This window comes from Diaphorina citri, unplaced genomic scaffold, assembly GCF_000475195.1.
Source record: "Diaphorina citri unplaced genomic scaffold, Diaci psyllid genome assembly version 1.1 scaffold155, whole genome shotgun sequence".
NCBI classification, from domain to species: domain Eukaryota; kingdom Metazoa; phylum Arthropoda; class Insecta; order Hemiptera; family Psyllidae; genus Diaphorina; species Diaphorina citri.
In genome coordinates this window covers 63354-135442 of record NW_007377592.1, presented here as the reverse complement: position 1 = coordinate 135442, position 72089 = coordinate 63354, and the positions used below count along the sequence as shown (strand labels likewise).

Here is a 72089-nt window from a genome sequence, read left to right as displayed (position 1 = left end):
AAAGAGGAGAGCCTCTCTGTCCATGGATTTTTTTAATACTAGCTCATTCATTATGGTCACAGCTTCCATGATTCTTTCTATTACGGTTCGTTTCTTTGTCACCTCGTTGAATATTTCATTCTCGACTTTGAATAATGCCGGTTTAAGTCCCACCTCCCACCTGTGAGATGATGAATGGATTGACACAACTTGACCACATTTATTTATTAGCTGTGGATTTTATTTAATTGGCCATTTTTTTTTTTTTTTTTTCAATGGAAGGTAGGTATTTTGAAAGTGGTTCGATTAATAAACCTGAGGTTACTGACCGGTCTTCTATTCAAGAGGTCGCAGGTTCGCTCTTGTTGACATTCGATAAACATGAGTCAACAGTTTAACCAGAACATCCTGAACAACATGTTGAATATAACGTAGGTACCTACTTATCTATTATGTACATACATAATTTTGTATGTTTATTTGGTCCAATATAGGTATGCACAGGCATTGGAAAAGGTAATGGTGCATAATGATAAAAATGATAAAAAAATATTAATGGTTTGCCTCAGATGTTTCTGTTCCAATAAAATTTATTGCTTCCAACAGCCATTAGGGAGCAGAAGAATCCTCAGGAAGCTCTCTTCGAAGGAAGATACAATATTAATGGTTTGCCTCAGATGTTTCTGTTCCAATAAAATTTATTGCTTCCAACAGCCATTAGGGAGCAGAAGAATCCTCAGGAAGCTCTTCGAAGGAAGATACAATAATTTTATAATGCCGGTTTGGCTTCATTAATGGTTTGCCTCAGATGTTTCTGTTCCAATAAAATTTATTGCTTCCAACAGCCATTAGGGAGCAGTAGAATCCTCAGGAAGCTCGTCGAAGGAAGATACAATAATTGTAGTAGCTCCTATACTCCTTAGGTACGTTTCTTTTGCTTAGGAAGGTAACTAGTGTACGAGTATCTACTCGTACATAAGAATTCTAAAATCATTTTACTAATGTTCACAATGTTTCTTCTGTTGTTTCAGAATACGCAGCTCAACAGGCCGCCAAAATCGCTTACGCCACTCCAGTAGGACCCTACCCAGTTTACCCAGCTCCAATCATTTATGCCACACCCAAACCTGCTACAAAGACAATCACTAAAATCACCAAAACCCAATTCAAATCTAAGGCTGAACAAGAAGCGTGGCAGAACTACCAGAAGCAACTGCAACAGTGGCAGATTGCTGTATTGAACGGATACCAACCCCAGTATGACCCCAACGGTACTCCACCCTATCCTGGAAACGTCTACATCCAGTCTGCTTACTACCCAGGTGGTTACCAACCCAGCTATCCTCAACCCGCTCAACCCTACCCTCAACCCCAGCCACAACCTTACCCTCAGCCACAACCATACCCGCAGCCACAGCCTTACCCACAACCAATCCAAACCTACCCTCAACCCGAGCCTGCAGAACAACCGGGTGCCCCATCAAACGAAGAACAATTCCCATCTGCTGGAACAGTAGTTGAAGCTCCGGGCCCGTCTAATCCTTCCCAAACAGAAGAAGCTTCTCCTGGAAATCCCTCCGAAGTTCCTCCTTCTGAATACCCTCAACAACCCTCTCAGCCAGAAGCTCCACAAGAACAAGGACCTTCAGAACAAGTTTTCAACCCTGACCTAGTTCAGCCTTCTGAGCCACAACCACTGCCTCCATCTGAACAACCCCAGCCATATCCTGAGCAACCACAGCCCGCTTACCCAGAACAACCACAACCTTACCCCGAGCAACCACAGCCTTACCCAGAGCAACCACAACCTTACCCAGAGCAGCCCAGTCAGCCTGCCGGAGAACCCCAACCCGCCTATCCACCAATTGGCCCCGACCCAACCCTTCCAGAAGGAGAAAATGGCGTAGAAACATACCCCGGACAACCACCTCTTTTGCCCGTCACCACTGAATTCCCCTCGACGACCGAAACTTTCACGGAACAAACCACCTCCCCCGCTGCCAGCGGACTCAGTCAGTACTGTCAATCCCCCAGAGGTCAATACCCGAGCCCGAACTCTTGCGGCAACTACATCAACTGCTGGGACGATGTGGCCATTGAACAGGAGTGTCCCTCTGGTTTGCTCTTCGGAGAGACGACCTGTGACTACCCCCAGAATGTGGACTGTGGAGACAGACCTGTTCCAGCACTTGAAGCACCTGGCAGTGATGGTAAGCTACAACTGATATGATTTAATTTACACATTACGTTATTTTGACATCTCACAGACTGTGGGAGTAAAGGGACTTTTCAGTCTCATTCTGGCAGAGGTGGTAGAGGAAGACTAGAAGAGGAATTGCAGGGAAGGCTTACTAAAACCTTGTGCCATTCCGAGATTTGACTAACTGAAAATCGAATAGGTACATAGCTCAGCTATCAAAGGCAGTAGAAACCCTTTTAGTTCAGGTTCAGCCATAGAGGCAAATCATTCTGTCCTTGTGTCCATTTTAAGATAATTTTATTATGTGTCTTCTTTACTTTCAGAAGCACCTGGCAGTGATGGTAAGCTACAACTGATATGATTTAATTACTGATATGATTTAATTTACACATTACATTATTTTGACATCTCACAAACTGCGGGAGTAAAGGGACTTTTCAGTCTCATTCTGGCAGACGTGGTAGAGCAAGACTAGAAGAGGAATTGCAGGGAAGGCTTACTAAAACCTTGTGCCATTCTGAGATTTGACTAACTGAAAATCGAATAGGTACATAGCTCAACTATCAAAGGCAGTAGAAACCCTTTTAGTTCAGATTCAGCCATGGAGGCAAATCATTCTGTCCTTTTGTCCATTTTAAGATAATTATGTGTCTTCTTTACTTTCGTCACATGCTTACTTGTTAATCAACGAGCTATTTTTTGACGAGTGCGCACCCAAAGGTCATTGGACTTCCCAGTTGAAGTGGACTGTACCTATTATTAGTAACTATAGGTAAGTATTGCTTACGACTGTCAGCTTGGAACAAGATGTCCCATAATGCTAACAGGTTCAGTTGATTGTAAGTAGGTACTATCAATTTTTTCTGGTCCTAATCCTATTACGAGTAGGTAGGTAGGTACTTGGCAAAACTACCTACATAAATAACCTATGTACTTATGGCAGCATAATTATCTTCATAAGCCAATTGCTTTTATTCTAAGATTAAAAAATTTCCGTCGTCATAAAATCTGTCAAATGTAAGAAACTCATCAGATAGGTACGGCATCACTTATGCGTAAACAAAGATCAAAAAGAATACATTATTAAAATTAATAATTTATTTAGCTTGATGAGGAACAAAATGATAAAAAAATATCGCAAAAACTAAAACTGCAGGTGTGGTCACTTCAGATCAGTTCCTTCTTTCTTCATTTGAGTCGACGAAAACCACATAACTGGAAAACAACTGGAATCTACCAGAGGGTAAGGACCTTTTTGGGCGAAAATAAATTAACATAAATCAAAAATCAATCCCCGTACCTACCTACTACTTTCTCATGGTGCCGCGGAACAAAACAAAGTTTTGCATGAGGTCCAGTCAAAAAGAAATGAGATATTAAATTCTCATTACCTATTAAAATAAAATTTTGAAACAAGATATTCTTCTCAAAATTCGAATTCATAATGATCTAATCAACTGGACATAAAAAAAAAAAAAAAAAATCAAAAAATTAAAATTAAAAAAAATAAAAAAAACGGGAAAAAAAAAAAAAAAAAAAAAAAAAAAACTGAAGGAATAAATAACAAATTGAAATTTTAGAAGTCAAACCTAATTCTGATCATATTGGTCGAATAAGCAGGTGAAATGTTAGGTGTAGTTATGGCTTATCTATCAATGTAGGATTTTTGGTGGATGTGTCAAAATACCTCATATCAGTTTAGCAGTTGAAAGCTCATGCCTTACACAAAGTCATCGGCAGTTATTTTCACGAGGCCAGGTTCAATGGCCCCTTGATTTCTTAGGGCTTGTCGCGTAAATTCTTTGCAATTTTTTCCTATATCAGGAAGAACGGGTTTGGTGCATTTATTTCGAATTGATAAAGTTCAAGTGACTACGTAATGAAACCTGTAATTTATTATGCAAGTGTTGTTTTTCTCCGGGTAAAACCCGAGTTGCGGCTCTGGTCGCCCCCTGATGAGACGAACTGGAAGCTCCCCTTTAAGCTAAATTCCCTTTAGGGAGCCAGCCTAGTTAGCTTGGTTGGTAGCGCGTCTGCCTTGTAAGCGCTAGGTCGCAACGCCCGTCCGGGGCGAATTTAATACTAAACAGGTAAAGTTCGTTCTCGGAACGGCTAGCTTTCCCCTTTCCTGTCTTCCTTCCCTCTTTGCTTTCGGGACAGTAAGACCTTAACAGTTAGGTATAGTACCATCTATCAAATCTCTTGAAAAAAGAGACAGCAATAAACTATATTATTACTAATTTTTAATCACTCCACCAAACTTACCCCAATTTCTCGGTAAATGATCCAATCTCATCCCCCATATCTTAAATAAATATTTGTCCCGACCTTTTCCACTTCGATCTCAGCTGATTGAACTAACATTTTCCCCAAATTTCTTAGCTTACTGATTCAAAATTTCCCCAATCTCCGAGCTCATTGAACCTTTATTCTCCAGGTTTCGTCAACACGGGCGTCCGTTGCAACACCAAGCGAGTCGTCAAGTTGTCCCGCAGTTGTGAATCCGTTAGGTACATTAAAGATCTCATTTCCACAAGGAAAAAAGTTACTTAATTAGAAATTCACAGAATTGGTCTGAGGAATCAAAAAATCGGATTTGATTATTACACAATTCATCAAAAACACATTAATAACTTCGGACGTCATTATGCAAATTTTAGAAATCCCGTTGTCAATTCGAGATTATATTTTGGACAGACAAATAAATAGATAGATAAAAAAAAAACTTGATAAAATAAAAATTAGAAGCAATCAACAAACACTCCCAAAATTTCTTTTCTGTAAATCTAAAACTGTAGCAAATGCAGAGCTCGTGGTGGTCTCAGTTAAATCCATTTGTCAATGTTTTTATTGATATCTATATGATACTTGACAAATATTATTGACATAGCTGGTCAAATTGATAAATCAAGTAGGAGGGGATTGGCGAAAACCGAAGTTGATTGTTAGTATTGTTACATATGTACCACACCCGAAAAGATGCAGAGTCAGCAGAGTTATGCTCTTATACATTGAGATCAAAAATGATAACTAAGACTTAAAGGGACATAGGTAAAAAGAGGATCAAAGACGACCCTGATTCTGTTGCTCTCCTGATGCGTTTCTTAAAGAGAAACATTTGCCGCAAATGGCCTATGTTGCTAAATTGTGTAAAAATAAATACAATACATAGAAGAACCTACACATATTATATTGTGCAGGTTCTTCTATGTATTATGTGTAGGTTCTTCTATGTGTAAAAATAAATACATAGAAGAACCTACATATGTGAATCCGTGTCCATCTGTCGAGGAGGGTTCACCCATCTCGTCAACTGTTCGCCAGGCACTGCCTATGATGCGTACAAACAGAAGTGTATTACCAATTACCGCGCTAGATGGTGAGTTTTTAGAGAGGGTTGATTTTTCAAAGTTTGAGCAATTTAAACTACTCACTTACTAACTTACTTAGGTACTTAGGAAGTGTAGGAGCAGGTTGGAAGTTCCATTTAATGTTCCACCTTTTGAACCCTATACCACAGTCAGGTGTTGAGATTTACCAAAAATAAAGAAACGTCTTCAACGGTAATGAAAGAGGCAATGACCAAATAACAAAGGTTAAGTAAGTCACTCCTCATGAGTCACATGAGTGTACCTATGGACATTAGTCCCTCAGCTACTTATTACTATGGAGGTTCCCATAACCTTTCAGAAGTTGTACACTTGATTGATATGATCTCAAATTTAAGTAATCAACAGAAATCAAATTCGGAAACTTTTCCAATAAATCCAGATTCTAAAACAAAATTTGTCTGTTTCAGTTAATCCGTCAACTCTACCTGATACGTAACTCTACCATGAAACGTTACGTTCACTGTGAATGGACAGCCCATTGTTACTGCCACAAACTGTAACTGCCCACTCGAAATACGACTAATTTTACCAATTTAGATTTAAGATTGAGTCAGAGAAAAACAAAATTTGTCTGTTTCAGTTAATCCGTCAACTCTACCTGATACGTAACTCTACCATGAAACGTTACGTTCACTGTGAATGGACAGACCATTGTTACTGCCACAAACTGTAACTGCCCACTCGAAATACGACTAATTCGAGTGGATTGGAACACACTACATGCCTTCAGGCACACTTGTCAAGTGTCTAGGTTTATCTTGCCCTTGGGATCAATTTAATTTGACTTTTTCAAAGAATAGAAAGTTCCTTTGTTATGACATCGTCCATCTTTGAGGCCTAATGAATACCTATTTACCTATACAGGAATTTTTCACCATCAATACTTTGGTTTTCTTGCAGCGCCTGAAAGTGTGCGACTACCCATACCGTGTCGACTGTGGCGATCTTCCACCCAACCCAAACCCAGTCCTTCCCGAAGAATCCGAAGAGGGCTCTACTGAAATTGATCAACCCACTGGCGTCACACCTGAATACCCTGCCCAACCTGAGACACCTTACCCAGCTCCTGAGCAACCAGCCTACCCAGCACCTGAACAACCAGCCTACCCAGCCCCAGAACAACCAGCCTATCCTGCCCCTGAACAACCAGCCTACCCAGCCCCTGAACAACCAGCCTACCCAGCCCCTGAACAACCAGCCTACCCAGCACCAGAACAACCAGCCTACCCAGCACCAGAACAACCATCCGCGGAGCAGCAGCCTTCTGTCGAGTACCAAACTGGTGCTCCCGTCACTGAGAGCTTGGTGTCCGCTGAACTACCCCCCTACTACACACAGTACTACCAGTATTACCAGAAGCGAGTGCCTGTGACCAAGCCAAGAGGTGAGTTGATACTTGAGAGAGGGAGTATATTCTCTGAGAGGAATGGAGATGTACTTTAGATGATGTTTGAAGTTATAAGGGAACAAATTTTGGTTAATTGTAGAAAAAGGTCAGTTTGTCTGTGTTGAACCATCTAAACATCTAAAGTAGATCATATATGTATACCTGCCTCGGTGGCGTAGTGGTCAAGACGCTCGCCTGGTAAACAGGAGGGTGTGGGTTCAATTCTAGCCGAGGTATGGAATTTTATCCTCATTTATTTGAGAGTGTGACCACATAATAATGGAGCTCTAAGGGTTAGGTGGTAGAGAACGCCTTCGGCGTTAACCTCACCTAGTGGTTACCTTCCACACAAGAGTCTATTATTATTATATCTTTATATCACTCAACCAAACTTACCCCAATTTCTCGGTAAATGATCCAATCTCATCCCCCATATCTTAAATAAATATTTGTCCCGACCTTTTCCACTTCGATCTCAGCTGATTGAACTAACATTTTCCCCAAATTTCTTAGCTTACTGATTCAAAATTTCCCCAATCTCCGAGCTCATTGAACCTTTATTCTCCAGGTTTCGTCAACACGGGCGTCCGTTGCAACACCAAGCGAGTCGTCAAGTTGTCCCGCAGTTGTGAATCCGTGTCCATCTGTCGAGGAGGGTTCACCCATCTCGTCAACTGTTCGCCAGGCACTGCCTATGATGCGTACAAACAGAAGTGTATTACCAATTACCGCGCTAGATGGTGAGTTTTTAGAGAGGGTTGATTTTTCAAAGTTTGAGCAATTTAAACTATTCACTTACTAACTTACTTAGGTACTTAGGAAGTGTAGGAGCAGGTTGGAAGTTCCATTTAATGTTCCACCTTTTGAACCCTATCCCACAGTCAGGTGTTGAGATTTACCAAAAATAAAGATACGTCTTCAACGGTAATGAAAGAGGCAATGACCAAATAACAAAGGTTAAGGAGTCACTCCTCATGAGTGTACCTATGGACATTAGTCCCTCAGCTACTTATTACTATGGAGGTTCCCATAACCTTTCAGAAGTTGTACACTTGATTGATATGATCTCAAATTTAAGTAATCAACAGAAATCAAATTCGGAAACTTTTCCAATAAATCCAGATTCTAAAACAAAATTTGTCTGTTTCAGTTAATCCGTCAACTCTACCTGATACGTAACTCTACCATGAAACGTTACGTTCACTGTGAATGGACAGCCCATTGTTACTGCCACAAACTGTAACTGCCCACTCGAAATACGACTAATTTTACCAATTTAGATTTAAGATTGAGTCAGAGAAATTCTAGCTGTTTGTCTATTCCGAAATTTGTTTCGTTTCTCGTGGACCTGGTAAAAACTTTGTCGAACTTGAGGAAGAACTCAGAAGACTAAACCCCGATTGCGGGTCTTTCCTCCTTGGAAGACTTCTTTGAAAGAAGTGTCACTGTCTATCACTTTGAAGACGAATGCGATTTATTATTTCTTACCTTCTTGAATTAGGGAAAAAATCGTCTAAGGGTCCGAAATTATGCTGCATGATTTCAGGGGAACCTTTCGGTTGCCCAAAATTCTGACCTCCAGTTTTTACAGAGAAACGAAATGACTGTCGGAATACAAACGCATAAATCCTTTTGGAATTTAGAAATACGACTTTGTGATAGAACACTATACTTCGGTATAGTATAAAAAAATGACATAAATAATATTTATTTATTAATACATACTAACCTAATATTTAGGTGTTCTAATTCATCCTTCTTTTATATTAAAAGATAAAGTAATGCTTTAGAAACATTTACTACAAAACCAGAAGTGTCAATAAAATTGACATGTGTTCTGGTAATCCAATCAAATTGGAGTAGGTCTTATAGACTTGCAAAAAAGAGTTATCTAAATATGTACCATATAAATTAAATACTAATAATGGGGATGCTAAAGGAGAGTCATCTCCTATGACCTCCTTTTGTCGATCAACCTATCTAATAGGTAAGACCATTTTCTTCAAGAGTTAGATTCAGCCGGGACAGGATTAACTACCTGAGTACTCATTGTAATAGGCCATATTTTGGTTTCTTGGTTTACTTAAGTTTAGTCTATTTAGCATTAAGATACGAACTTGATGTACAATTGAAAATAAATTTTACCGACCTAGTGTTTAATGTGCAATGAAAGATCCTGGTTGTTTTTCTTTAGGGGTCTTGTTTTCTTCTTTGATAAGTGCATAGCTTTCATATGAACTTACTTTTCCAGCCATGAATTTAAAAAATCATACTTATTTTAGGGTTTAGTTTAAAAATTTTAACTGGAGGGGGGGAGAACGAAATTAGAATTTCGTCCTCAAAGACCACATAGGCGTACCTTGTGACACCTTTACAACATGTCATCTTCTTAAAGCTTTGTTAAGCACTGCTAATTTGTTAAGGACGTTCAGTATAACAAAGTCCCGAAAGTGTTTGGCTATCAATAAAGTAGAATCTTCAATCTAGCCTGTCCCAGAGCTAGTAGGTATAGCCTATAATAATTATTTATTGTGCACTGTTGACATGCTTGTGAGAACCAGAACATGTGACACATTTTGTTTGCCAAGATGTCAAGTGGCGGAGCTTACTATGACCATTCGGGCAGCCCGAACACGGGGAAAGAACCTCCTAAAATCAAAGGCCTGTTGAATCGTCCTAGAGATACGGTGAAAATACAGGGGTCGCCAACCTTTTATGGGTCACGACAGTGGCGTAGCGTGGTCTAAATTCAAGTGTTGGGCTCATGCACAGGTCTACCAAGTCCCATCACAGTGCATGCCATTAATATTTATGGGCATTAGAGTGAACTTTTGAGTTGTATGGCCGCCATACACGCCATACATACACGCTACACCACTGGGTCACGAGCTACTCGGATGACTAGGAGACCCTTGGTGAGCTACCATTTAGTTTGGGAACCAAAAATTTTCTACATCCACAAGCTGCGAGCAAGTAGAAAGATACCCGTAGCTCGCGATCCACGGGTTGGCGATCTAGGTAGTGACCCTCTGGGTTCTCGAATCAAAATCGGGATTTCTTACGGAACAAAGAATTTTCTACAATAGGTCCCGACCCTCCCATATCCGTCACTGTTAAATTATTATTAGCTACAGGTAATGTGCCCAGAAATTGAAAATGACCGATTTCGGCAGAAAGCAAGGCATTCAATTTTCCACAGTACCTACCTATACCTAGGTGATAATTCATAAGTGATAAACATTGAGCTTTCATAAACAAGTACCTACGTACTTTGTTTAACACGAAGAACAAAATTCTAAGAATCCCACAGGAAAATAATCAAAAGGGAGCAGGTTAGGTAGATATACTTATTTCAACCTTTATCAGAATAGAACAAAAGGCGATGTCAGTACTTACTTATACTTACCCTATACATGATAATTATAGGGCAATAAACAAAGGCACCTGTAGATAGTCACCAGTGTCATAAAAATAAGCAAAAAGCTAATAATAGGGCTTCCATAGGGCAGGGACCAATTCAAAATTGGAAGGTGAGCAAACAACATGGGTTGAATAAATTATCTGTCTTTAGAGGTTAACTATACCTACTACCAACCCAGATAGCCAAAAGACTGAATTAAGCACAGTGTACAGCAAACAGCAAATCCAAAGGTACGTCTAAAACTCTACAGTCATCAACCAATGTAGATCGACACCTGGTTTTGATAGATTGAACGAAAAATTTATAGAGAACGTGATTCAGGCGATGTCAACAATCATCAACCATGTCGATATCCATCGCGCAAACAGCAAATCCAAAGGTACGTCTAAAACTCTACAGTCATCAACCAATGTAGATCGACACCTGGTTTTGATAGATTGAACGAAAATTTTATAGAGGACGTTATTCAGGCGATGTCAACAATCATCAACTATGTCGACATCCATCGGAAGTGTTTCAAGTGTAGGTAACTGTTTGGGTATGTAAACAATGCAATTCTTTGTTTCTTCGTTCGCAAATACCTACCTCAGTGGAACAACAACACTATAAGGAAAAATTTGACACTTTAACATGCGAAAAAAGCTTTGGGAGATAACAAAAAACGTGCAAAATCTTAAAACCAGTTCAAGGAGGTCAATCAACTTTGGGAACCGTTCAAATCCTGACAAAAAAATGTATCATTTGGTTTTGTTGTTTTTTGCTGTTGTTGTTTTCAACAAAGAGAAGGAATTTCCAGTCTGTTCCAATAAATAATACTTAATTATCCAGGCTTGTCATTTCGAGATTTGCACTACAAGATAACTACTGTTAAATTTAATTATAAATGAAGGACATTCTTTGCAATTTTCACTTAGGTATAAGAATAGAATACAGGGTCAATTTAATGCTCTGGATAAATTCGAATGGAGATTTTTACTGGGTCTCTCATTCAAGTGAACTTGATCTATCCTGACCAATGTAGATAACTTTGACATCTCCACTAATTTTCGTAACTGTGACACCTTCACCAACATAATTGTGTACACACAGGTAGGTAAGTTTTGACATCTCCACTAATTTAGATATTTTTCGAAAAGACTTTGACATCTGGCATCTCCACTAAACTTCGAGGCGAGTCGGTACTTTTGACATCTCCACCAATTTAGATAATCTTCAAAAATACTCCACTAATACCAGGGTTCTTTTCTTTCTTGCAGACTTAGTTTCCCTTTCGTGTCCGCTTACAATAATGATTAGTGTCAGAATGTATGTAGTTTAGTGGAGTAGTGTAGTTTAGTGACACGATGTAGTTTACTGCCATTGTGCAGTTTAATGTAATACTGTATTTATTTATTATAGGTAAGTATTATGTTAAGGCGGTCTCTTCTTGATCCTTTGTGTGCCGCGTCCATTTTTGTTTAGGACTGAAGCCCTGACGATGTAGTTTACTGCCATTGTGTAGTTTAGTGACATGGTATATTTCCCATGCACACCACTGCTGCAGGCAGCCTAGGCACCCCCAGGGTTCTTTCTACCGGAGAATCGAGAGATGAGTGATTTCCATGATCACTCCTCGCAATAATTCACGTATTTCATGTTGAACATTAGAAAAATATTAGAATTAGAATGTACGTATAGGTAGATATTAGAATTGGAATGACAATTCAATTAAAATCGATTCCGGAGCGATGATTTCTTTATTAAATTCACAGTAGGATCTCCCTAGCTACATATCTATAAATATGTAGGTAGGTAGGTACCTAATTATATCTTCAGCTCAGAAGATACCTGGGCATTGAAGTATAGGGACGGGCCCAGCTCGTTCGACCTGTTCTACCTGCTAAGCTCATTTCTAAGGCAATTGTTATACCTACGAGTATCTAGGTACCTACCGATGTAAGATACCCATGTAGGTGTAAACCTATTTAATTTTAACCATGTATACCTACCTATGTAGATATCGATATATGCTTTACACGGTTTTTATCAAGTTGATGGTGAATTCGTGATGTCCTCCTGCCTAGATAATAATAAATTTTCATCTGTTTCAATTTTCAGAACCGTACAGTCTCCAGAACCAACAGTCCCTCGTTTTACGCCCCTGGACTATTCAAATCGTCTGCAAAATTCCATCATTAACCCTTTCACTACCACTGAGCCAATAGTGACCCCACATCCCAATCTTTTCCTTTCAGGTGACATTTCCACATCAGAGTATCGAAACAAGGATTTCCTCATTTCCCTTCTATATCGTCACCTTTCACTACCGGCTCTCCTGTTTCGTGCCTCAGAGTGTTATCCAACAGTGAGCTAGGCATGGAAGAACTGAAGGTGTACTTCCTTGACGAACTTTCACGAAGTGTTCCGGGGCCTCGGAACAGTTCGTATGGGGTGCGGAAGTTTCACAGGCTCAGATCTGGCCAGGTTCATTCCAGTACAAACAGGTGACTAGGATTTTTATGTACATTGCTCGGAGACTCTCGACTCTTCCGTAAATTATGCTGTCTCAAGTACTATAGTCTATAGTTACCTATTCCTTCTGTTTGCTCAGTTCCATTCAGCACAGTTACCTGCGTACACTGTTCTACATGTACTCCTCCCTATTCCTCGTATGCAGAACTACCGTGGTAGTAATGCAAGCGGCCGCTATCAATGATGAAACGAAGCGAATTCCGCCTGAACTGTTTCTGTGCCCTCAGCAGAGTTATTGTATTGAGGTAGGTGGGTTCATTGATTCATTGAGGGAAGTCTTGGGCCAGCCACTCACTATCAGTTAGACCTGATCAGGTGTCAGGTATACCTGATAGAGTCAGTTCTACCTGATAGTGTGTGTACTCATCTAATCAGGTGTCAGGTATACGGTATACCTGATCAGGTGTACCTGTCTACCTGATAAAAAGTGGCTGGCCTTACCTAAAAAGGAATTCACGAGAGGTTTGAGAATCCAAATTTGAGAACTTTATTGCTCTTATCGATTCCTTTGATGATCCACGGTTTTTAGTGACGAGGGTTTTACCCTCCGTTCGGCGAAAAGCTACCAGCCTCCTCAAATTAAACCCATCCATCCTGAGTGGGGCCGAAAAATTAAGTAAGCCGCAACTGATGCCCACCTATTCGGATGCCAACCACAAGCAACGTTGCTCAACTTTATTTCATTGGGAACTATTGCTATCCCCGTTGGCTTATTATCTTCCATTCATTATTATATTATTACTTTCTAATTTTTGCTTTCAGACGCAAAGGTTTCTTCAGGAAGTGTCATCAGACTTTGTAGCCCTCACAGGACTCAACATGTTCTATATCACGCGAAACTTCCTATTAGGTGTAAGTTAACTCCTCTTATTAGGTGTAAGTTAAAACTTCTTATCAGGTGTAAGTTAACTTCTTATTAGGTGTAAGTTAACTCCTCTTATTAGGTGTAAGTTAACTTCTTATCAGGTGTGAGTTAACTTCTTACTGGTTGGGAGACTTTAAACAAAGAGCACACCAGCCTGAAATAATTTCTACCTCCTATACATGAAAGCCCACTTCGAGGGGCGAACAGCCCTAGAGGACGGGGTAAGCTTCTACGAATCATGCACCTCCTAATACCTAAGTAGGTAAGACCAAACCAGGTCGCAGTGACCAAGGGCGTTTATTGAAGCCTATGGCCCTACTTATACCAAAACAATTAGGTAGGTAATTTACCTCTTATCTCTGGTAGCTCCGTCTTCTGAGAAAAGTGTGCTTATTGTGACCATGCACAATAGGTACCACATCCCATATCTACCTACAATGTACAGCCTCATAATAAAATTATCTACCTAATTGAAATCGACTTCTTTACTTTCATCCTCTTCAGGTTCTTCCTCCGGCAACGGTACATCATCCCAGTGTCCCAGCAGCTTCGGAACTTACAAGAGCAAGAAGAACTGCGGAGCTTTCGTCGTTTGTGTCGCTGGAGAAGCTTACGAATTCTCTTGTCCCGGAGGCACCAACTATAACGACGTAAGTGATTCTAATTTTTTTGACGAATTTCTTATTGCTGCCGTTTCGGGGTCGAGTGGAGGGGGGGGGGGAGGGGGAACGAAATCAGAATTTCGTCCTCAAAGACCACATATAGGGGTACCTTTTGTGACACCTTTACAACATGCCATCTTCTTAAAGCTTTGTTAAGCACTGCTAATTTGTTAAGAACGTTCAGTATAACAAAGTCCCGAAAGTGTTTGGCTATCAATATCCATCGCCCATCGACCACAGTGTATCGGTAATTCGGTAGAAAACGTACACCGCTGCTTACGAATTAGAAGGAGGTAGACAGTCCTTTACCTTGAAACTTCTTTGACCTTAGCCCGGCCCTGACAGTTATTAGAATGGACTCTGCCATCAGAACTTTACAGCTGAAGATAAGAACTTAAAGATAACGAGGATAAGGGGCAGGCAGAGAGGATAAGGGACAAGTATAGAGGATAAGGGACAGGTAGGGAATAAGGGACAGGTAGGAGGTAGGAGGCCACATGTAGCTACCCTGTGTTTACAGTTCAGTGTTTACAGTCGTAGGCATTGTTTAAACAGTGAGTTTGTAGAGGTGTTACCGACAGCTTTCGATAGCGGTAAGTACTGTCCCTGCCGAAGGAGACCTGTTGATCGACGGGTTGTGGGTTTGAATCCTGTCTAGTATTCAAATTATTTTAAAATGAAATAGGTATCAAGTTGGTAGGCACTTTATTTTTATTTAGATTGCCCTTTTTCCACCATGTCCACTAAACTTTATTGAATAAAGTTTCTTTTCTTGGTTGGATTTCAAACTGTGAGTTGTGTTAGTTCTTTGGTTACAATTTTTGTGGTACGACTCTGAGGTCATGTAGGCAGTGTTCTCGTAAGTATTTGTATATTTTAAATTACAAAGGGAACGTGTGGCTGTGGGTACCTATATTGTATTTTAATTTGATTATAATTGCCTAATTGTTCTAAAATAGTAGCCTACTGCTGGAGTAAAGGGACTTTTCAGTCCTATGCGAGCAGTATAAATAAGCACTATTATTATTATTATTATTATTATTTTTGGCAACACTCTCAACACATGAAGAATATTTTCTAAATTTATTTTTGACCCAGGCAATTGAGGGCCCCGTGAGAGCCCTTTTTCCAGGGACAGAATAGAATAAACCTTGTTTATCCTGCCAGAATAGGACTGAAGAGTCCCTTTATCTCTACAGACTTTCTTGATTGAGTTCTACAGTTCACTATATCACTAGATGATATTTACCTACTTATTTTATTATTATTATTATTATTATTATTTTTTTTATCTTTTCGCACATTTTTGTTCTCGGTCTCAGCATAAACGGTTTATACTGACCAACGAGGGACAGGTTATTTGTGTTATGCCTTCATATACATATTATACCTATGTATCTGAATAACTTGAAAACACCTATGTAGAAGTAAGTAAGGTTGCCAAAAAGCACTTTACAAGATTGCCGAAAATCAGGTAAAATAATATAATTTCAAAGGTGTGAATTAGTGAAGTTCAATTTCTCGAAGAAGAATGATTGACGTTTTTGCCTAAAGGGTTTTCCTTTTGTGAACTGTCCAAACTTTAAAATTACTTTTACCATATTAACAGCATATCAGACGAAAGGTAAATTCGTAGATTGAGGTACATCTTCTTTGAAAGAAGTGTCACTGTCTATCACTTTGAAGACGAATGCGATTTATTATTTCTTACCTTCTTGAATTAGGGAAAAAATCGTCTAAGGGTCCGAAATTATGCTGCATGATTTCAGGGGAACCTTTCGGTTGCCCAAAATTCTGACCTCCAGTTTTTACAGAGAAACGAAATGACTGTCGGAATACAAACGCATAAATCCTTTTGGAATTTAGAAATACGACTTTGTGATAGAACACTATACTTCGGTATAGTATAAAAAAATGACATAAATAATATTTATTTATTAATACATACTAACCTAATATTTAGGTGTTCTAATTCATCCTTCTTTTATATTAAAAGATAAAGTAATGCTTTAGAAACATTTACTACAAAACCAGAAGTGTCAATAAAATTGACATGTGTTCTGGTAATCCAATCAAATTGGAGTAGGTCTTATAGACTTGCAAAAAAGAGTTATCTAAATATGTACCATATAAATTAAATACTAATAATGGGGATGCTAAAGGAGAGTCATCTCCTATGACCTCCTTTTGTCGATCAACCTATCTAATAGGTAAGACCATTTTCTTCAAGAGTTAGATTCAGCCGGGACAGGATTAACTACCTGAGTACTCATTGTAATAGGCCATATTTTGGTTTCTTGGTTTACTTAAGTTTAGTCTATTTAGCATTAAGATACGAACTTGATGTACAATTGAAAATAAATTTTACCGACCTAGTGTTTAATGTGCAATGAAAGATCCTGGTTGTTTTTCTTTAGGGGTCTTGTTTTCTTCTTTGATAAGTGCATAGCTTTCATATGAACTTACTTTTCCAGCCATGAATTTAAAAAATCATACTTATTTTAGGGTTTAGTTTAAAAATTTTAACTGGAGGGGGGGAGAACGAAATTAGAATTTCGTCCTCAAAGACCACATAGGCGTACCTTGTGACACCTTTACAACATGTCATCTTCTTAAAGCTTTGTTAAGCACTGCTAATTTGTTAAGGACGTTCAGTATAACAAAGTCCCGAAAGTGTTTGGCTATCAATAAAGTAGAATCTTCAATCTAGCCTGTCCCAGAGCTAGTAGGTATAGCCTATAATAATTATTTATTGTGCACTGTTGACATGCTTGTGAGAACCAGAACATGTGACACATTTTGTTTGCCAAGATGTCAAGTGGCGGAGCTTACTATGACCATTCGGGCAGCCCGAACACGGGGAAAGAACCTCCTAAAATCAAAGGCCTGTTGAATCGTCCTAGAGATACGGTGAAAATACAGGGGTCGCCAACCTTTTATGGGTCACGACAGTGGCGTAGCGTGGTCTAAATTCAAGTGTTGGGCTCATGCACAGGTCTACCAAGTCCCATCACAGTGCATGCCATTAATATTTATGGGCATTAGAGTGAACTTTTGAGTTGTATGGCCGCCATACACGCCATACATACACGCTACACCACTGGGTCACGAGCTACTCGGATGACTAGGAGACCCTTGGTGAGCTACCATTTAGTTTGGGAACCAAAAATTTTCTACATCCACAAGCTGCGAGCAAGTAGAAAGATACCCGTAGCTCGCGATCCACGGGTTGGCGATCTAGGTAGTCACCCTCTGGGTCCTCGAATCAAAATCGGGATTCGCTACGGAACAAAGAATTTTCTACAATAGGTCCCGACCCTCCCATATCCGCCACTGTTCAATTATTATTAGCTACAGGTAATGTGCCCAGAAATTGAAAATGACCGATTTCGGCAGAAAGCAAGGCATTCAATTTTCCACAGTACCTATACCTAGGTGATAATTGATAAATGATAAACATTAAGCTTTCATAAACAAGTAGGTACGTACTTTGTTTAACACGAAGAACAAAATTCTAAGAATCCCACAGGAAAATAATCAAAAGGGAGCAGGTTAGGTAGATATACTTATTTCAACCTTTATCAGAATAGAACAAAAGGCGATGTCAGTACTTACTTATACTTACCCTATACATGATAATTATAGGGCAATAAACAAAGGCACCTGTAGATATAGTCACCAGAATCAACAAACACTCCCAAAATTTCTTTTCTGTAAATCTAAAACTGTAGCAAATGCAGAGCTCGTGGTGGTCTCAGTTAAATCCATTTATCAATGTTATTATTGATATCAATATGATACTTGGCAAAAGATTATTGACACAGGTCAAATTGATAAATCAAGTAGGAGAGGATTGGCGAAAACCGAAGTTGATTGTTACCTATGTACCACACCCGAAAAGATGCAGAGTTGCTCTTATACATAGAGATCGAAAATGATAAAGACTTAAAGAGACATAGGTAAAAAGGGGATCAAAGACGACCCTGATTCTGTTGCTGTCCTGATGCGTTTCTTAAAGAGAAACATTTGCCGCAAATGGCCTATGTTGCTAAATTGTGTAAAAATAAATGTGTATGTGTAGGTTCTTCTATGTGTAAAAATAAATACATAGAAGAACCTACATAATATATTATGTGTAGGTAGCTACGTCTTCTTCTTTTTCTGCCTATAAGCCTTTTCCTACTTAATTAAATGATAATTCCTACTTACTTTTCGTCCGTGGTTGTTGCTTGGACAGGTTGAAAAAATCTAGTAATGATTTATCAAATTAGTAGCTCGTTACCTCCTGTAAGAGAAACATTTGCCGCAAATGGCCTATGTTGCTAAATTGTGTAAAAATAAATACAATACCTACATAGAAGAACCTACACATAATACATAGAAGAACCTATGTATTATACATAGTACATAGAACCTATGTATTATACATAGTTCTTCTATGTGTAAAAATAAATACATAGAAGAACCTACATATATTATGTGTAGGTAGCTACGTCTTCTTCTTTTTCTGCCTATAAGCCTTTTCCTACATAATTAAATGATAATTCCTACTTACTTATCGTCCGTGGTTGTTGCTGTAGCTACGTCTTCTTCTTTTTCTGCCTATAAGCCTTTTCCTACTTAATTAAATGATAATTCCTACTTACTTTTCGTCCGTGGTTGTTACATGGACAGGTTGAAAAAATCTAGTAATGATTTATCAAATTAGTAGCTCGTTACCTCCTGTGGGTACAAAAGATGCACAGACTTTACAAGTATCAGAAATCAGAAGTTATGTGAACCCGTCACATCTTAAAGAAAGATTTTATGCATAATGTATTTTATGCTTAATCTCCACTTTGCAGTGGTGTATAGTGAAGAGATCAAGGGAGAATTTCAATAAACCTTCAATTCCCTATCTTGAGATCAAAAAATATGCAAAAGAAAATGGCACAAAATTCTTCACTACCTATATCCGAGGTCCAAACATTCTCAAAACATATAGCAACAATATTTCCCTAAGTATTTATGATGCCTAGGCCATTTCTTTTCAGTATAACGAAATTGGTGGAGATGTTAGGGTTACCGAAATTGGTAGAGATGTCAAAATCACTTAAACTAGTGGAGATGTCAAAATCACCTAAATTGGTGGAAATGTTAACGTTACCTATTGAATTGGTGGGGATGTCAAACTTACCAAAACTATCGGAGTCATCAATGGTGTTAAGCTCGATTTGATGGGATTTTATTTCAGCACAGCAGATTTATTAGATTTACAAATAGTTCTCCATCTTTCCAGCACTGTAAACCAAAAACCGGTAGATTAGTGGATCGAATTATTTAATCCAATTTAATGTATTCGGACAGCTATCTCTGAAAACGCGAACATTATTTGCTGATTTATGTGTAATATTTAAAGTTATAAATATGCATATTAAATATCTATAGTAAATATGCATATTTACGTCTAATGGAAGGAATAATATGAAAGAAAGGAATGCTATTTTGGAGCATTTCTTCTGATGAGACTATACTTTGGTGTTCTGGAAGAAGGACATGTCTACTTGGGTGCTTACTTGGTCCCTGTGTCGTAGCATGCCCATCCCGAAGCGTGTATGTTCCTTATCAGATTTGTTTGAAAAGAGACACAAATAATTTTCATTTTAGGTGCTGGGCTGCTGGGTCAGGGACACCAAAAAGTACCCGTTGAAACATTTGCTATTTGCTAATCAAAATAGGTCATTAGGAACGAGTGCGAATTTCTTGTCGATATTGGGCATCCAACCCAGGACCTTCTGCAGGACAAAAAAATCCTGTCCCTAATAAATACTGGAATGACCATATCCCTATTAAATAAGTATCTACAACGAGTGCGAATTTCTTGTCGATATTGGGCATCAAACCCAGGACCTTCTGCAGGACAAACAAATCCTGTCCCTAATAAATACTGGAATAACCATGTCCCTAATAAATAAGTACAAAACTGTTCTTTTAATGATAGTTTAAAGTGTTTCAAGTGTAGGTAACTGTTTGGGTATGTAAACAATGCAATTCTTTGTTTCTTCGTTCGCAAATACCTACCTCAGTGGAACAGCAACACTATAAGGAAAAATTTGACACTTTAACATGCGAAAAAAGCTCTGGGAGATAACAAAAAACGTGCAAAATCTTAAAACCAGTTCAAGGAGGTCAATCAACTTTGGGAACCGTTCAAATCCTGACAAAAAATGTATCATTTGGTTTTGTTGTTTTTTTGCTGTTGTTGTTTTCAACAAGGAGAAGGAATTTCCAGTCTGTTCCAATAAATAATACTTAATTATCCAGGCTTGTCATTTCGAGATTTGCACTACAAGATAACTGGTTAAATTTAGTTATAAATTGATGTGACATTCTTTGCAATTTTCACTTTAAGTATAAGATAGAATACCATAAAGTTAATGCTGGATAAATTCGAATGGAGATTTTTACTTGGAGTCTCACATTCAACTTAAGAGAATAAACACGCGTCTCGACTAGGGATCGCTGAGAGATGTACAGCGTATCGGGAAGCAGAGCCACTTAATTTTTCGTAACTGTGAACATCCTCACCGAACATAATTTTGACACACAGGGTTAGGTAAGTTTGACATCTCCACTAATTTAGATATTTCTAATAAGACTTTACTATCTGGCATCTCACTAAACTTCGAGGCGAGGTCTGGTCTTTTTGGACATCTCACCAATTTAGATTAACTTCAAAATACTCCACTTAATACCAGCGGTTTCTTTTCTTTCTTGCAGACTTAGTTTCCCTTTCGTGTCCGCTTACAATAATGATTAGTGTCAGAATGTATGTAGTTTAGTGGAGTAGTGTAGTTTAGTGACACGATGTAGTTTACTGCCATTGTGCAGTTTAATGTAATACTGTATTTATTTATTATAGGTAAGTATTATGTTAAGGCGGTCTCTTCTTGATCCTTTGTGTGCCGCGTCCATTTTTGTTTAGGACTGAAGCCCTGACGATGTAGTTTACTGCCATTGTGTAGTTTAGTGACATGGTATATTTCCCATGCACACCACTGCTGCAGGCAGCCTAGGCACCCCCAGGGTTCTTTCTACCGGAGAATCGAGAGATGAGTGATTTCCATGATCACTCCTCGCAATAATTCACGTATTTCATGTTGAACATTAGAAAAATATTAGAATTAGAATGTACGTATAGGTAGATATTAGAATTGGAATGACAATTCAATTAAAATCGATTCCGGAGCGATGATTTCTTTATTAAATTCACAGTAGGATCTCCCTAGCTACATATCTATAAATATGTAGGTACCTACCTATTTATATCTTCAGCTCAGAAGATACCTAAGCATTGAAGTATAGAGATTGAACTCAAAGCGAGAACGTTTTGGATAACCCTCCAGTCGTTATTTTAAGACCGGTTTTAGCGTCACCTATGTTAAAGCTACGCCGAGCAAGGCTAATAAATGGATGGGTGACTTAAAGGAATAAATGGAGAACGCGCTCTAGTCTTGATTTTAAATCATTACATGAAAGTAAAATCAAATCAATAATAATAATATACTGAATATGAAACAAATTAGGTAGGTACATAGGTGGGTACTGAATTACTGATTGTCTTTAACCACGATCGAATAAACTAAAAAATTCCCGGAGGGACGGGCCCAGCTTGTTCGACCTGCTCTACCTGCTAAGCTCATTTCTAAAGGGCCGGTTTCTAACATCTTCTTCAAGGCACTTGCTATACGAGTATCTACCTAGGTACCTATACCTACCGATGTAAGAGTAAGATACCCATGTAGGTAAACCTATTTAATTTTAACCATGTAGGTATCGATACCTATAATTATGTTTTACATGGTTTTTATCAAGTTGATGGTGAATTCTTGATGTCCTCCTGCCTAGATAATTTCAGAACCTTATAATTTCAGTTTCAATTTTCAGAACCGTACAGTCTCCAGAACCAACAGTCCCTCGTTTTACGCCCCTGGACTGTTCAAATCGTCTGCAAAATTCCATCATTAACCCTTTCATTACCACAGAGCCAATAGTGACCCCACATCCCAATCTCTTCCTTTCAGGTGACATCTCCACATCAGAGTATCGAAACAAGGATTTCCTCATTTCCCTTCTATATCGTCACCATTCACTACCCTGACCTAGAATTCCAGAATTTTGGATACGCAGGTCAACAGAGTATTGTGACATACTGATTCTGACGTGACTTTGTGAAGATTCATCTTGAAAAGAAGAACACCAGTAACTTATACTTACTTTTCACAGTTTCCAAAGATACTTTGGTCTTCTACGTAAGCACATATGCCTGAAAAGCGTTCAAAATTAGACCAATATAGGATCAACAACGACCAGGTTAATGTGCCGATTCCTTGGCGATATTGCTAGGATTTTTATGTACATTGCTCGAAGACTCTCGGCTCTTCCGGAACTTATGCTGTCTCAAGTAGGGTAAGTGTACCATTTATTCGCCCACTTAAAAAACGTACCATAGCCCTAACTAGCTTTGGGCTGACATTTAGTTTTGACCACAATTTTTACGAGTGGATGCCCTCCAACCTTTGCTATTTCTTTAGCAAGGGAAATTCAGGCTGGTATACTCCTTGTTTGAAGTCCCCCAGCCAGCCTTTTTAAAGTCCTCCATCTTTTAAAGATATTACAGCAATCAGGGCCCTGAAATGTCCCTTCGCGACACCTAAAAGCCCGGGGCCCTAAGGTTCGTTCTCGGAACGGCTGGTTCAAAGAACTACTTACAAAGCGTTAATATTAGCTCCAAACACAATCAGAGCTTGCACGATGGCCGGGTTCTTGCCTCGGGCTGCCAAGTGCAAGGCGGTGTTGCCGCTATTGTCCACGAGTTCCACATCTGCCATACGTGACAACAGGGCCACCACACACTCCAGTCGGTTGTTCAGGACCATCTTGTGTAGGGCCGTGCGACCTGACGAGGAAAAAGAGGACGAAATATAACCATGGACTGTTTAAGTATTGTTAAGTCAGCTTCCATGGCGTAGTGGTCACTGCGCTCGCCTTGCACGCGGGAGACCCGGGTTCGATTCCCGGCGGGGTCAAGAAATTTGTATGATGCAAATGATTGATACCGTGACTGGCTGTTGCGGGGCCCACTCAGCCTCGTGAGGAAAATGAGTAGCTATGTAATATAATGCGCATAGCGACCGGTGCCAGCATGGTAGGTAAACATTGGATTTTAGGATTATTGAGATATTGGAAAAATCCTACAATGCTGCAGTGAGCACCAAAGTTGTGACATAATAACACAAAGAAACTGCATTTACATTTACATATCACTAGATGCCCGTGAGTAGTGAAAGGTGCACTCTGTTCCTCGTGAATGTTCGTTAACATTCGTATTGATACGATGCTCTTCACATTTTATCATTGTAAGTTTTAAATATTTCCATTTTTCCCTTCGGAGTTCATCGGTTTCCGTAGTGTAGTGGTTATCACGTGTGCTTCACACGCACAAGGTCCCCGGTTCGATCCCGGGCGGAAACATATATTTTGATTGCTTTTTGCAAATTTTACACTTCATAAAAAAATTATCACAATGTGAGTTTCAGTGTTCAATCTCTAGGAAAGGTCAGCTTGGATACGTCTTTTTTTCCGGTATTCTCGGAAATTCCCTAGCTTACGATCGCCCAGATGGTTACCCATCCGCGTGGCCATCATGTTCAACGTTGCTTAACTTCAGTGATTGGGAACTGGAAACTTGCTATCGCCGCTGGAATGGTCCCGGGTTCAATTTCCGTCAAATTCAAAGACATTGTGAAGTGAAGAAGCTCTTATAATTATTGATATTGAAAAAGCTTTTGACATAGTCCTTTTTTTCGACGTTTTATAAAGTTGGAAGTATCAGATATCACTACACTCAGGTTAATGCCATGTCTCTCCCACACTTACCACGCCCTTTATTATCTCAAGTATCCGAAGTGTAAAGTGGACTTGTCCTTTGTTATATCACAAGGGTCCTGTATAGGTCCTCAACTTTGTGTTAGTCGAGTCCAAATTTTTAACAAGGGGTCAGTACAAATGAGAGTTTGTTTACAAGAAGACGTGTTGTGAAGTTACCTACCTACTAGCCAGGTAGGTTTAAGGACCTACTGTTTGGTGTTTGGTATGTAGATTGTTTGTGTTAAGATACCTGCATACCTACTCTACACAGTTACGTATTAAATTAATTAAATTTTATTTTCGATGGGAGTTCTAATTGTGTACGCTTATTTTCTGATCACCCAACGTCAAGTTTCCGTAGTGTAGTGGTTATCACGTGTGCTTCACACGCACAAGGTCCCCGGTTCGATCCCGGGCGGAAACAATTTTTTTAAATATATTTTCTATTATTCTTCAAAAAATTTTGGTTATCTAATTAGCTACCACAGCGTGTAAAAAATAAATAATAATAATAAAAAATAGCTATCGATCTCAAACTAATGTTATCTTTACTATTACTCTTTACTTACTTTATCTTTACTTCTTTTTTTTACTTTACTACTTCTTCATCTTTACTATTAGTTACCATACCTTTGAAATAAATCCCTACTTACCTACCTACTTCTTTTTCAGCAGCACTGGCGAGCACGCCGGTGGCATGCACTACTACATGCGTTACATGCTGACCTTCGCCTCCGTCTTCGGCGTATTTCCGGTCCTGGGCCTCCATCACCGAAACTTAGCCAAGCTGAATTTCCGCTGGTTCTCGTTCGTCTCCATCTACTCGCTGTGTCTCCTGGCGGGATTCCTGACGATCGAAATCTTTGCGTTGGACTACACCATACGAAATCTGAACGAAGACAGTCTGACGGCGAAAGGTAATCGCGTTGGGTTGTAGGAATTCACTGAAACCGAGGGACAATGATTTGAAACTACGTCACGATTACTAAATTACCAGTATATCAGAAGAGGGGAAAAAGCTTCTCCAGCGGCGACAGCACTTTGAATAATTATGAATGCACTAGTTCAAGTAAGCAACATTAATTGGTATCCAGATGAGTGATCATCTGGGCAAAATTACGTCCTGCTGATTTTTCCCACCTTCGCTCTGGCCAGATGAGGTTAACTTAAGAAGGCGGGTACCTTATTGTCGCTAACTTTGGGTTTAAAAAAAAAAAGTCACGAAAAACCTTTGGCAGTGACGTTAAAAGCTTATTGGTGACCATAGAACCCTGGGCCCTCTGCATGACAAGGAAGCACAGCACCAATCGTGTCCCAGCCCCCTTCGGAGTCATAAATTCGTCATTTTGGGAATGGGCCCCCTGAATTTTCTTTTTTAGGGAATCCTTTCGAATTTGCAACGTTGTTTCCTCTTTGTTTCAGTTCTCCTGTCCTGGATGGTCCTGTTGTACAAAGCCTCACACATGGGGTACAGATTTCGACAATATTGCAACTTGGCCCTCACGGACTTTCCTGTCGGTCTTATGAATCCAATCAATTGAACAGCCAGCCTAGTTAGCTTGGTTGGTAGCGCGTCTGCCTTGTAAGCGCTAGGCCGCGGGTTCGAGTCCCGCCCGAGGTGGATTTTATCCTGCACGAATTATGTTCGTTTTCGGAACGGCTGGCTTTCTAACCATCCTGTCTTTGTTCTCTCTTCGATTTCGACGTCCGGGCACCGTCGACCTTAATTTTTCGGACGTACAGTAAAGCGAAAAAATATGGAACTCGAGAGGGGCGGGCCTCTTCGTCCCCCGCCCCTTCATACGGCCCTGATCTACGCTACTGGTTCCAGGACAAAATAAAAATATTAGGTAGGTACCTAAGTAGGTACCTACCCACCTACTTACCTATATACTAAAATACGTAATGGCTACCTACACAACCTACCTGCTTACGATGGTTTAAAAAAAATGGTGTGTATTCTGTGTATTTTTCTTTAATTAGACCTCTTCATTTAAGCAGTTACCTACCACTTAGGTCAGATATACTTATCGGTTTGATGATGCAGACCAAAAAAATCGAACTGAACTCGAACCACTAACCTTTAACCACCAGATCCAAAGTCCACTGCCCCAATCACTACGACACCACTGAGTAGAAAAACGAGCGACAATCATTGTTCGGGGTATCTACAACGGTTCACTTTGAAGACTCACTGGTACTTGTTTCAAGATCAATCTATGGCAGCGTACAGTCCTGTGAAAGGCTTTCTAGTCATGTGGCTAGCATTATCAGGTATGTATCTGTATCTGCCCGGGACATCAGGCAATAACGAAGACCTCAGTTTAAGTTCCACCATAGCTGCGCTGAGACCTCAGGACCTGAGACAGAAAGTTCAAATGGCATGGCTAAGCTAAGACTTGACCTTAGACAGAATTTCCTTCTAAATTTCCTATCATGAGGCATTTTTCAGTCTATCTCGATATTCTCGATTCTCCTTTCACTCCAGGTACCTTCCTATGGAATTTCACGGATCTGTTTATCATGTTAGTCAGTGCCTCACTGGCTGCCCAGATGAAGATGTTCACCAACGGACTAACAGCAGCCCGCGGTCAGGTAATAGAATAGAATAGAATAGACTAGAATAGAATATACCTTGTTTATCCTGCTCGAATGAGACTAAAAAGTCCCTTTACCCCAGCAGTCTAAACAAGGTCTTTAGGTCTCATTTATTTTACGGGTTTACTAACATACTATAACAAAAGTTTAGAAGGGTTTGACAGAGGGAACTGTCACAACGAAGGTTTCATCGTCCCGAAATCAAAGAGAGGATGACCGGATAGGAGAAAGTCAGCCGAAATATGATAATAGGATAGGAGAAAATCAGACGCTCCTAGAACGAACCTTATCCGTTTAGGATAAACTTCGTCCCGGGCGGAAATCGAACCCGCGACCTACCCGCTTACAAGTGCGCTACGTTCTAAACTAACTGGGAAATTTTCTTCTCGTAGATTCTGACGAACAACGAATGGCGTGAATATCGTGAGACCTACACCCTGCTCTCTCTGTTGGTGAAGAAGGTGGACGCCCATATCAACTCCATTATCGTGCTATCTGTGAGTAGCAATGTGTACTTCATATGCGCCCAACTCATCACTGAAATCGAGTAAGTCAAGTTACGACTAGAATCAATCAATGTCTGACCTAGAATTCCAGAATTTTGGATACGCAGGTCAACAGAGTATTGTGACATACTGATTCTGACGTGACTTTGTGAAGATTCATCTTAATAAGAAGAACACCAGTAACTTATACTTACTTTTCACAGTTTCCAAAGACACTTTGGGCTTCTACGTAAGCACATATGCCTCAAAAACGTTCAAAATTAGACCAATATAGGACCGAAAACGACCAGGATAATGTGCCGATTCCTTGGCGATATTGCTAGGATTTTTATGTACATTGCTCGGAGACTCTCGACTCTTCCGTAAATTATGCTGTCTCAAGTACTATAGTTTTTGAATAGCACTGGTTCGATAGCAGTCTTTAAGCCCTTTCTTTTGATGAAATTGGATCTTGAAAAAGTTCGTCCAGTTCAGACTCTCAGACTTATGTGGCGTATGGTAAAGGTGGGCCAATAAATGGTACGTTTTTTAGGTGGGCGAATAAATGGTACACTTACCCTACTATCTATAGTTACCTATTCCTTCTGTTTGCTCAGTTCCATTCAGCACAGTTACCTGCGTACACTGTTCTACATGTACTCCTCCCTATTCCTCGTATGCAGAACTACCGTGGTAGTAATGCAAGCGGCCGCTATCAATGATGAAACCAAGCGAATTCCGCCTGAACTGTTTCTGTGCCCTCAGCAGAGTTATTGTATTGAGGTAGGTGGGTTCATTGAGGGAAGTCTTGGGCCAGCCACTCACTATCAGGTAGACCTGATCAGGTGTCAGGTATACCTGATAGAGTCAGTTCTACCTGATGGTGTGTGTACTCAACAGGTGTTAGGTATACGGTATACCTGATCAGGTGTACCTGTCACGTCTACCTAATAATTAGTGGCTGGCCTTACGAGAGGTTTTAAGAACATTTTCTGACTGCAACAAATAAACTAATCCAGTAAGAATTTTTTCAAGTCAACTTTGAATACTGTCCATAACCAGTGAATTAATCATGCTCATGATACATCCTAGGAATATATCACACAGCTGACTCAAAACCACCATGTATGGACAAATGAAAGTTTTAAGGTTTTTATTAAAATATATTTCTGGTCTGATTTCTCCCCAGCTCACGGCACATTCATAGGCAAGGTTCGGCTGGAAGCTCAGAAGCCCACTCAGCTCCCCATAGACTCCCGGTTTCATTTTGGGGCCTCCACACGTAACTACATTCTACGAGCGCGGCCACAGGCCTCAACCAAACATATCATGGAGGAGCTAGAGGCCGCTTCTGATGAAACCGAGGCTGCTCTACTCGGCCTCCCTGAGAGTGAGATGGAACTTGATGCTATCAATGATGAAACGAAGCGAATTCCGCCTGAACTGTTTCTGTGCCCTCAGCAGAGTTATTGTATTGAGGTAGGTGGGTTCATTGATTCATTGAGGGAAGTCTTGGGCCAGCCACTCACTATCAGTTAGACCTGATCAGGTGTCAGGTATACCTGATAGAGTCAGTTCTACCTGATAGTGTGTGTACTCATCTAATCAGGTGTCAGGTATACGGTATACCTGATCAGGTGTACCTGTCTACCTGATAAAAAGTGGCTGGCCTTACCTAAAAAGGAATTCACGAGAGGTTTGAGAATCCAAATTTGAGAACTTTATTGCTCTTATCGATTCCTTTGATGATCCACGGTTTTTAGTGACGAGGGTTTTACCCTCCGTTCGGCGAAAAGCTACCAGCCTCCTCAAATTAAACCCATCCATCCTGAGTGGGGCCGAAAAATCAAGTAAGCCGCAACTGACGGCCACCTATTTGGATGCCAACCACAAGCATCGTTGCTCAACTTTATTTCATTGGGAACTATTGCTATCCCCGTTGGCTTATTTTATTCATAATATGATATTATCTTCCATTCATTATTATATTATTACTTTCTAATTAGTGACGAGGGTTTTACCCTCCGTTCGGCGAAAAGCTACCAGCCTCCTCAAATTAAACCCATCCATCCTGAGTGGGGCCGAAAAATTAAGTAAGCCGCAACTGATGCCCACCTATTCGGATGCCAACCACAAGCAACGTTGCTCAACTTTATTTCATTGGGAACTATTGCTATCCCCGTTGGCTTATTATCTTCCATTCATTATTATATTATTACTTTCTAATTTTTGCTTTCAGACGCAAAGGTTTCTTCAGGAAGTGTCATCAGACTTTGTAGCCCTCACAGGACTCAACATGTTCTATATCACGCGAAACTTCCTATTAGGTGTAAGTTAACTCCTCTTATTAGGTGTAAGTTAACTTCTTATCAGGTGTGAGTTAACTTCTTATTAGGTGTAAGTTAACTTATTATCAGGTGTGAGTTAACTTCTTATTAGGTGTAAATTAACTTCTTATTACCAAAGTAGATAAATATGTAGCTAAGGTCTGGCTGGGGGACCAAACAGGAAGTAGTCCAGTTTAGTCTGGTTGGGAGACTTTAAACAAGGAGCACACCAGCCTGAAATAATTTCTACCTCCTATACCTACATGAAAGCCCACTTCGAGGGGTGAACAGCCCTAGAGGACGGGTTAACCTTCTACGAATCATGCACCTCCTACCTAAGTATAGGTAAGACCAAACCAGGTCGCAGTGACCAAGGGCGTTTATTAAAGCCGATGGCCCTACTTATACCAAAACAATCAGGTAGGTAAATTACCTCTTATCTCTGGTAGCTCCGTCTTCTGAGAAAAGTGTGCTTATTGTGACCATGCACAATAGGTACCACAACCCATATCTACCTACAATGTACAGCCTCATAATAATTTTTTTTTCCTAATTGAAATCGACTTTTCTCTAATTTCAGATTGGCGGTGCAATATTGACCTACGAAATCATTCTCATACAAATTCAAAACTCTAAATAGAATCAACAGAAATCAGCATTATTTTCGTAAAAAGTGGAAGTATTTTTATAGCATGAGAGAATAGAGAGAGAAAAAATATCCCAACTGTGCCCTATCTATAACACCAAAGTATGGAAAAGTAGGTTTTTTTTTGAGGTTTGACAGAGGGAACTGTAACTGCTATGGACAAATTCAAAACTCTAAATAGAATCAACAGAAATCAGCATTATTTTCGTAAAAAGTGGAAGTATTTTTATAGCATGAGAGAATAGAGAAAAAATATCCCACCTATTTTAACCTCTACCTACCTAATTTAGACAGTCCTAAGTAAAATAGGTACCAAAACTGCCTAATGTATTTTGGTGATGACAATCTTTTGCTTCTTTATTTTGCTTTCTGGGATACCTACCTACTGCTGAAGTCCGCAAGACCGCATTGACAGGTGCTTTGCTTTCCATTTTTATTTTCTGATACCTCTCTAGTTAGATAATACCTACCTCTATAACATCTTCCTAGAGTCACCTCCTTTCACGCTTTTTTAGAAGAAAGTAGAAAGTTCACGTGTGTTTGCAATGCATAGTATAGGTGCTCATATTAGTAAAACCTGAAAGCACTCTCTGTTTTATTTTCCGCGTTCTGCAACATTTTTCTTTGATGAGTTCGATGTGCAAGTAGGATAGGAAGGTAAATAGGTAGATAGGTACCTTCCTACCTGAAAGGTCGTATTATGAGCGAATAGGTATACCAATAATGTCCGCCACTCAAACTCAGACCGTATGACCGCTCTCCTCAGACGGTCCGAGCGTGAATGGCGGACATAACGGCCAGAAGGGGAGCGAAACTCAGCTGATGAACTTGATGGCCTTTTAGTACCTAATTGGTGACCATAGAACCCTGGGCCCTCTGCATGACAAGGAAGCACAGCACCGATCGTGTCCCTGCCCCCTTCGGAGTCATAAATTCGTCATTTTTGGAACGGGCCCCCTGAACTTTCTTTTTTAGGGAATCCTTTCGAATTTGCAACGTTGTTTCCTCTTTGTTTCAGTTCTCCTGTCCTGGATGGTCCTGTTGTACAAAGCCTCACACATGGGGTACAGATTTCGACAATATTGCAACTTGGCCCTCACGGACTTTCCTGTCGGTCTTATGAATCCAATCAATTGAACAGCCAGCCTAGTTAGCTTGGTTGGTAGCGCGTCTGCCTTGTAAGCGCTAGGCCGCAGGTTCGAGTCCCGCCCGAGGTGGATTTTATCCTGCACGGATTATGTTCGTTTTCGGAACGGCTGGCTTTTTACCATCTTGTCTTTGTTCTCTCTTCGATTTCGACGTCCGGGCACCGTCGACCTTAATTTTTCGGACGTACAGTAAAGCAAAAAAGTATGGAACTCGAGGGGGCAGGCCTCTTCGTCCCCCGCCCCTTCATACGGCCTTGATCTACGCTACTGGTTCCAGGACAAAATAAAAATGTTACCTAAGTAGGTACCTACTTACCTACACTAAAATACGTGATGGCTACCTACACAACCTACCTGCTTACGATGGTTAAAAAAAATGGTGTGTATTCATCTGTGTATTTTTCTTTAGATAGACCTTTTCATTTAAGCAGTTACCTACCACTTAGGTCAGATATACCTACTTATCGGTTTGATGATGCAGACCAAAAAAATCGAACTGAACTCGAACCACTAACCTTTAACCACCAGATCCGAAGTCAACTGCCCCAATCACTACTACACCACTGAGTAGAAAAACGAGCGATAATCGTTGATTTTAAACGCGGCCAGAAAAACATTCCGTACCGAAATGCGCAGTCACAACATTTTGAAACATGTAAACGCGTCTTTTGCTTCGTGTTTGTAGCGCGAAAATTCAAAATTTCAAAGAGTTCTACTTTGATGATTTTGTACTTGTAGCCGGGTTTTGCTGAAATTTCTGCATTTCTTCTGGTCTGAATTGTGGTTTTCTGCTTCAATGGACTGTTGGAACGGTCAATGAACGAATCTTACATGATACAGTGACAGGATAAACCATGGCAAATCACTATGAAGTTCCGAAATGGTAAGTTGTCACCCACAATAGATCTTACTATAACATTAGCATTTTGAAATAATATTGGATTTTGACAGTGATCTACTGATCTGAGTACACTCTACTGCTTCTGAGACAGTAATGTGTGGTTCTATAGTCTATACAATATTGGTCTGGGCACCAGAAATGGTAGCCTAATTCAATGGAGTCCCTATATTACGTTGGAAATCAATCAAGGCTCCAACCAAATTGTGTATGGTTTCTATATTCACGGCATGTCATTGACATGCTATGTGCTACCATGCCATTTGTTTTATACTCAAAAAGCCCACTCTATGGCTTAGGTGTAGGGGAAAACAGCCCTAAAGGATGGGTTAAGCTTCCACAAATCTACAAATCCACTATGTACCATGCCATTTGTCTTGTTAGAATGGTCATCAGTGGTCAGCTTTAGAATTTGAGCCATTATGAGACCAGAGGCCTACTCTATGAATATCTACTCTAGATTGAGTCTTGGAGTTAAAACTTCTTTGCCTTGAGATTTTTTTCCAATATGGACATTTCCAAGTATCTGCTTACTTATTTGGAAAATCAGTAAAATCTTCATGAAAGTGAATGTACCTAATAATGGACATCTATCTATATAAAGTATTTTTTCTTCCTCTTTTCAGGTTTTTTTTTTTTTTTTTTTTTTTTTTTTAGAAGTTTTACCAAGGGAACTGTATGGTGTAACAGTGAGGACTTATCTTCCCGAAATCGAAAAGAGTAGGAGGACACTAGGACAGGATAGGAGAAAACCAGCTGTTCCGAGGACAAACCTTATCAGTTTAAGATAAAGTTTGCCGCCGACGGTATTCGAACCCGCGACCTAGCGCTTACTAGGCAGGCGTGCTAACTTGAAAGATATTCGAATTCGAACAGAACTGCGATTAAATGTTACTGCTCCGGGGCGCGAAGCGCAACCCCCTGCACAACCCCGCGTAGCGAACACGCGAAGCACGAAGTGTCTTACTACATATACTATTGCTATTCTTTACTCTGCTCTGTGTAGCTCTGAGCGCTTTACTCAATACTCAATCAACAATATTCAACCAACAGTTAAGTAACAATACTCCTGTTGGTTGAGTTTGAGTAAGAACACTGGACCATCAGTTCACTCTACTCAACAGTTAACAATACTCATTTCTCTTCACAGAATCTGACCGAGTTTATGAAATTTTAAGCATTTCTATTGAAATCAGCGTGTTTCGAACTTCCTTTATCAGCGAAGAAAAAAAAAAGTGGTTGAGCCCCATACTCAACCAACAGTTAGTCATACTCGACCAACAGTTAACAACACTGGACCATCAGTTCACACTACTCAACCAACAGTTAAAAATACTCATTTCTCTTCACAGAATCTGACCGAGTTCAACACGGCCCACAACCGTCGTATCTCCATGCTGGGCATAGAAGATACCAAGAAGTCCCTAACCTCCGGTGCCAAACGGCGCCGCATTACCTTTGCCGAAGAAGACGAAATTATCAACCCCGAAGACGTGGACCCCTCTGTGGGCCGATTTAGGAACCTGGTCTCCAGCACGGTGGTGCCCGTGAAGAAACCCCGCCTGAATGTGGACACGGGGAGTGAACGTGTTAAGTACTCGAGTGGCGAGGTTCATCCGAATATATTGCACGGCGGAGGAGGGAAACATGGCCTGTATGACAATCTGTATAATGATTTACCAGGTGAGTATATGTTTGGGATACGGGGAGTGAACGTGTTAAGTTTTTGAAAGAACCCTCTAACTACCTAAACCTTTATTTAGATCGTTTGAAATTGACTTACACCCCATTTTATGAACAGAAATTCTCGCTCTTAAGTCAGACTGAAACAAATTTGGGCTATTCAGATGTTTGAAATGGATGCTTCAGTGCAGCTTGAGGGCCAGTATTTTGTTCATAAATATGGCGCATAACCTCTCATGGACCCTCAATAACAAGAAAAGCATTACATAACGTACAATAGAATATTGGGAGTTTTGACATCTCCACTAATAATAGCTCTTATTTACATTCAGTTTTCATCCATTCCTTGTTCTGCAGAGAGAGAGAGGGGGATGGAGGGAGGGAGTAGGGACTTGGGGAGGGAGAGAGAGAAACTAATAAATGGCTACTTACATAAGACTACATTTAATTAATGGGTAACGGAAAGTAATAATAATAACAATAAAAGTAATAGTAATAATAAATTAATTAGACTGGAAGTAGAGCTCTGTTTAAATTAAAAACCGTTAATAAAACAAAAGTATCTCTCTCTCTCTCTCTCTCTCTCTCTCTCTCTCTCTGTGTGTCTCTCTTTTCTCCCCTCTCTCTCTCTCTCTCTCTCTCTCTCTCTCTCTCTCTCTCTCTCTCTCTCTCTCTCAAAAAAAAACTTCTTTCATAGACCACTTCATTGATCGTATTGTTCTCTTTTCCAGGGCCGGACTCCAGTTTCACCTCTCCATCTTCTCTTCTTCTCTCGTCATCCATTGCCTCCAAGCTTGGCCTTTCCCTGCCTAATCCCGCCCCTGATGTGGAACTAGAAGACCCGTCAGCTACCAAGACCGCCCCTGTTGCTCCTGCAGGAGGTAAGATATTAGGGTGTAGTAATGGCCGGAGCTAGAAATAGGGTTTAAAATCGGTTTAAGGTTAAGTATAACTTCGGATTAAGCAAGATTGGTTTTGGCTACAGAATTTTACGAGGGGATGCCCTTCGCACTCAACCTTTGCTATTTCTTTAGCAAAGTCTGTCCAGGTACTTTTTCTCATCTTTGATACTTTTCTCAATTCCAGGATCTCTCAACGAATCGACAGAGACGCCCTCTGGCGGTGACAAGGAGAAATACCAGGAACCCACCAAGAAGAAATACGCCAAGGAGGCGTGGCCGGGAAAGAAACCCATCCCAAGTCTTCTGGTCTGAGGTCCGCGGGTTCGATCTCAACTGTGGACAGATTTACTCGCCAAATTCGAGGACGTTATAAAAGTCGTTCGACTGTGGGGAATATTTTGTACTACCTGCCTTGGTGGTTTAAGCCGGTGGCCATATGGAATTTCATTTTCAACGTTATTTGATAATTTGACCACAGTAATGGAACTCCAAGGGTTAGGTGAAAAGCACTTGCCTGGTAAGTGGCAGAATGCGAGTTCGAAACCAAACCGAGGCATAGAATTTTATCAAAACTTGTAAAGGAAATTAATTTGTTACAAATTATGGAATTTGAGAAATGTTTATTACAATATTCGTAACACCTAGCGGAGGAGTTTTGATTCTGTCATTTCTTCAAGGGATACTAAACTTTACCTTTTAAAAAATGTATCTACTCTTAGCCTAGGATGTTATTCCCCCAAACGTTTTAGCATTTTTTATTTTCGTGTCTAGAAGAAAATGTGTTTTGAATCAAAACAGCTGATCACTCACTACCTAAGATAAATGTACATAATTGTGTCAACTAATAGGTAGGGTGATTTTTCTTTGGTGCACAATATCAATAAATAAATATGAAATTATAAATTCTAATATCACACACAAGAAATACATATGTATATGGAATTCCATTATCATTGTGACATTAGTTTAGATAAGGACAATGCTTGTTCAATAACAGCAATGATTAAAATATAAATTTTAAAAAAGAGACAATTGAGATTCGGCATTCCACTAAAGAAAGATTGGTGAGCTTTCGGGAATACTCAGATTCCCATCGTCAGACCAAAATCGCGAGAGGGGTTGACTCTACGAGCGCAACTCCAGCGTTTATGTCCAGGGGGCCCGGCCACCCCCCTAAAATCCGCCCCGGGCGGGAATCGAACCCGCGGCCTAGCACTTACAAGGCAGACGCACTACCAACTAAGCTAACTAGGCTGGCAAAAAGTAGGAATTTACAATTCCATATTTTGATCTAATTCGTCCAAATTCAAAATTCTGCTTTTCCATTGGCTATTAGACTTGTAAGATAGGTACTTTTCCATACTTTGGTGATATGAGGCATTGCTTATTTTAACCTCTACCTACCTACCTAATTTAGACAGTCCTAAGTAAAATAGGTACCTACCTAACTAAACTATAACAGCTAATGTATTTTGGTGATGACAATCTTTTGCTTCTTTATTTTGCTTTCTGGGATACCTACTGCTGAAGTCCGCAAGACCGAATTGACAGGTGCTTTGCTTTCCATTTTTATTTTCCGATACCTCTCTAGTTAGATAATACCTACCTACCTATAACATCTTCCTAGAGTCACCTCCTTTCACGCTTTTTTAGAAGAAAGTAGAAAGTTCACGTGTGTTTGCAATGCATAGTATACAGTATACCTAGGTGCTCATATTAGTAAAACCTGAAAGCACTCTTTGTTTTATTTTCCGCGTTCTGCAACATTTTTCATTTTTCTTTGATGAGTTCGATGTGCAAGTAGGATAGGAAGGTAAATAGGTACCTTCCTACCTGAAAAGTCGTATTATGAGCGAATAGGTATATCAATAATGTCCGCCATTCAAACTCAGACCGTATGACCGCGGTCCTCAGACGGTCCGAACTGCCTAATTGGTGACCATAGAACCCTGGGCCCTCTGCATGACAAGGAAGCACAGCACCAATCGTGTCCCAGCCCCCTTCGGAGTCATAAATTCGTCATTTTGGGAATGGGCCCCCTGAATAAGTAAGCAACATTAATTGGTATCCAGATGAGTGATCATCTGGGCAAAATTACGTCCTGCTGATTTTTCCCACCTTCGCTCTGGCCAGATGAGGTTAACTTAAGAAGGCGGGTACCTTATTGTCGCTAACTTTGGGTTTAAAAAAAAAAAGTCACGAAAAACCTTTGGCAGTGACGTTAAAAGCTTTGAAATGAAAAATCATATCGGTTGACTAATTTTGCCCCCCCCCCCCAAGTTCCAAACTAAAACTTACGTCTTCCCCCTTCTTTCCAGGCGGTATCAAGAAGGCCACCTCAGGGAGCATCTTCTACGGCAACGCATGCGTCGGTATGATCCTCTTTATCCGTCTAGCGCGTCGATGGCCTGCGCTGGTCCGCGACTGGCAACTTGTAGAGACGTCCATGTCCCGGTTTGGCACACCGCGTCTTGGCTGGCGATTTACGGTGATGTCCTCCGTTCTATTTAGCTTGGCATTTGTGGAGCATGGTCTGCACAACTGGCTGAACACTCGGCCGGGAGGGAAGGACGACATTTCGTCCATGTCCATGCGAGGCGGGGCCAAGGTTGGGGCCAATTTCTCCATTGACAATTCGGTATGACTGTTTGTTTTTACTTACTATTTTTTTAGTAGGATTCAGTTTTTTCGGTACCAAAAGCCAAGGGAAAACATCTCCTCTCAGTTTGTGGATCTAATCAAACAAAGCCAAGATCTGAAAGTCCCTTTTTGGGGAAAATTGAACTCCAGGAAGTTAATCTATTGTTTATACATATTTACATAAGAACTACCTATATCATACGAGCTTGTAGATCTTTTCGTCTCTTTTGATGTAAATTATCTTGTGTTTCCAGCTAACCTTTGCCGGGTATCTACAACGGTTCACTTTCACAACATTTTGAAACATGTAAACGCGTCTTTTGCTTCGTGTTTGTAGCGCGAAAATTCAAAATTTCAAAGAGTTCTACTTTGATGAGTTTGTAGCCGGGTTTTGCTGAAATTTCTGCATTTCTTCTGGTCTGAACTGTGGTTTTCTGCTTCAATGGACTGTTGGAACGGTCAATGAACGAATCTTACATGAGACAGTGACAGGATAAACTATGGCAAATCACTATGAAGTTCCGAAATGGTAAGTTGTCACCCAATGGCAGCGTACAGTCCTGTGAAAGGCTTTCTAGTCATGTGGCTAGCATTATCAGGTATGTATCTGTATCTGCCCGGGACATCAGGCAATAACGAAGACCTCAGTTTAAGTTCCACCATAGCTGCGCTGAGACCTCAGGACCTGAGACAGAAAGTTCAAATGGCATGGCTAAGCTAAGACTTGACCTTAGACAGAATTTCCTTCTAAATTTCCTATCATGAGGCATTTTTCAGTCTATCTCGATATTCTCGATTCTCCTTTCACTCCAGGTACCTTCCTATGGAATTTCACGGATCTGTATAACATTAGCATTTTGAAATAATATTGGATTTTGACAGTGATCTACTGATCTGAGTACACTCTACTGCTTCTGAGACAGTAATGTGCGGTTCTATACAGTATTTGCCTGGGCACCAGAAATGGTAGCCTGATTCAATGGAGTCCCTATTTAGGTTGGAAATCAATCACGGCTCAAACAAATTAGTGTATGGTTTCTAAATTCATGGCATGTCATTGACATGCTATGTGCTACCATGCCATTTGTCTTATACTCAAAAAGCCCGGATGGAAAAGGATGGGTTAAGCTTCCACAAATCTACAAATCCACTATGTACCATGCCATTTGTCTTGTTAGAATGGTCATCAGTGGCCAGCTTTAGAATTTGAGCCATTATGGGACCAGAGGCCTACTCCATGAATCTTCTCTAGTTTGAGTCTTGGAGTTGAAACTTCTTTGCCTTGAGATTTCTTTCCAATATGCACATTTCCAAGTATCTGCTTACTTATTTAAAATCAATAAAATCTTCATAAAAGTGAATGTACCTAATAATGGACATCTATCTATATAAAGTATTTTTTCTTCTTCTTTTCAGGGCAGGAAAACCTCCCGTTGGATTGCATTTGGATGTACTCAAAGAAGATAAGCTAGTACAGGTACTTACAGCTCTTAATTTACAGACCTTTTTCAAAATTGAAGAGAAGAGGACAGTATAGCAGAAAGCCAGCTCTTCTAAGAACAAAGCTTATCTGTGCGGGATAAAGTTTGGATATTAACCTAATGCACCACCTAGCAATTATAGGGCTAGCAGACAGGCACACCAGGTGGTAATAGTTCTCTATTGCCCTTGCCTGTTCTCTGTTACATTTCACCCCTCAACTGTCCATTAAGCAGTGAAGAAAAAAATTAAAGACTTCAAATACTTTAGTTTCTATACTTCCCCTATTTTCATTTATTTATTTCTTTTTCCCTCATTTCAGAAACTGATGTTAGACGAGAAGAAATGCTACTTATTTGGCCGTAACAAGGACCTGTGTGATATTTGTATTGATCATCAATCATGCAGTCGAGTACATGCAGCATTCGTATATCATACAGCTCTGGAGAGAGCATTCCTAGTGGATCTGGGAAGCAGTAAGTTCAAATGGTTTTCCTTCCATGTCTAGCTGAATAGTATGGTGTGCCTATTGGTTTACAAGCAGAGGTAGCACATTTTCTGCAGTTTCCCTAACATCATTTAATTTGTAGCTTAAAGTTATAAACTGATTATACCCCTTCCTCACATCCACTAAAATACTAGTACCTACCTACATAGGTATTCCTTTCTGAAAAGTGCTTCTGTGATGACGTTTGCCTGGTTGTCAGGAGGGTGCAGCAGATTTGACCCCAGTTGAGACCCCCGGTATTTTTTTTTTTTTTTTTTTTTTTTTTTTTTTTGAAGTTTTACCAAGGGAACTGTATGGTGTAACAGTGAGGACTTATCGTCCCGAGATCGAAAAGAGTAGGAGGACACTAGGACAGGATAGGAGAAAACCAGCTGTTCCGAGGACAAACCTCATCAGTTGAGGATAAAGTTTGCCCGCGAAGGTATTCGAACCCACGACCTAGCGCTTACTAGGCAGGCGTGCTACCTTGAAAGATATTCGAACAGAACTGCGATTAAATGTTACTGGTCCGGGGCGCGAAGCGCAACCCCCTGCACAACCCCGCGTAGCGAACACGCGAAGCACGAAGTGTCTTACTGTACTATTGCTATTCTTTACTCTGCTCTGTGTAGCTCTGAGCGCTTTACTCAATACTCAATCAACAGTTAACAATATTCAACCAACAGTTAAGTTTAAACCTAATTGTATTACCATAGGTCTAATGAACAGTTTTGCCACCTTTAGAATATACCTTGGAACAGAATAGAATATGCCTTGTTATACTGCCAGCATAGGACTGAAAAGTCCCTTTACCTACTCTTGTTTGCTTTCTATTTAATGCCCTTCGACTCTTGATAGGTATTTCACATTTTCAAAAATTTCAGGCCCTTTCTTGAAAGAAAATGGAAGAAATGATTCATTATTCTGTTGTACCTATCTTATAGCTATGCTGCTCTATGCATCGAATTGCCTGTCAGTCATTAGGTCATTACTATTTTAATAGTGCAGCATTATCAGGGGGGGTTTCAGATAGGCTTTGAGGATTATGTTTTGGTTTATGAGAGCTGAGCACCAAGGGAAAGTAAAGGGGCTTTTCAGCCCTAGCCCGAAAGTACCTGGGGAATTCAGATTCTTGCATTACTTTAGCCAAAATTTAAGTGACAAATGACAAACTAAAAAGAAAGTAAGTAGGTAAAATGTAATGCCACAACTTTGTACTTTCTATTTTTCTTCAAATATCTAGGTAGGTACGCTCTGGGGACTTGCAATAATTACTTCTTCTGGGTACCTACCTAGGTTTATTATGAAGGCGTTTTTATTTCCCTTGTCCTATACAAACACGCCTGATGAAATATCACCAGTCCCTGTAATATCCTCTATCTTTTCTAGCTTCCTGAGTACTACAAAATAATTATTATAAAAACCGAGATCTCAACTATAAAAAAAAGACAACTACATATTCTATAATACCTTGGATTATTTATTACCTACGTACATACATTGTAGGTAAGGTATCACAGTTTATAAGTTAAAGCCTTAAGTATAGCTTATTTTAATTCAAAGAGATAGGTACCTAATGTCTTAAACGCGTGTTTCAGCTCCCTTAGGTTTAGCTACCTCCGTGTATTATGTATTGCACTTGTCATAAGTATTGAATTATGATGATTCTATGCAAATAATTATACACTGTTGTAGGTCAGCGAATTGAGCAGAGAGCTGGACTTGGCAACTTTTTTATTCAAATTATTTTTTACTTCCCCAAAAAGAGTCATCCAGGATTGCACCAGGCTCTCGGGTTATGCTGGCTTACTTATTGCATCCTTCATATCTATGCTAAAGCCTTTTCTGTTCTGTAGCCTCGGATATGAATCTAAATTATAGAATTCAGAAGTTAAAAAAACTTTGAATTTCTCGAGAAGGTATTTACCAAAATTTATCAACGAAAGTGTTTATTTAATAAATTTTATTCAACGGTTAAGAAATATTTGGATTAACCTAATAAAAACCAACAAACAAAAAAATATCAACAAACCAAACAAAAAATCATCGATGTTAACCACATGCATGCAGTTGGCTTGGTGTTGATTTTTTTTTTTTTTTAAATCAAAATTTGGTAATAGCACGAGTGGTTTAACAACTTTTTGTCCAAAATCAGCAAACAACCCATTATAGCAAGAGCTCTTTCTATTTGTTTCTTTATCTTTAGGTATCTTACATTTTTTATGTTTATTTTCATTTTTTTTTTCTACCAGGAGAAATTTAATTGTAGCACTTTTTGTTGTCCCACATCATGCTTTTATTCATTCCATCTTACAAAAAAAAATTTAAAAAGTGATCTTAATTGGCGGTTACAAGGTGACAAGAATTATCTACCTATGTGCTTCAGTGAAACAAAACCACCTACTCGGTACATTTCTAACTTTTCCTTTTACCTAATTTTTTGTTCAAAACCTTTTTTACTTTCCTTTTTTTACCAACTATCATGCCAATGTCGAGCACATTGAATTATTATTATTATTATTATTATTTATTATCAGATTAAGGACCACCAATTCGACCAACCTTATTTGTTTGTTTTTATTGATATTAAACAAGTTTCGCTTTCGCTTTTTGTTTTGGTGGGATTTGGAAGATAACTTGGTTGTACACAATTACCTACACGTAAGAGGGTAGAGTACCACCAAATGACGGTTATTACGGTTTTAGACGGTTACTTTTAGTGATGCTGTGATATTCACAAAAGTTGTAAAGAGGCTGACTGCTTCACCACAGAATAATTAATCATTTCTTCGATTTTCTTTCAAGAAAGGGCCTGAAATTGTTGAAAATGTGAAATACCTATCAAGAGTCGAAGGCCATTAAACAGAAAGTAAACAAGAGTAAAGGGACTTTTCAGTCCTATGCTGGCAGTATAAACAAGGCATATTCTATTCTGTTCCAAGGTATATTCTAAAGGTGGCAAAACTGTTCATTAGACCTATGGTAATACAATTAGGTTTAAAACAAGGGTATTGTTTAACAAAAGAGGTTGGGTTTCTAATAAGAAAGTTATTGTTTAGTGTTTATTGACTACAGGTACCTAATGAACCTTGGAGACAAATTTAACACCTAGGTATAGGTATCCATAGCGGTAAGTATACGGATGTAGGTTTCTTTTATGGAATATTATTGTAGGCCCTAGGTACCTAATCAGCCTGTACTTATAATACATACATATCTGTAAACCTAAGAATAAGTTCCGAGAACAAACCTTATCTGTTTAGGTTCGCCCCGGGCGGTAACCGAACCCCAGAGCTAACCCACCAACCTAACTCGGCTGGCAGAGTCAGCTTGGAGGATACCTCGTCTGCCTTGTAAGCACTAGGTCGCGGGTTCGATTCCCAACCGGGGCGAACTTTATTTTGAACAGATAAAGTTCGTCCTCGGAATGGCTGACTATCTCCTATTCCATCCTTTATCAATTCTCTTCTTAAAAAAGGCGTTTCTTATATCATTTTCACTGATAATACACAATGATATCATCATCTATTTTAATGAATATGTAAGTTACCTACAGAAATGATGCATTTACAGTACCTATTACCTACCTAGTAATTTCCTATCTTACGCCCACACGTAGACTTACGGAGAAAAAAAAAAGGTGCCCTGTAATTCCAACGAGAGTCCTTGGACAAATAGAATGTGTAAAGAAATACCTAGTTGAAAGTGTTGAAATAAGAATAAAACAATAAAACAAAGGAAATCAATTCACCTAATTGGGTAATAAAATGAAATAATTACGAAAGATAAACAATTACAGAGGTACCTACACTCATAACTATTGCAATCTATTGCATTTAACCAATTACTCCTAGATTTGTCACCAATTAATCAATCTCTTATCACATCAATTAATAAACAATAATGAACTGCTAACAGGACAAAAAAGAAATTAAAACTTACTAAAAAAACTTATTATATTTCAAAAGGTATCTAGAAAAAATATCGTAGACACTGAACAACTCGCGAGCGTACTGAGAAGCCGAAATTATCAAACCACGGGACACGAAATTTCGAACGAAAAAAAGAGAAGATAACCATCAATATACTCGAGATATCTATTAGGATGGTTCAAAATGGGTCAGTAGGTAGAGAAGAAATTAATAGAAAACCGCGTAGAAACGAATTAATATTTAAATTATAATATGTAGGTATAGGTATAGGTACTCTGAAATTCTGCCTTGATGAATCGACAGGCCTGGGACATGTTGAAAGGTGGTCGGTAATCAAGACTGGAGAATCCATAAGACAAGAAGTTATGATAACCTATGAGAGGGTTCATCCCCCCCCACCCCCCCCCCCCCCCCCCTCGACAAAATCCTGGATACTGCCCTGCGGTAGGTAACTATTAGGTACCTTCCTACGTTTAAGTAGGTACTACTGAAAAATTGCTCGTAGGTGGGATGTTCTTTTCTCTTCTCTGGTTTATGCTTTAGACAGGTCTGTCTGTTATAATAGGTATCGGTTTTATTCTCTTTTGTAAATATTCTGATGTTTCAATATATTGTTTGACTGAATTTTATAGTAAAAAATAAATGCATAAGTTACAAGAAGAAAAAAAAGGCCATCTTCACTCTTTTTACAGATTGTTACTTTGTTTCCCAATTTTCCATTTCGTGAAAAACGGTGGATGTGCCAAAAACCCTTTTTGTGGGGGGAAAAAAGTAGGTACACCAAATACACTCATTTTTCTAAAGATCTAAAGTAACCAATCCAATATCCAATAGTTTATAGAACATTTGTGTATGTACTATGTAACAAACACTTACCTACTCACTCGTAAATAAAAAATAAAGTAAAAATCGGAATAATAAAAAAAAAAGTGCAGAACTACAGTCTGAATAAATACGAATAGGCACCTAATTACCTAATTTAATAATTCAGAGATACGAATATCTCGGGGTTATCTTCATCTGAACCATCTTCACCAAAGTCCTCAACATCTCAAGACTTATCTCTTTGTTTATCCTGAATCCTGTGTATTAGAAACCATAGGTCCCCGCGTTAGGCGGCGTTAGTTTATCACAAGTCACGAACCTAGGCAGTTCGCGTCACTATTTTTTTCGAAAACGACGTGTGAGATTTATTTTATTTTAAAATTAAAATATATTTCATCTTCACCAAAGTCCTCAACATCTCAAGACTTATCTCTTTGTTTATCCTGAATCCTGTGTATTAGAAACCATAGGTCCCCGCGTTAGTTTATCACAAGTCACGAACCTAGCCACTTCGCGTCACTATTTTTTTCGAACACGACGTGTGAGATTTATTTTATTTTAAAATTAAAATATATTTTTCCTAGAAAGCTGTGTAAAAGATGAAGATGGTATAATAGCACACAATTTACGTCGGTTTCAAGAGTAAACACATGTAAACGTCAGAAAAATATAAATAAAATATAAGTAGTGTCATAGGTAAGAATTTATGGGAAAGAAATTTGTGGTCTAGGCAGTTAGGTTGAATCTCAACACACGTTTCTATCAACTTTCATCTCGAGATCTTCTAATTTACCTAAATATCTAACGAGTACATAAATCTTAATATATAAATGAGTTCTAATATAAAATTACTAATCTCTTGTGTAAATTTAGGTTTTTACTTTCTACTACAAGTTTACATAAATTTCCAGTGCCTACAATCTTGTGAAATTGCCATTATGTTTTACTGTGACCCTGGTAAGGGGAGACTATCCCTTGCCGGTGTTAATGAACAAATAAATTATTTTCAACAAATCTAAACAAAAAGAACCGCTCTACAAGAACTGCCAAGTCCAAAATCGCAAGAACTCTTTGGCGCTAAAAGCAGCTTGCAAAACGCAGACACCTTTGTCTTAACTTCGCGATCTTCCGGTGTTGCCAAAAGCATGGGCGGTTTTGGCATCAACACCAACAGTACAGACGGCAACACTGTCGGCAAAAACATGGCGTCCATCAAGGAAATTCACGAGAGCATCCTCAACCGTCACGACTCAGAAATCTACCTGCTCGAACTGATGAAAAAGTGCGTCAGCAACAAGCTCAAGTCAGATCGCGACTATTGTGCGTCGATCCAGTCCATCATCACGCAGTCGAATAAAATCAACCAATCAGGAGGCTCCCCGGACACGAACTCACCCGGAGTCGCTTCGGCAATGATCGGGGAGAGTTGGAAATCCATCATGGCGGAGCTGAATAACTACGTGATGCTGATTCGAACTAACGCTCAGCATGTGGAGAAGATTACGCTGACTCAACTGAACAATTTGTACAACGAGAAGAGGAAGGCGAGGAAGCTGTTTTCATTCAAAACACATTTTCTTCTAGACACGAAAATAAAAAATGCTAAAACGTTTGGGGGAATAACATCCTAGGCTAAGAGTAGATACATTTTTTAAAAGGTAAAGTTTAGTATCCCTTGAAGAAATGACAGAATCAAAACTCCTCCGCTAGGTGTTACGAATATTGTAATAAACATTTCTCAAACTCCATAATTTGTAACAAATTAATTTCCTTTACAAGTTTTGATAAAATTCTATGCCTCGGTTTGGTTTCGAACTCGCATTCTGCCACTTACCAGGCAAGTGCTTTTCACCTAACCCTTGGAGTTCCATTACTGTGGTCAAATTATCAAATAACGTTGAAAATGAAATTCCATATGGCCACCGGCTTAAACCACCAAGGCAGGTAGTACAAAATATTCCCCACAGTCGAACGACTTTTATAACGTCCTCGAATTTGGCGAGTAAATCTGTCCACAGTTGAGATCGAACCCGCGGACCTCAGACCAGAAGACTTGGGATGGGTTTCTTTCCCGGCCACGCCTCCTTGGCGTATTTCTTCTTGGTGGGTTCCTGGTATTTCTCCTTGTCACCGCCAGAGGGCGTCTCTGTCGATTCGTTGAGAGATCCTGGAATTGAGAAAAGTATTGGCTAGATTTCATGAAATTTGGCAAGATTTTCATTTCAAGTTAAACTAAAGTTTATCTTTAGACTTCATACATACGGCGGTAAGTGTAAGGTCAGAGTTGAGCAGAGAGTATTGAGCATGAAGCAAGATCGCAGGAGGGTGGCTGGGCCCCCTGGACATAAACGCTGGAGTTGCGCTCGTAGAGTTAACCCCTCTCGCGATCTTGGTCTGACGATGGGAATCTGAGTATTCCCGAAAGCTCACCAAACTTTCTTTAGTGGAATGCCGAATCTCAATTGTCTCTTTTTTAAAATTTATCTTTTAATTATTGCTGTTATTGAACAAGCATTGTCCTTATCTAAACTAATGTCACAATGATAATGGAATTCCATATACATATTTCTTGTGTGTGATATTAGAATTTATAATTTCATATTTATTTATTGATATTGTGCACCAAAGAAAATCACCCTACCTATTATTTGACACAATTATGTACATTTATCTTGCGTAGTGAGTGATCAGCTGTTTTCATTACGATACATCGGATACTCGATATATCGAAGTTTAAAAACATCGATGTATCGAACATCGATGTTTTCGTCTCGATGTCCCAACCCTGGGACAGGATAGGAGAAAGCCAGCCGTTCCAACGAGCCTTATCCGTTAAGGATAAAATCTATCCGGGGCGGGGATCGAACCCGCGACCTAGCGCTTACAAGTCAGACGCGGTACCCTCCAACACCAGTCATAAAACGATCCTGATTTTCATGCACAAAAAACGCCTTCAGAATTTAAACGCAAATTATAGACGTTTACTCAAAGAATATTTGAAACGCAGGTAGACCACCTTTAAGAATATTTGAAACGCAAACAACAAATGATTTCCCGAACAGCGCCTTCTGAAAGCAAACGCAAATCTCACAGAATTTTCAAATGCACTGAGTGTTGCGTTCTCCTTTTACCAGGAGCTTTTTATAAATATGTGGACTTTCAGTTTCTCGCTTTTTCAGCTTTGTCGATATATCGTATGGACGTTTTATTTTTTCAAAGGATATACATAGAATACAGAACAAAGGAACATTTAACAAAAAACAAAGGAAATAATAATAATATTCACAATAAGTTCAGTCCAAAACGTATTTCGTGAGTTCAGTCTAATCATACCTATTTAATTTCAGGCAGGTATTTTGTAGCCTATTATTTACCTTAGAAACCAACCCATGTTTCTTCTTTGTATTATCGTCCTACCTATGTATATTTATGACACCTGAGAAGAATATGAAGTGGAATCACCCATCCTCAGGTTTCAAAACTATGCAGAGCTGTTAGCTGTTTCTAAGTAACAAACAAAGTGATAATTATTTACTTATTTTTAATGGTTTTAATGTCCATACTTTGTCAGATACCAATACCTGATCAATTACTGTTTATTCCTTTAGTAAGGGAGTAAAAATATCTACTCTTCTAAGCATCCATACCTGCTCATTAGTTGAAGAAATAGTTGGATATAGAGATATTTATTCTTATAATAGGGAAAGATGGCCTTTATGATCTTTCTAGATCTCTCCCTGCTTATTAGACTATTTAGAAAGTGAGAATGGAAATTGGATAAGAACATAATCATGATAAACCCTTATCTGCACTTACATTCAACAGCAATAATGACAATATTACAGATATATAGGTTGGTTTAAAAATATATAAATTTAAATTGTTATAGACCTGTCGTTCTGTCTACGTAATAGTTACCTCTGTTGTTAGATTGTTACTTTCATTGGAAGATAACTAGGGTTGAATGGTAGAGATTGCGCCAACCATCGTGGCCGAGTTGGTATCACACCAAACTTGCACGCCGGAGGTCCTGGGTCCTGTTCCCCGTTATATCTATTTTGAACCACTACCTACTTGTCACTCTCTCACTCTACCTACCTATTCTTTTTGTATAAGTACTCAATATTCACAATAAGTTCAGTCCAAAACGTATTTCGTGAGTTCAGTCTAATCATACCTATTTAATTACAGGCAGGTATTTTATAGTCTATTATTTACCTTAGAAATCAACCCATGTTTCTTCTTTGTATTATCGTCGTACCTATGTATACATATAATGACAATATTACAGATATATAGGTTGGTTTAAAAATATATAAATTTAAATTGTTATAGACCTGTCGTTCTGTCTACGTAATAGTTAGGTACCTCTGTTGTTAGATTGTTACTTTCATTGGAAGATAACTATTAAGGTTGAATGGTAGAGATTACGCCAAACTTAGTGGCCGAGTTGGTATCACACCAAACTTGCACGCTGGAGGTCCTGGGTCCTGTTCCCGGTTATATCTATTTTGAACGACTACTTAATTGTCACTCTCTCACTCTACCTATTCTTTTTGTATACTCAATATTCACAATATATATATACAAAAATTAGAAAAATAAATGTGGGCAGGTGGGCCAATAAATGGTACGTTTTTTAGGTGGGTGAATAAATGGTACACTTACCCTAGGTACGTACAGTGATAGCTTATCAATGCTGTACGTACACAAAAAGCCCAATCTGAGGCTTAGGTGTAGGAGCTAAACAGCCCTAAAGGATGGGTTAAGCTTCGAAGAATCTATCAATGCTGTAAGAACAATAGGTAAATATTAGTGGATGTGTCAATTGGCACATTAATATCCCAATAAAAATACATAATATCTACTAACGATAATAACGTGAGCAATAAGTATTTGGTGGATGTGTCACCCGCACTTTTTTAGTAAGATCCATCAAACCACTGCTATCTGTATTGCTAAATTTTCCATCAACCCTACCATGGTTCCATGATAGGTAATATATTAGATAAGCTCTGGTTTACAATAACATGGTAATGCTATAATAGCAAATAGTTATGCAATTAATCTATTTAAAATCTCAGACTTGCAAGTCGAAAAACTAGAAATTACGAATGAATGAATTAATTATTTATGCAGTTCACTGTGACAACTCAAGTTATTTATATCATTGGCAACTGCTGTAGGTATAAAACATTAAGTGTACTTATATTCAACTTAAACATCTATGTATGTACCATTGTACCTAGTTGTTAGGCTGGTCACTCATGGCTCGGACTGCCGGACAGACTTAGGTCTGTTCATTTGGGGTGCAATACTTAGTCCTTGTGCGTGGCCACAACGGCGACCATAGACCATGGACCATTGACCCTTGCCGAGGCCATCGCAGAAAAAATATTAGGCTCAATTTCTTGATTTTCTTCAAGGGTCGGTACTATGGTCAAGGCTCCGTTGAGGACACTTCTATTCAATAGCATGTTTTTTTTTTTTTCTCTTGGGGCGGTACTAGGCTATGGTCAATGGTCGGTTCTCCGTTGTAGGCGCCTACCTACACACTGGACTCCGCACACGGGAATTTCATTAGAAAAGTTCCCCATTCCAATGTAAAGCCCGGCACTCACGATGAGTTTTGTTTCATGAGATGATCTGATGCGATTATATCTCATGCGATAAAACTCATCGTCAGTGGAGGACTTAATGGTCTGTCAGACCGCGGCACCGAAACATGTTTGGTGGAAAAAAAACTTCCGACTTCTACAGGTCTCTCAGACGCGCGCCGTGCTGGAACGTGATGTGTGGCGGAAGAAGCTTCCGACTTCAATTTTCAGACCGTCTCGGCGGTCTGATAGACCTAGATCTGTCAGACAGTCGAATGATGAGTAGCCAGCCTTGGGTATATATCTGTGCAGTTATTCCCATAAGTTGTCTACATCACTCATCTAGATTTTAGACGATTTAATTTTGGTTACCTGTTCTTTGAAGACTTTGTGATTATTATTTTATTATTATTATTATTATAATTTTTTTGTGTCATGAAATTTCACGTCTAGTAAATACTTTCCTATGGTAAGTAGGTACCTACCACCTAGGTACACACAGAAGTAGAAAGAAAGAGGACCTTGAATAATATTGTGACCATCAACTCAGTAGACAAGTGCACATCACTTTCTGAACTTGATTCTCTATTCTGACCAACGACCAGTGAGCAATGAATGTTCAAGAAAGAAGAATCTTCGAACAATCACAGCAACAACAAAAATATCATCAAAATAAACTAGATAGAGCTAGCAGGTATGATATACCTAAGGACTATAGGTCTTTGCCTAGTGAATTAACAAGAACAACGAAATTTCAGATTTCTTGTCTTGAAAGGGAAGTCTTGTGTTGTCTGGGAGAAACTCTTTATCATTCTGGAATTAAGCTGTACCTATGCTTTGGGTACTTTTATATAATATTTATCATAATAATCTTTGTCTAGGTAGGTACCTACATAATATCTACATCATAATAATATAAACAAAATAATGTAAATCGGAGCTTGAGAAACAATACCGCCTATCGACCATTTTAGAATCTTTTGAGAATAAGGGTAAAAGCGGACTTTTTCGTCAATTTCCAAAGACTTTTTTTTGGTATGGGTATGGGTGAATGATTTTGTTTCTGAACTCTTGGATTCTAAACATCTCCTTACTGTTCTCCTTCATTTTCTTCAAACTGTTTGCAGAGAATCGTCAGGGTTCTAGGCATGTAAAATATCTCATTTTCGAAAAGAAAAAGTTATGTTGTTTCTTACTAGCGTTCTTCTGGCCTGTGTTTATAATATTTGCATGAACCATGGTACCGATGTGAACTAGTGTTCATATTGCAGATGAGTTTGTGTGATCTATGGTGGTCCCATTCTCATTAACATAAAATACACTTTGCTGGAACTCCAATCTAGCATGGCTTGATTAGATTGTGTGGTCTAAGACCAATTCTGATGGTAATGTTAAGTAGGTAGGTAGGTAGGTAATTTGAAAATTAGGTACCTATAGTATGTGAGCAAGTAATTTGGCAATTTGAAGGTACTTGACTCAATTAACAAATTCTCAGTAGGTATTGCTAAAACTTGTTTTTCAGTGGCCATTATACTTATACTTGTAGGCCATTATACTTACCTAGGTATATATTATATAGTGCAATAAAACAAATAAATACATATATAGGTAGGTATGTTCGAAACGACTTTTTCGGATACTCTTGACAAAAATTTGATCAATAAGAAAGAATTTTTCATATCTTGTTGATGGAATTAAAATTATCCTACTCCGTGTGTGATTCGGAACCGAGCTTGTCTGCGAGTAATGGCATTTCCTCTTATACTCCCAGCCAGTCACACAGAGCACGGAGGAGAATTACTAAAGATGTCGGTCTCTATTATAAAGAACCTAGGCGCGAAAGATAACCACCCCATGAAGAACCAATGGATGGGTGGAAGAGCTCCTCTAAGGAGAATCATGCCACTTTCAATAGAGGTGAAAAAAAAACTATTCCATACTCTGGGGGTTCTACTTATAGCAACTCTTCTGATATTTAAATGGTGAGATTGTCTGGCAAAAGAAATAGGTACAAGAACTTACCTACCAATAAAGGGCGTAACAATTGCCCAGGACAAACTCTACCATTTAACCACATATCAACACATTCCAAATTTTACTAACTTGAGTCAGCCGAACTGCTGTTTCGCATGTTGTTTCTTTTCTCCTGTCTATTCCTTGGGTACCTATTGTTCGTAAATGCTCAGACTTTATTAAGGTTCCGTATTACCTGTAAATGCTTTTTACTTTATTAATGTTTCTGTGCTCCCCTATGTCCATATGTGGCCCGCGAAGTACCTCCTAATGTAGCATGTGGCCCGCATACACATGGAAGTTGGAAACCCCTGCTCTATCAAAACAAACACATATATTATCTACATCGTCGCCACAATAGTAAACTGTACGTTCCTACTTTTCTCTTAACATTAACTTACTTACTGTAATTTTTCTAAAGATGTAGGTAAGTCAGGATGAATTGAACATTTTTGTGATAATTATGGAATTAGATAACCGTTTCCCTGTATTCGCCGGCTGGAGAGTATATACGTGTATGAGTGTAATATGTTGTGTTCTTTGTAAGGTAATTAGCTCTCTTGTGTCACTAGAGATTTGGAAAAACAAAGCCTCATAGATATACCCAAACCAAACTGTAGTAGGTATCTAATTACACCTGTGGGAACCGATTTTAAGGTCCTAAAGTCTGACCAGTGCTAAGCAGATCATTAAACCACTATTTATTAGGTGCACTTGCTCTGGAAGTCTGGATCATGTTAAATAAAATGACGTCCACAATGTGGATATTATTTCACATTGGGGAAAAAATCTAAAAACCAACTCTTCGATTTTGCTGTAACTTTACGACTTTTTAATATGCGATACCCATCCGTGATTTTAAAACCGATAGAAGAAAGTAAAAGTGTGAGAGTGAATTTATTAATTCCGTGAGATGAAAATTTTCGCCTGCGGCGCTCAAAATTCGATCGGACTCCATTTCTGAAAGGAGAAGGTGCTCCCCTATGTCCATATGTGGCCCGCATACACATGGAAGTTGGAAACCCCTGCTCCATCAAAACAAACACATATCTACATCGTCGCCACAATAGTAAACTGTACGTTCCTACTTTCCTCTAAAAATTAACTTACTTACTGTAATTTTTCTAGAGATGTAGGTAAGTCAGGATGAATTGAACATTTTTGTGATAGGTAATTATGGAATTAGATAACCGTTTCCCTGTATTCACCGGCTGGAGAGTGGAAAACCGCAAGTTTCGATTTGACTGAAGTCCTGTAGATGGTATCCACTGAAAAGTACAGGTATATCTATATTATAGGTAGGTACATGGTATCCACTGATATGTTGGTAGGTACTTGCTCAATGAGCCTTGGTTTCTTTCAGAAACTTTCTGATAGTTTTAACTGTAAAATCGCTAATAAAATCAGGAGATATAATGTTTTAGATTGAAATTGTAACTTCACTGGAGACTTTCTTTGTGAAAATTTCCCAACAGATGGTCAATATAGCAAAGCCTCGTAACTGAAAGGACTCCGCTTTGATTCCCAACAGCAGCAACATAAAAATATTGAGTCCTTAGTTCTTTCTAGCGCAGTTACTGTTTCATAAGACAAAACAACGCAACCTTTTAATTGCTTTCAAGAAATCGGTGACATAAAACGTCGTAAAACTTAGCTCGATCCACTCGATTTTGCCTGATAAGCTCATACATAACAGTTCTACCTCGTTGAATTATTTACAACGATCCATTTCAGCCCAACCTCTTTTTATGTCCGACATAACAATAACGATGTTTTGAGCTTTGAAAAACAATATCACCGAAAACGGACACTGATCGGGACATTTACGGCCAGTGGCGCGTGTTGACATTTACATATAAAAGGGGAAGCTATAACAGTATGAACCCATATGCAGTGTGCCGATCTGCTGGTAGTCTTGGGACCGTCGCAAAATGGGAGCGTAGTCGCGCGACTTTTAGTAGAGAGTAGTCACCTGAAATAACAAATCTATGCCTGAAAATCCAAGCCTAGAGACCCCTCACACTCTAGACTCGATTAAAAGTTTTAATCGAAGATTTTTTCAGAACTTTCTCCTTGACGCTGCGAGGTTCAAAAAACTTGCGAATCCAAAGATTCGAACCCTTTGACTACCACTGGACGAAGTCTGTTCTAATCCATATAAGACTGAAATTTTCTGTGGGCTACGGCTACAGATTGCATCATTTTTAGCTGCTTTAACTTTTTTTAAGAGGTTTGATAGAGGGGACTGTAACTGCTAAGGTCTTATCGTCCCGAAAGCGAAGAAAAGAGGAAGACAGGATAGGAGAAAGCCAGCCGTTCCGAGAATGAACCTTATCCCTTCAGAATAAAATACGCCCCGGATGGAAATGGAACCCGCGACTTGACGCTTACAAGGCAGACGCCCTACCCTCCAAGGTAACTAGGCTGGGAACTACAAAGTTATTCGAATCATTTGAGTGGTTTACCCTTGAAATGAAATCCTCTTTTCAAAGATTGTCATTTATTACTTTTTCCTTTGCCCTATTTAGTCTCATTCTGGCAGTATAAACAGGGTACCTATATTCTATTCTATTTCACTTTTGATTATCTTCAAAACCGCGTCCCCCAGGTACTGAAAGTTCATCATACCTCTAATCTAAACCAAACCTATTACCTGATCCTCCATAGTAACACTGCAGAATATCGTGGTAAACATATTGCCACGGGCAAAATCATTTTTAATATGTTTGTATTACAACACTACTCCGTGTGTGATTCGGAACCGAGCTTGTCTGCGAGTAATGGCATTTCCTCTTATACTCCCAGCCAGTCATACAGAGCACGGAGGTGAATTACTAAAGATGTCGGTCTCTATTATAAATTGTCTGGCTGAGGGACTATAAACAGAGAGTAGATCAGCGTCTAGCTAGGGGACTATAAACAGGGAGTAGACTAGTCCTAATTTCCTCACGCTATATCAATAGCGAAGGTTGAGTGCAAAGGGCATCCCACTCGGAAAAGTTTGTTTAGCCAAAACCAGTTGGCCTCAAAGCGATCACGCTAAAGCTGATTGAGAGGCCGACGACAAACGCCGACCCCATCTGAACATGGGAAAAGGCGAAGAAGAAGAAGAAGAAATGTTTCTATTTTTTTTTTTTTTTTTTTTTTTTTTTTTTTTTTTTTTTTTAAGAGGTTTGACAGAGGGAACTTTAACTGCTATGGTCTTATCGTCCCGAAATCGAGGAGAGAAGGAAGACAGGATAGGAGAAAGCCAGCCGTTCCGAGAACGAACATTATCCCATCAGGATAAAATCCGCCCCGGGCGGGAATCGAACCCGCGGCCTAGCGCTTACAAGGCAGACGCACTACCAACTAAGCTAACTAGGCTGGCTTATCTTTTTCATCAACTCATCAAGTTTGGATATTTTTTAAAACTTCCCGCCGGTTTAACAAATGAACTCCTCTGTGCTATTTGGCCGCCATTTTGAAATACCTGAAATACCTCTGTGCCAATGTAGCGGGAATAATTTGAATTTTGTCATTTCACATTTTTTTGATTTTTTTTTGTGCTTGAGTCTTGTGTGATAAAAAGGCAAATAAAAATCGTTCTCCTTTTTTTCCTGACTTTGTGGACAGTCCCTACCTCATTTAACTCTTTTTTCATACAGTAAAAATGTACTAAGTGTTACTACGCTGTAAACCTTACCTATATTTTGTCAGGAAAAATGTCAGTTCTCAGAAGTAAGTATATCAATCAGGGGTAGGTATCAATAAAATTTCAGATGTTAAGACTAACCGCCGTATGTATGAAGTCTAAAGATAAACTTTAGTTTAACTTGAAATGAAAATCTTGCCAAATTTCATGAAATCTAGCCAGTTATCTCAAGAAATGACATGAAATTGGCAACATTGTTCGTCTTAAGTTAAACTAAAGTTTAACTTTGGCTTTCATACATACGACGGTAAGAAGACCTACGTCGCGCGACTTCAATGTGAGAGGTCTCTTATTTTCATAAGTTTGGATTTTCAAGCGACGCGACGTGCTACTAAACTCGACCACGCTACCAATGTGGGACGGGCCTAATCCAGGCTGAATAATCACTTTAGGTATAAAGGTACACAATATTTGCAAGTTTATTAGAGGAGAAGTGAGGGAAAAAACCTGTGGAGATAAAAGGAAGCTGTGATTTTCCAGCTTACACAAAGCTCAAAGGATACGCCACTGTTCAGCTCTCTGCCATTCAACCTGTTCCGGATGTAGGATGAAGGAATAAGGAATCCACATAAGGACTCGTTCGATAAGGCAAGACCCTATAAAACTCCAGATTGCTGATTTGAAATAAAATCTTATGGCTGTCCGTGTCACAGAAGTAGAGAGGAAGTCATACCTACTCTAGTTTTGAGTCCAAACTAGGAAGTCGGAATGTCCAGATCTTCTTAGTATGCGTGATTTGACTCATTTGACCATAGATTGATAGATTCACATAAGAAGACTTATTAAAGTATCGAAGTGACGTATTCTTATGGATATGATTGAGTGTTAATTGGTTGTTGAGATTTCTAAATGGTTTAGAATGTTTAGATCCTATGAATACAACTTGTAATGGCTTGTACTGTTTTGGAAGTTGTCTTCTTTTTCTCGATATGCAAGAGCCATTCGATACAGTAAGGTATCTGATCACACACATGGTAGTGTTATTTAGCCAAAGTTCAAATCGATCGTGTAAGCGATCGGTTCTCGGAAGACGTCTGCCAAATCTGTCAATTTTAATGTTTATAGGTTTGTGCTTTAATGTTTGTACGCCATATTAGACATAAATACCAACTGGAAGAGGAAAACAGATGATACCTGTCGAACAGACTTCTAGAAGTGGATCATTGCAGTACAATATTGGGTGTGTTTTTCCTCTCGGGAAACTTTCGGAAATGGAGTCGAGTCGAGTCTGATGGCGTACCATCTTGGATTTCCTATGGTTTAGTACAAGCGCCATCTCAGTTACCTATTGTTTTAATAGCAGATTGTAGTAAACCAAACAAGCCCATCTATTTGGGGAATGGACCCCTGTTGAGGTTGCTGTTATAGCACTACTTTTATCTATAGCCGAGAGGCTCTGTGAAAGAATGCACCAAGTTCTTTCGTTGGAATCTACAAATTACTTCCGATTTGGAGTGACTCACACACTTGTATTGCCTATAACTTTGGTCCTGTTCCTTCAATTCGCTACATGACTATCCAGAACCAGATGATTATGTAATGATCAAAATAACATGATCAAATTGATCATAATATCTAGATACATTGTTATATTGCCTCTATCTAAATTTAAAAGGTCAGTACGAAGATGGTCAGTTGATCCGATTCAAATCTTGAATGAGTTGCTATTGGGCTGACACTTCAACTTTCTCTTGATTTTTGAAACAAAGATCCGGCAAGAACAACCTATAACAACACAAGAGATGAAGAAGAAATATGGTTGTGACTTGGCCGAAGGAGTAAGGAGACAGGGATCCTACCAGCCGCTAGCCGTTAGAGAAAGCAAAAAAGCCCCGAGCCGGTTGTATACCCTGCCACACAACCTGTTTCTGGCTTACCCAGTTGGACTCAAACCACCAAACTCGAGAATCCAAATCCAAAGTCTACCGTGCTTACCACTACTCCATTAAGGTAGGGTATGAACTCTGCCTGATGTTAATGTGGAAGTTACTATTGAAAGTATTGGAACATATTAAAACATCACTAGTTACTATGTACCTAGGTAGGTATGTCCCATTATCATTTTCAATTACCTGTCGCTGATTATTAAACTCGACCCATTAATTTGAACTCGAATTAAAAATTGAACACAGCATCTTCAAGAGAACCATTAGAACCATTCACTTTTATGTCTCCATTACTTCCGCTAAGTGGCAAAACTTATGGAATCATACATTGTCCTTATAAGGATGTACACAGTAGTTGTCAGACCTAGTTCCTGTAAAATATTGATAAAATGATAATTGGTAAATGTTTCTCATACAGCTTAGAGTAGTATTGGTTGTATGAGGTTGCTAAGATCCACTTTTGTTGCTGATGGAACAACTTTGGCTTTATTAAAGATAGAGTTCAAACGATGTACTTATGGATCTATTCCTGGATTTCCTAGACACCGACGATCATTTCAACAGTCCAAATGGAGTGCACACTAATGCGACGTGAATGTAGAATCCGTACATCGCGATATACGCGATATTTTTGGAGTGATGAGACCGCATGAATTTCCTAACTCCATCATTACACTCTAAAAAATCCATCGCTCCAACTTCTTGCCAGTGGGGGAACTAAGGCTATAGGTAATATATTTAATAATGTCAACTAAAGTTCAGTTATGAACGTGTTGATCCGCACAGAAAATTTAGGTCTATATTAGGGGTAATAATTATTGGGGGTGGATCACTTTGCCCCAACGGATCACTTTGCCCGAACTTCCCCTAGGTTCAATACCGTTGTGAACCCCGTTCAATATCTAATCAACTAATTATAGAGAAACAATCAATAAAATATATGAAGTAGAGGTCGTAGAGGAACATTAAAGGAAACACCGATCTGATTTCAAAACTGACGATCCTGGCAAACATTCATGAGGTTTCGAAAAACTCTCATCGTTTCATCTTTTCAGCACCAACCAAATGGTCGGAAGAAAGTTACCACACCATTATCATAATATTATCAATTATTTATGAACCTTTTACTACTTTTTCCTTTTCAGCACCAACCAAATGGTCGGAAGAAAGTTACCACACCATTACCATAATATTATCAATTATTTATGAACCTTTTACTTTTTTTTCTTGTAACAGTTGTATTGGTAAGTTGGAATTTACATGATAGTTTCTTGTAATAGACTCTTGTTACACTATTAGCTATTCTATTAAGATTTAAAGACTTTTTTTTACAAGGAAGCTCCAGTAATGGCAGAATCTCATTTAATACAACACATTCGTTCATTAAGAGATGACCTTTTTCCGTGACACTTTATGACTTTTGATACAACAGTTACTGTTGTTTCTGCTAGTTAGTTTTATCCATATGACTTTTTTTATCCATATTGGATGCCAGGAGAAGATTTATATAATGTTCTTCTTCTCAGATCTCACTGCATTCAATTAGTCCTAGATCACACAGGTTGAAATCAAGGTTTGCAAGACATAGGAATCCGGATCTATTCAGCTTTAACTGATGGTTTACTGACATACTGTTATCTGATTGGTCGCCCGTCTAATATATTTTCGGCTTTCGACCAATCATGATAAAACCTGTTCTTCTTATTTCTTTCCTCAGGTTGTTTTTAAGCTTCTTGAACTGCTTTCCAAATGTAAACTTTCGTGATCCCTATGAGTCTAGTCTAGGGGCCTAGGACTATCAGTCTCAGACTACTTACAAACACTGAGTAGAAATAAATGCCTAATATACTTATATACTTTGCATGCTTATGAGTATCTATACACCTAAAGGTGTAGATAGGCACAGGGAACGTGAGTATGCGGATAGAAACCTATAATAAACTAACCCTAGTATACCTACCCAATATCTACGAATTGTGTACGGGACCTGGTAATGTGTGACATACTTTATCTTTGTGTAACTATATGTTGGATAACCTAGAAAATGACATTTATGGCTAGAAACCTGGTCCACATTAGTGCTTTCCAGAGTGTACACTTCTGCCCACTAAGTACAACAGTGCACTTGAAATAATGACCGAGAAAAAGTAATGAGAAAATAATGAAAGGAACCCAAGTACTGTTTCGTTAAGATTGTGTATCGTCTAGACACGTACCCCGCTCATGTAAAGTAGACCTTTGCAGGTTTATACAGTGAGTACGTTAACCTTCTATCACAGGGTTTCCCAACTAGCAGCCCGCGGGCCACAGGTGGCCCGCCAGACAATTTTTGTGGCCCGCCAAGCTTTTTGGGATTTGTACAAACTTACCTAAATGTAAAAAAAAAGTTTGGTACTTAGGCAAAAATGGACATTGAACCCGGCTCTGCCGCGTGCAAAACCTGTGTAGTTATCATTGAGTCATGGAAACTAACCTCCTTTAGTGTTCAGCTACAATTAGGAGAATACTTTCTGAAAATTTTCGCCTGCGGCGCTCAAAATTCGATCGGACTCCATTTCTGAAAGGAGAAGGTGCTCCCCTATGTCCATATGTGGCCCGCGAAGTACCTCCTAATGTAGCATGTGGCCCGCATACACATGGAAGTTGGAAACCCCTGCTCTATCAAAACAAACACATATATTATCTACATCGTCGCCACAATAGTAAACTGTACGTTCCTACTTTTCTCTTAACATTAACTTACTTACTGTAATTTTTCTAAAGATGTAGGTAAGTCAGGATGAATTGAACATTTTTGTGATAATTATGGAATTAGATAACCGTTTCCCTGTATTCGCCGGCTGGAGAGTAGAAAACCGCAAGTTTCGATTTGACTGAAGTCCTGTAGATGGTATCCACTGAAAAGTACAGGTATATCTATATTATAGGTACATGGTATCCACTGATAAGTTGGTAGGTACTTGCTCAATGAGCCTTGGTTTCTGTCGGAAACTTTCTGATAATTTTAACTGTAAAATCGCTAATAAAATCAGGAGATGTGATGTTTTAGATTGAAATTGTAACTGTCACTGGAGACTTTCTTTGTAAAAATTTCCCAACAGATGGTCAATATAGCAAATCCTCGTAACTGAAAGGACTCCGATTTGATTCCCAACAGAAGCGACATAAAAATATTGAGTCCTTAGTTCTTTCCAGCGCAGTGTAGAGGTCTAATCCTCCCATTAGGAAGTTCATTTCGGCTGCAGAAGTAGGCTTGTCAGAAGACAACAAGGCGAATCAATGGCCATTTGTAAGATTAGTTCAAATAAATTGACTCAGTTATTTCCTACTTCTTCTCCAAACACGAAACACGCGTCTACCAACTCTCGTCCAAGCAAGTGCCTCGTTATTTTGCATAGAAGAAATTATCTAACGTAAATGAATGGCCCCTGATCTCACTGCTGAATACAGATCATGTTCAAATCGATTTGATTCAACTTTAAAGTGCAGTGGAAGTGCCAGTGATTAGCGATAGGCGAATCAATGGCCATTTGTAAGATTAGTTCAAATAAATTGACTCAGTTATTTCCTACTTCTTCTCCAAACACGAAACACGCGTCTACAAACTCTCGTCCAAGCAAGTGCCTCGCTATTTTGCATAGAAGAAATTATCTAACGTAAATGAATGGCCCCTGATCTCACTGCTGAATACAGATCATGTTCAAATTGATTTGATTCAACTTCAAAGTGCAGTGATTAGCGATAATAAAATTATCCGTAAGGTATCTAAAAAATATATAGTTATTATAGGTACGTATATCTACAGATTACCTACCACTTGTGTACCAGTTTACTTATAGGATATACCTACATCTACATACCTATCAGATTATGGTAAAAATAAAATTACCAAATTAAGTACCTGCCTGCCTCATTAAAGTTCAACCTTACATTGCGTGATGCTATCTATATAATCAGTTATTCACCTGTGTAATAGGAATTGGATGCTTTGTAAATAGGTACGGTGTAAATAGGTGTAATAGGTGTTTAGTTTTACATATTTTCAGTTATACATGACATGAAATTGGCAACATTGTTCGTCTTAAGTTAAACTAAAGTTTAACTTTGGCTTTCATACATACGACGGTAAGAAGACCTACGTCGCGCGACTTCAATGTGAGAGGTCTCTTATTTTCATAAGTTTGGATTTTCAAGCGTACATATTTTCAGTTATACAAACAATTACATCATTGTAAATTAATCAGCTGTTTAGAGTTTACACAGATACCTGCCTTCAGAAATGAGATAGTAGTAAAGTACTGTGGGAACTGTGCTAGCGGGGTTGTGGTTATGGGTACCTATTCTTGTATTTCTTGTTTATAAATAAATCACATTGGTACCTACCTACCTACTTAAATTACCAATTTATTTACCCAGGTAGGTACCTATAAGTTTCTTTTAATATGCCTTTTAGGTTATTATGCTTGATAATTGGATATAGTTCCTGATAGTTAGATAGGAAAAAAGTTAAAAAAAAAAAATACATAGGAAAAAAAGTAAAAAAAAGAGTCATTAATTGTCGTTCTTCAAACAAAGCCTAATGAAATCTGTGTCATAGCATGCTAGGTAATTAGGTATTATTACTGTCCAGATCTCCAGGACTTACGGGCGTGCTTCGTAATTTTTAGCTAATCTGCTAATTACAAAAATGTAGGTATAAGCAGGTATGCGGCACCTGCTATTATTCAGTTAATGAGTTAACCATTGAAATATAAAATAACACCCTCATTATATCTAGGTACCTATTTAAGTTTCGAGTAGGTACCAATTACAACAATACGAGTAGAACGTACCTATACAATAGATCAATAGAAGGTATGTTGTGAAAGGTGAGGTATTTACCTAATACCTACCTATATCTACCTTATTGTTGTTTATTGTTTAGCAAAACAAACATCAAACAATACACATTGATTACGTCTTTTGTTTACATTAGAAATAGGTAACATCTCCACTAAGAGTGAATTAAATATGTAAATGTTAAAGCAGTTATAGGTACCTACTTTCATAGGTACAAAACTTACGTCTTAGGTTAGAATGTTAGAACAATAGGTACATATATCTATTGGTGGATGTGTCACCCGCACTTTTTTAGTAACATCCATCAAACCACTGCTATCTGTATTGCTAAAATTTCCATCAACCCTACCATGGTTCCATGATAGATAACATAAGTACCTACATATTAGATAAGCTCTAGTTTACAATTACATGGTAATAGCAATAATACGATGATAATACCTATAATAGCTAATAGTTATGCAATTAATCTATTTATCTTAGACTTACAAGTCGAAAAACTAGAAATTACGAATGAATTAATTATTTATGCAGTTCACTGTGACAACTCAAGCTATTTATATCATTGGCAACTGCTGTACATAACATTAAGTGTACTTATATTCAACTTAAACATCTATGTATGTACCATTGTACCTAGTTGTTAGGCTGGTCACTCACGGCTCAGACTGCCGGACAGACCCAAGGGTCTGTCCATTTGGGGTGCAATACTTACACTCATATTTATGAACGAAAATTCTCGGTCTCAGATCAGTCTCAAGCAAATTTTGGCCAATCAGAAGTTTGGAATTGATGCTTGAGCACTCTGAGAGCCAGTATTTTGTTCATATGGGTGTTAAGTCCTTGTGCGTGGCCACAACGGCGACCATGGACCATTGACCCTTGCCGAGGCCATCGCAGAAAAAATATCAGGCTCAATTTCTTGATTTTCTTCAAGAGTCGGTACTATGATCAAGGCTCCGTTGAGGACACTTCTATTCAATAGCATTTTTTTTTTCTCTCTCTCTTGGGTCGGTACTAGGCTATGGTCAATGGTCGGTTCTCCGTTGTAGGCGCCTACCTACATACTGGACTCCGCCCACGGGAATTTCATTAGGAAAGTTCCCCATTCCAACGTAAAGCCCGGCACTCACGATGAGTTTTGTTTCATGAGATGATCTGATGCGATTATATCTCATGCGATAAAACTCATCGTCAGTGGAGGGCTTAATGGTCTGTCAGACCGCAGCGCCGAAACATGTTTGGTGGAAAAAAAACTTCCGACTTCTACTGGTCTCTCAGACGGTCTGAAGACTGAAGTCGGAAGCTTATTCCGCCACTCACCGTTCCGGCGGCCTAAAAGACCTAGATCTGTCAGAAAGTCGGATGATGAGTGGCCAGCCTTGGGTATATCTGTGTAGTTATTCCCATAAGTTGTCTACATCATGTTAATATATTGATCTATTGTGTGGAGTTGTGAAGTTCTTACTCTAAAGCTTAGGTACTCGTTGCATAATAATTACATCTTGGTTTGTTAATGGTCTAATAGACCGTTTACGTTTAGTTGTTTACCTGTGTACCGGTACCCTGTACCTATTAGTTGTTTACCTGGTAAGATGTGTAGCCCCTAAAGGAGCATATACAGTCGACCGAAGTCGATCGATATCGACTGGAATACATCCAGACCACACACCATGAACATTTTTTTACTTTTTTTTAAAGAATAATAATAAAGAATAAGAGTAATAACAAAATTTCCACGCTACCAATGTGGGACGGGCCTAATCCAGGCTGAATAATCACTTTAGGTATAAAGGTACACAATATTTGCAAGTTTATTAGAGGAGAAGTGAGGGAAAAAACCTGTGGAGATAAAAGGAAGCTGTGATTTTCCAGCTTACACAAAGCTCAAAGGATACGCCACTGTTCAGCTCTCTGCCATTCAACCTGTTCCGGATGTAGGATGAAGGAATAAGGAATCCACATAAGGACTCGTTCGATAAGGCAAGACCCTATAAAACTCCAGATTGCTGATTTGAAATAAAATCTTATGGCTGTCCGTGTCACAGAAGTAGAGAGGAAGTCATACTCTAGTTTTGAGTCCAAACTAGGAAGTCGGAATGTCCAGATCTTCTTAGTATGCGTGATTTGACTCATTTGACCATAGATTGATAGATTCACATAAGAAGACTTATTAAAGTATCGAAGTGACGTATTCTTATGGATGTGATTGAGTGTTAATTGGTTGTTGAGATTTCAGCTCCAGTAATGGCAGAATCTCATTTAATACAACACATTCGTTCATTAAGAGATGACCTTTTTCCGTGACACTTTATGACTTTTGATACAACAGTAAAGTTACTGTTGTTTCTGCTAGTTAGTTTTATCCATATGACTTTGGCAGAATCTCATTTAATACAACACATTCGTTCATTAAGAGATGACCTTTTTCCGTGACACTTTATGACTTTTGATACAACAGTTACTGTTGTTTCTGCTAGTTAGTTTTATCCATATGACTAGTTTTATCCATAATATGGCTAGCCAGGGAAGATTTATAATAATGTCTTCTTCTCAGATCACTGCATTCAATTAGTCTAGATCACAGGTTGAATCAAGGTTGCAAGACATAGGAATCCGGATCTATTCAGCTTTAACTGATGGTTACTGACATACTGTTATCTGATTGGTCGCCCGTCTAATAATTTCGGCTTTCGACCAATCATGATAAAACTTTCTTCTTATTTCTTTCCTCAGGTTGTTTTAAGCTTCTTGAACTGCTTTCCAAATGTAACTTTCGTGATCCTATGAGTCTAGTCTAGGGCCTAGACTATCGTCTCAGACTACTTACAAACACTGAGTAGAAATAATGCCTAATATATATATACTTTTGCATTGCATTATGAGTATCTATATACACCTAAAGTGTAGATAGGCACAGGAACGTTGGGAATGAGTATGCGGATAGAAACCTATAATAACTAACCTATACCTACCCAATATCTACGAATGTGTACGGACCTGGTAATGTGTGACATACTTATCTTTGTGTAACCTATATGTTGATAACCTAGAAATGACATTATGGCTAGAAACCTGGTCCACATAGTGCTTTCCAGAGTGTACACTTCTGCCCCACTAAGTACAACAGGCACTTGAAATAATGACCGAGAAAAAGTAATGAGAAAATATGAAAGAAACCCAAGTAATGTTCGTTAAGTGTAGTCAGACACGTACCATCAGTAAAAGACCTTAGCAGTTACACAGTGACGTTAAACTTCTATCACAGGGGTTTCCAACTAGCAGGTGGCGCCAGTTACCAGAAAAGTCCAGGGGACCAAGGTACAACGGGGGCCAAGGTACGACTAGACACCCTACTATTGATTCTCAAAATAGTAGGTATACTTTCCAACTAGCAGCCCGCGGGCCACATGTGGCCCGCCAGACAATTTTTGTGGCCCGCCAAGCTTTTTGGGATTTGTACAAACTTACCTAAATGTAAAAAAAAAGTTTGGTACTTAGGCAAAAATGGACATTGAACCCGGCTCTGCCGCGTGCAAAACCTGTGTAGTTATCATTGAGTCATGGAAACTAACCTCCTTTAGTGTTCAGCTACAATTAGGAGAATACTTTCTGAAAATTTTCGCCTGCGGCGCTCAAAATTCGATCGGACTCCATTTCTGAAAGGAGAAGGTGCTCCCCTAGTCCGACATAACAATAACGATGTTTTGAGCTTTGAAAAACAATATCACCGAAAACGGACACTGATCGGGACATTTACGGCCAGTGGCGCGTGTTGACATTTACATGCTCCCCTATGTCCATATGTGGCCCGCGAAGTACCTCCTAATGTAGCATGTGGCCCGCATACACATGGAAGTTGGAAACCCCTGCTCCATCAAAACAAACACATATCTACATCGCATCGTCGCCACAATTTATTAGTAAACTGTACGTTCCTACTTTTCTCTTAACATTAACTTACTTACTGTAATTTTTCTAGAGATGTAGGTAAGTCAGGATGAATTGAACATTTTTGTGATAATTATGGAGTTAGATAACCGTTTCCCTGTATTCGCCGGCTGGAGAGTGGAAAACCGCAAGTTTCGATTTGACTGAAGTCCTGTAGATGGTATCCACTGAAAAGTACAGGTACTTATATCTATATTGTAGGTACATGGTATCCACTGATAAGTTGGTAGGTACTTGCTCAATGAGCCTTGGTTTCTGTCGGAAACTTTCTGATAGTTTTAACTGTAAAATCGAGAACTAATGAAATCAGGAGAAATGAAATTTTAGATTGAACTCAGAACTGTCTCTGGAGACTTTCTTTGTAAAAATTTTTTAACAGATGGTCAATATAGCAAATCCTCAAAACTGAAAGGACTCCGATTTGATTCCCAACAGTAATCCTCCCATTAGGAAGTTAATTTCGGTTGCAGAAGTAGGCTTGTCAGAAGACAACAAGGAGAATCAATGGCCATTTGTAAGATTAGTTCACATAAATTGACTCAGTTATTTCCTACTTCTTCTCCAAACACGAAACACGCGTCTACCAACTCTCGTCCAAGCGGTTAGTGTGGGAGAACTTTTTTTTTTCAATATCTACCTACAAAGAAAATGGGCGGGGAACTATTGAACTTTGAAGTGAAAACTACATATAGGTAGGTAGTTCTTCAAAAGCCCTTTAGATATTGTAAAATCGTCCAAACTCCGGGGTCACCCTGTATACATTTTTATGTACACTCTATATAACTCTACAATATTATTCTCATCTTGCGCTCTTCCACCCTGTCGAAACCTCCGCGGTGTTAGTGTCTCTTGTCTTCCTGGGGGGTTCTCCAGACACAGATTCCTGTATGTTGCTCTGTTTAGTGTTATTGTTTAGAAATTCCACGAAATAAAAAATAATATGGAGGTAGGTACTTATTCAGATACCTATTTGAATATAAATAGGTATACGAGAGAGAATTTTCTGTAGAAATCATGGAGGTAGAAATAGGTATTACTTGAGTTTTTATTGTTAAATGGGTAGTTTTTTGTACGTTCCTACTTTTCTCTTAACATTAACTTACTTACTGTAATTTTTCTAAAGATGTAGGTAAGTCAGGATGAATTGAACATTTTTGTGATAATTATGGAATTAGATAACCGTTTCCCTGTATTCGCCGGCTGGAGAGTAGAAAACCGCAAGTTTCGATTTGACTGAAGTCCTGTAGATGGTATCCACTGAAAAGTACAGGTATATCTATATTATAGGTACATGGTATCCACTGATAAGTTGGTAGGTACTTGCTCAATGAGCCTTGGTTTCTGTCGGAAACTTTCTGATAATTTTAACTGTAAAATCGCTAATAAAATCAGGAGATGTGATGTTTTAGATTGAAATTGTAACTGTCACTGGAGACTTTCTTTGTAAAAATTTCCCAACAGATGGTCAATATAGCAAATCCTCGTAACTGAAAGGACTCCGATTTGATTCCCAACAGAAGCGACATAAAAATATTGAGTCCTTAGTTCTTTCCAGCGCAGTGTAGAGGTCTAATCCTCCCATTAGGAAGTTCATTTCGGCTGCAGAAGTAGGCTTGTCAGAAGACAACAAGGCGAATCAATGGCCATTTGTAAGATTAGTTCAAATAAATTGACTCAGTTATTTCCTACTTCTTCTCCAAACACGAAACACGCGTCTACCAACTCTCGTCCAAGCAAGTGCCTCGTTATTTTGCATAGAAGAAATTATCTAACGTAAATGAATGGCCCCTGATCTCACTGCTGAATACAGATCATGTTCAAATCGATTTGATTCAACTTTAAAGTGCAGTGGAAGTGCAGTGATTAGCGATAGTGCCCGGAGGCGAATCAATCTATGAGATGCAATTATCTCGATCGAAGCTTGGAGTCTTCGAGATGATGTGTCTGGTTAAGATTTAAACTTTCTCGGGATCTTTTTATTATTGAAACTTTCCTCGGTATGGGTTAACCCTGGGGAGAATGATTGTGCATTCAAGGATTTTGATAGAGGGCACTGTATCTGCTGAGGCCTTATCGTCCTGAAATCGGAGAAGAAGGAGGACATCAGGATAGGGGAAAACCAGTCGTTGCTTTCAAGGATTTAAGTTCTTCAGAATCCTTTGAAAGACTTTTCAGGATCCTATGTAAACAATTACTGATTATGATTACTGACTGAAGGTTCTTGGCTTCGAACCCAAGAGACGTCAAGCTTCTGAAAAGTATAAAAAAGATTGGCTTCTATCCTGTAAAATCCCCCTTTTTTGACATCTCGACCAATGTTGACAGTGGTAATTTTGACATCTCCACCAATAAGTAGAGAATGGTAGCCCTGTCATATCCACTATTTTAAGAGAGTGATAGTTGAAGCATCTCCACTAATGTACTATTTATCGGAAAAATGAACCTTTTTATTAAATCAGTTCGTTTAAGGGAGCTTATACCTACTACCTCTTTTTTTAAGCACTGCTTCAAAGCTCGTAAATCACATCCATATTGAATTCATAACACAAATTGGATCTAATTTCTAAAACAAAGAAGCCAGGACTGAGATTTGCTATACCCAGAACTGTCAAAGATGTTTTACTCTCAATCTTTTCTGTCATACTCCGACTTTCACTCGGACTTGCTTTTGTTATGTGTACAAAGAGACCTGTTCCTAATAAGGATTAAACCGGATGGTTTAAGGGTTTTACCCAGATGAGAACTGAAATCGAGACAGATTTGGATTCGATCTGATCTGTTGGAACACGAACAGGGTTTAGACTTGGTAAAGATAAGCCAGCAGGCCATCTTGAAAACAACCCACTCCGAGGCTTAGGTGTAGGGGCAAATAACCGAAGGCAAGACCCTATAAAACTCCAGATTGCTGATTTGAAATAAAATCTTATGGCTGTCCGTGTCACAGAAGTAGAGAGGAAGTCATACTCTAGTTTTGAGTCCAAACTAGGAAGTCGGAATGTCCAGATCTTCTTAGTATGCGTGATTTGACTCATTTGACCATAGATTGATAGATTCACATAAGAAGACTCATTAAAGTATCGAAGTGACGTATTCTTATGGTTGTGATTGAGTGTTAATTGGTTGTTGAGATTTGTAAATGGTTTACATCCTATGAATACATCTTGTAATGGCTTGTACTGTTTTGGAAGTTGTCTTCTTTTTCTCGATATGCAAGAGCCATTCGATACAGTAAGGTATCTGATCATTCTGATCACACACATGGTAGTGTTATTTAGCCAAAGTTCAAATCGATCATGTAAGCGATCGGTTCTTGGAAGATGTCTGCCAAATCTGTCAATTTTAATGTTTATAGGTTTGTGCTTTAATATTTGTACGCCATATTAGACATAAATACCAACTGGAAGAGGAAAAAAGATGATACCTGTCGAGCAGACTTCTAGAAATGGAGCATTGCAGTACAATATTAGGTGTGTTTTTCCACTCGGGAAACTTTCGGAAATGGAATCGAGTCTGATGGTCTACCATCTGCCACACAACCTGTTTCTGGCCTACCCAGTTGGACTGAAACCACCAAACTCGAGAATCCAAATCCAAAATCCACCGTGCTTACCACTACAGACTCGATTAAGGTAGGGTATGAACTCTGCCTGATGTTAATGTGGAAGTTACTATTGAAAGTATTAGAACTTATTAAAACATCACTAGTTACTATGTACCTAGGTAGATATGTCCCATTATCATTTTCAATTACCTGTCGCTGGAAGGTTCTTGGCTTCGAACCCAAGAGACGTCAAGCTTCTGAAAAGTATAAAAAAGATTGGCTTCTATCCTGTAAAATCCCCTTTTTTGACATCTCGACCAATGTTAACAGTGGTAAGAAGGTTCTTGGCTTCGAACCCAAGAGACGTCAAGCTTCTGAAAAGTATAAAAAAGATTGGCTTCTATCCTGTAAAATCCCCTTTTTTTGACATCTCGACCAATGTTAACAGTGGTAATTTTGACATCTCCACCAATAAGTAGAGAATGGTAGCCCTGTCATATCCACTACCTATTTTAAGAGAGTGATAGTTGAATCATCTCCACTAATGTAATAGAAGCATCTGATTATTAGAAAGTTAGAACCTAAAACGCTCTGTTTATCGGAAAAATGAACCTTTTTATTAAATCAGTTCGTTTAAGGGAGCTTATACCTACTACCTCCTTTTTTTAAGCACTGCTCCAAAGCTCGTAAATCACATCCATATTGAATTCATAACACAAATTGGATCCAATTTCTAAAACAAAGAAGCCAGGACTGAGATTTGCTATACCCAGAACTGTCAAAGATGTTTTACTGTCAATCTTTTCTGTCATACTCCGACTTTCACTCGGACTTGCTTTTGTTATGTGTACAAAGAGACCTGTTCCTAATTCCTAATAAGGATTAAACCGGATGATTTAAGGGTTTTACCCAGATATGAACTGAAACCGAGACAGATTTGGATTCGATCTGATGTTGGAACACGGACAGGGTTTAGACTTGGTAAAGATAAGCCAGCAGGCCATCTTCAAAACAACCCACTCCGAGGCTTAGGTGTAGGGGCAAACGGCCCTAAAGGATGGGTTAAGTTAAGCTTATACCCTAAAGGATGGGTTAAGTTAAGCTTATACCCTAAAGGATGAATTCCTAATAAGGATTAACCCGGATGGTTTAAAGGTTTTACCCAGATGACAACTGAAATCGAGACAGATTTGGATTCGATCTGATCTGTTGGAACACGGACAGGGTTTAGACTTGGTAAAGATAAGCCAGCAGGCCATCTTGAAAACAACCCACTCCAAGGCTTATATGTAGGGGCAAACGGCCCTAAAGGATGGGTTAAGTTAAGCTTATACCCTAAAGGATGGGTTAAGTTAAGCTTATACCCTAAAGGATGGGTTAAGTTAAGCTTATATCTTGAATAGTAGGAGAGATGAGAGTAGAGACACTTTAGATAGGATATTGATCTAATACACTTTTTTTCTGCAACTCTTCTACTCACGATTTCTGCTCATCCAGCTCATCTCTCTCTCTCTCTCTCTCTCTCTCTCTCTCTCTCTCTCTCTCTCTCTCTCTCTCTCTTGCTCTCTCTCTCTCTCTCCCCAACCTCGTGATGTGATAATAAAGGCACTCTGATGTGCCAAATGAGAGAGAGAGAGAGAGATAGAGAAAGAGGTAGTGAGAGATAGAGAAGGAGTGAGAGAGAAGGATAGGAGTGGGAGAGAGAGAGGGAGGCAGAAACCGGTCTTTAGACTGTGAATCTCAGAGGTCAAAAGAACACTGACCACAAAACTGTCCTTGAAAAAAGTCTCTCTCTCTCTCTATCTATCTCTCTCTCTCTCTCTCTCTCTCTCTCTCTCTCTCTCTCTCTCTCTCTCTCTCTCTCTCTCTCTCTCTCTCTGACAACTTGGCTTAAGCTCTGATTATCTAATAGTATAACTATAAATATATTATGTACTTGTACCTATAACTATAAGGTATTGTCTGTGTATTGTGGGAAAAGTGCATTGGAAGTGGTGTTATATCTCGCTCAGGCCCAGGCAGGATCTTGTGGCTAAACCACTCTAGAACGTCCCACCCGTATGAAATAACATCTAGAATATTGTAGAATAGAATAATAAAATAATTTCATTTATCAAAAGATTTTACAATAATATCTATTTAGAATAATAAAGTAATTGTATTTATCAAAAGATTTTACAATAACATCTACC

General features: G+C 39.0%; 4 protein-coding genes and 2 non-coding genes across 6 annotated transcripts in view; all 6 read left to right on the top strand.

Moving 5' to 3' along the window:
- LOC103505182 (cell surface glycoprotein 1-like) overlaps positions 1–8502 on the top strand; it is a 20522-nt gene extending 12020 nt beyond the window's left edge. The window contains exons 2-7 of the mRNA XM_008469500.2: positions 1011–2189; positions 2503–2520; positions 4617–4684; positions 6436–6955; positions 7527–7698; positions 8109–8502. Coding sequence (XP_008467722.2) covers positions 1011–2189; positions 2503–2520; positions 4617–4684; positions 6436–6955; positions 7527–7698; positions 8109–8112 — 1961 coding nt within the window. The 3' untranslated portion in view covers positions 8113–8502. The remainder of the gene's footprint in view (positions 1–1010; positions 2190–2502; positions 2521–4616; positions 4685–6435; positions 6956–7526; positions 7699–8108) is intronic.
- A 3942-nt stretch (positions 8503–12444) lies between these two features.
- LOC113465750 (gustatory receptor for sugar taste 64e-like) lies at positions 12445–37955 on the top strand. Its single transcript, XM_026820525.1, has 4 exons — positions 12445–12862; positions 24999–25243; positions 37332–37651; positions 37908–37955. Exons 1-4 carry the CDS (start codon positions 12735–12737, stop codon positions 37953–37955), a joined length of 741 nt encoding a protein of 246 aa, XP_026676326.1. The 5' UTR covers positions 12445–12734.
- Positions 23858–23930, top strand: Trnav-cac. Its single transcript has one exon. It is a non-coding gene; the product is annotated as a tRNA-Val (tRNA).
- Positions 24678–24750, top strand: Trnav-cac. The gene has a single exon. It is a non-coding gene; the product is annotated as a tRNA-Val (tRNA).
- LOC103505180 (gustatory receptor for sugar taste 64f-like) lies at positions 26495–31837 on the top strand. The gene is made up of 6 exons (XM_026820530.1): positions 26495–26600; positions 26815–26921; positions 27317–27471; positions 28027–28192; positions 29649–29736; positions 31401–31837. Exons 1-6 carry the CDS (start codon positions 26546–26548, stop codon positions 31517–31519), a joined length of 690 nt encoding a protein of 229 aa, XP_026676331.1. The 5' UTR covers positions 26495–26545; the 3' UTR covers positions 31520–31837.
- A 38-nt stretch (positions 37956–37993) lies between the features above and the next one.
- LOC103505179 (nuclear inhibitor of protein phosphatase 1) lies at positions 37994–39655 on the top strand. The gene is made up of 3 exons (XM_008469497.2): positions 37994–38182; positions 39070–39130; positions 39455–39655. The coding sequence occupies exons 1-3, from the start codon at positions 38154–38156 to the stop codon at positions 39638–39640; spliced, it is 276 nt and encodes a 91-aa protein (XP_008467719.1). The 5' UTR covers positions 37994–38153; the 3' UTR covers positions 39641–39655.
- Positions 39656–72089: the final 32434 nt, after the last annotated feature.

Excerpts from the sequence above, each read along its gene's own strand:
- LOC113465750 (XM_026820525.1), top strand. The coding sequence starts at position 12,735 with ATGGAAGAACTGAAGGTGTACTTCCTTGACGAACTTTCACGAAGTGTT. Across the intron at positions 12,863-24,998 it reads GTTCATTCCAGTACAAACAG|CAGCACTGGCGAGCACGCCG; the intron begins GTGACTAGGATT and ends CTTCTTTTTCAG. Across the intron at positions 25,244-37,331 it reads AGACAGTCTGACGGCGAAAG|GCGGTATCAAGAAGGCCACC; the intron begins GTAATCGCGTTG and ends CCTTCTTTCCAG.
- LOC103505180 (XM_026820530.1), top strand. The coding sequence starts at position 26,546 with ATGGCAGCGTACAGTCCTGTGAAAGGCTTTCTAGTCATGTGGCTAGCA. Across the intron at positions 26,601-26,814 it reads CATGTGGCTAGCATTATCAG|GTACCTTCCTATGGAATTTC; the intron begins GTATGTATCTGT and ends CTTTCACTCCAG. Across the intron at positions 29,737-31,400 it reads CACGCGAAACTTCCTATTAG|TTCTCCTGTCCTGGATGGTC; the intron begins GTGTAAGTTAAC and ends TCTTTGTTTCAG.
- LOC103505179 (XM_008469497.2), top strand. The coding sequence starts at position 38,154 with ATGGCAAATCACTATGAAGTTCCGAAATG. Across the intron at positions 38,183-39,069 it reads CACTATGAAGTTCCGAAATG|GGCAGGAAAACCTCCCGTTG; the intron begins GTAAGTTGTCAC and ends TCTTCTTTTCAG. Across the intron at positions 39,131-39,454 it reads AAGAAGATAAGCTAGTACAG|AAACTGATGTTAGACGAGAA; the intron begins GTACTTACAGCT and ends CCCTCATTTCAG.